At 37.3% G+C, this 72,089-nt stretch overlaps 5 protein-coding genes across 6 annotated transcripts; 3 read left to right on the top strand and 2 right to left on the bottom strand.

Annotated features, from left to right (window-relative positions):
* Positions 1–222: 222 nt before the first annotated feature.
* Positions 223–2,970, top strand: LOC137001206 (uncharacterized). The gene is made up of 4 exons (XM_067359588.1): positions 223–516; positions 1,033–1,368; positions 1,851–2,253; positions 2,408–2,970. The coding sequence occupies exons 1-4, from the start codon at positions 223–225 to the stop codon at positions 2,968–2,970; spliced, it is 1,596 nt and encodes a 531-aa protein (XP_067215689.1).
* Positions 2,971–47,431: 44,461 nt separating this feature from the next.
* Positions 47,432–48,744, top strand: LOC137001205 (uncharacterized protein PF3D7_1120000-like). The gene is made up of 2 exons (XM_067359586.1): positions 47,432–48,404; positions 48,617–48,744. The coding sequence occupies exons 1-2, from the start codon at positions 47,432–47,434 to the stop codon at positions 48,742–48,744; spliced, it is 1,101 nt and encodes a 366-aa protein (XP_067215687.1).
* A 10,076-nt stretch (positions 48,745–58,820) lies between these two features.
* LOC137000960 (uncharacterized) lies at positions 58,821–62,664 on the top strand. Its single transcript, XM_067358580.1, has one exon. The coding sequence runs from the start codon at positions 61,075–61,077 to the stop codon at positions 62,359–62,361; it is 1,287 nt and encodes a 428-aa protein (XP_067214681.1). The 5' UTR covers positions 58,821–61,074; the 3' UTR covers positions 62,362–62,664.
* A 25-nt stretch (positions 62,665–62,689) lies between these two features.
* On the bottom strand, positions 62,690–64,439 carry LOC137000961 (uncharacterized). The gene is made up of 4 exons (XM_067358581.1): positions 64,170–64,439; positions 63,883–63,969; positions 63,023–63,118; positions 62,690–62,934 (listed from the first exon to the last, which is right to left on the bottom strand). The coding sequence occupies exons 1-4, from the start codon at positions 64,234–64,236 to the stop codon at positions 62,705–62,707; spliced, it is 480 nt and encodes a 159-aa protein (XP_067214682.1). The 5' UTR covers positions 64,237–64,439; the 3' UTR covers positions 62,690–62,704.
* A 251-nt stretch (positions 64,440–64,690) lies between these two features.
* On the bottom strand, positions 64,691–71,830 carry LOC137000959 (uncharacterized). 2 transcript variants are annotated; one of them, XM_067358579.1, is made up of 4 exons: positions 71,744–71,830; positions 65,688–67,747; positions 65,117–65,304; positions 64,691–65,039 (listed from the first exon to the last, which is right to left on the bottom strand). In XM_067358579.1, the coding sequence occupies exon 2, from the start codon at positions 67,743–67,745 to the stop codon at positions 65,754–65,756; it is 1,992 nt and encodes a 663-aa protein (XP_067214680.1). In that variant the 5' UTR covers positions 67,746–67,747; positions 71,744–71,830; the 3' UTR covers positions 64,691–65,039; positions 65,117–65,304; positions 65,688–65,753. The 2 variants fall into 2 exon arrangements, with proteins under 2 accessions (XP_067214680.1, XP_067214679.1); XM_067358578.1 differs by lacking the exon at positions 71,744–71,830 and having other exon boundaries at positions 65,688–68,290.
* Positions 71,831–72,089: the final 259 nt, after the last annotated feature.

The following is a 72,089-nucleotide window of genomic DNA, read 5'->3' as shown; positions in this document are numbered from 1 at the left end:
AATCGGCTACGCGAGCAGAAGTCTCAAAAGCGCTGAAAAAAACTATACAATCACCGAATTGGAATGCCTAGCGTTAGTATTCGCACTCAAAAAATGGCATACAATCCTCAAAGGATTGGAAGGATGGGAAGAAAGATTCGCGTTCACACCGACCATAAAACGATACAATTCGTGAGCTCGTGTGCGCAATCGAGCGAACGCATAGCCCGCTGGTTATCGTTCATGCAGGAGTTTGACCTGGAAATAATACACATACCCAGAAGAGAAAACAATATCGCTGACACGTTGTCAAGACAACATCCGACGAGGAACTCTACGGATCAAGAAGACGGCAATCCTAAGATCTGCTTGATTCTAAACCATGATGACGGGAGTAACTCAGAGGAATGGACGCGTATGCTGCGAGAATCTCAAGCCGCGGATGAAAACCTAGCAGACTCTCTGGAAGAATTCCCTGAGAAGTATCATATCCGAGAAGGATTGATAAGAATCGATCAAGGACCGCAGGAAAGAATCGTAGTACCAGACGATGCCTCGTGAAATTTAATTGATCTGATTCACAGATACCTGGTACATTTCGGTACGGACAAAGTAAAAGAATTCGCGAAGCGTTTCTTTAAAATTAATAATCTTGAACGAATTGTCAAAGACGTCGTAGCGTCGTGCAACGTTTGCATAGCAACAAAGTACTATACAAGACCTACGCGAGGGTTGGAATATTATAAACTTCGCGAAAGTAAAAATAAAGCAATATCGTTAGATTTATTTGGACCGTTACCAGTCACAAGAAATCAAAACAAATACATTTTGGTATTATTAGACCAATTTAGTAAGTTAACAAAATTTTATCCACTAAAGAATCAAAAGCTAGACTCAATAATTGATGCGATCGAAACAAAATACTTTCAAGAAGTAACCATTCCAGAGGTAATACTTACCGACAATGGCGGTCAATTCATAACCAATCGATGGAAAGAATTTGCCGAACAATCGGGTTTTAATGTAAGACGTACATCGCCGTATAATCCGCAGAGCAATCCCGTCGAACGCGTAATGCGCGAACTAGGTAAAGTCATAAGAGCGTATTTCCATAAGAAACAAACACAGTGGGATAGAATACTTACCCGTTTTGAAAAAATTGTCAATAACACGGCCCACAGTAGCACGGGTTGTAATCCGAGCGATTTACACCCGGAATTACAATTAAGCCTCGAACTAGATCCAACGCTGTATCCGGAAGAACCCGAGCAGACGAACCTGGAACAAAAAATAGAAGAGGTTAGTAAACACCTGAAAAGGAAAGCAGCTGTGAGGAAAATACAAGCAGACAAACATCAGGAAGCGGAAGAATACGAAATCGGCACCAAAGTATGGATAAAACTACATAGACGATCCGATGCAAGTAGAAGACTAACACGAAAAATTCATTTCGTATACGACGGACCGTACGTAATCCAACAAATAATCCGTAGAAATGCATACTTAATAGCAGACACGGAAGGACAACCAATAGGAGTCTACAACTCGAGACAACTACGTCCACATAAAGATCCTACTTTGAAATATACTCAAGAAGAGAAAATGCCATCACTCAACGTAATCACAGTCGTACCAGAAGCAATCCTAAAAAAATGGACGAGGAATCACCGTTCATGAGGGAAATTAAAATGGAAATGGACGACGAAGACGAACAAAATAACAAAATGAATGAAACCCTAAAATTAAACGGGGAAAACAATTCCGTACTATCTACAGCGGAAGAAACATTAATGATTGTCAATAACAAACCGATGGTCATTAATAAACAAAAACTAAAGTAATATTACGAGTGGAAAAACTTTCTATCTCAGAACGTGAATGGTTCGTTCAGCGTCAACCAGGTGGAGCGGACAGCGCTGATGATCGAGGCAGAGCAATCGACATTCAGTACCGCGCCAACCACCGAGCCAAACGCATCAAAAATGGCAACGCAAAAAGAATATAGTCTGAAAGTACTAGACGAGCAGGAAGAAAAACTGAAGCAAGAAATAAAGGACCTACTGCTCAGAAAACGAAAAGGACTACTAGCGGAAAGGCGCAAGAAAGAACGTATCGACAAACTCATGCAGCTCAAGTACGACATCTCAAACATCCCAGACGAGTACACCGATAGCGAGGGAGAAGAAAACATCGAAAAATTCGATAAAGAGTTAGCAGAGATATTCGGCAAGCAACATCCGACAGTCGACAACATCACAATGTTCGACGACAAAGGTGAGCCGATAATTAAAATAAAAACATCCTTCGAGATGCACTCAACACTGTCAATTGCCGAGTGTATCAAGAAGCCATTCGCGATAACATACAATTTCAAAGACGGAAAAACTACCAGAACGGTACACGCGACATGGGTGTCAAAAAATTAAAGACAGCGTGTCAGAAACAAGCGTAAATCCGACGGAGTTAAATATACCGCAAACAACACAACAAAACGTGGAAGAACGTTTACGCGAAATCCTGGACATCAATGAAGAATCGATTCCAGAAACAACAAAAACGGAAAGTACTCGAGAATCAAAAAACGAGGAAACCCAAAAAGCAACAAAACCGCAAAAACGCATTGAAAAAGAGTTGCAAAAAATACTGGAAAACCAGAGATACATGATGCCGAGCACGTCATCAGAGATCACCGACCAGAACAGATCCTGTAACAAAAAAAGAAGAACAGCATCCATAACGCAGAAGTCATACAAGGAACAATCGTCTGACGATTCGGACGAAGCAAGGATGCGCTACAAATCTTCCAAAACACGCAGACACTGGAAGCAGGAAGAAATCAAACGGCAAAAACGAATAACCGAGTCTCCCATTCTCGGAACGAGACCATCGGCAGACCAAAAAATGGACACCGACGGAGAAGGGGGAATGCAGCCGGCATCACCACTGCCCGAGAAACGGAAGACGGAAGAACGGGCACAGACGAACGGGTAACGGGCGCAAGTAACCCAAACCCAATAAAAGTAGTCATAAGATAGAATAGATGTACAATGTTATATTTATCCTAATAAATTATATTTTTACACGTCAAACGACCTCTGTAACCTAATTATTACCCTAGAAATAAGATTACAAGATAAGATATAAAATAGGTAAAATTGCAACAAGTAGCGGCAAGCCTCGACAAGTAAGTCGTTAAAGTTAAGTATTATAAAATACAATAAAAAGGTAATAATTACAAATCGGAAGCATAACTGTATGTATTCCATATAAAATCAATCAATTACATTAATAAGCAAATTATTTTGTTATACGCGCTAGTCAGCGAATTGTCAGAATGCGATCTGACAACGATTAATTTATTTTAGCATTTACGGTACATTAAATACATAATTATAAACGTAGTACATAAGTTAAATCTAAAATAAATAAAGAAATATAAATAGCATTAATAATGTTACCGACATATGCCCGAAGTCGGTAATCGAGAAACTCGTTTTCTCATTGGAGGATTCTGGCTTCGATAGCGACCAGCTCTGATTGGTCGACGAAGTAAGAGAAGGGAGCGCACGCTTCCCGAGTATAAAAAGGAAGCCGGAATAAGCCAGTAAGTTAGTTGAGTTCAGCCAGTCCGAGTGGCTGAAGCTCTCAATGAGAGCATCGCATTTTTATCCGACGCGATCATGACTCAAGTGGGTCATCGCGATTAATATTAAGTGCGCGCTACATTGTATAATCATGTGCGGCATAACCAGCGCAGACTGGATTGTTATAAATCAATACACAAATAAGTGTTTTAATTTATTTTTTAATAAATTTCATTTTTAATCTATTTAATTAAAAATGTGGAAAGTGTATGTGATTTATCATCCCTCCTATAAACAATCCTCAATCTCCTTGAGCAGGATGAGAGAAGGGGACTGTACGATAAAAAATAAACATTAATAAGTTAAATGATTAATAATCATACTTACCTGGTGGAAGCAGCAGCGGATCCAGAAGCGGGTGGAAGTACAGCACCTGAATATAAAAAAGAGACACATTACGGTAAACTTAGTTACTGCTTGAGACCCAGTGCGCGAGTGTACAAATTGGATTACTCAAGAGATCATCTCCGGCGGTTTGCAACACCGACACATGCAGTTCAGAGGACTGAATGCTGTGCTGGAAGGATGTCTGCCAGGACGGGTTGCTGCCAACAGGCGCCGACGAGATAGATGGCAACAGGACCAAGGACACCGGATACCTTGCTAATTAAAGGTTAAATTAGCTGGCGACCGTTGAAATGAAAAGCGTTATTCTACACCGGTGAGTGATAGAGTGATATTTTGTCATGAAGTTGCTTTGTCCGGTTACAACCTAACTTTTTTTTTTTTTTGTTTTATAGATGAGAAAATCTTCGAAAAACACCCTGGCCCGGACCAGGGGTGCTGGATTCGACCGAGACTCGCATCGGGGGGGATCCCAGTAGAACCGAAAAGGGAGCACGCCTCATCCCAACCAGGACCAGGCATCCCACGCGGGCAGAGGGAACACCAGACATCCAGAGTCAGGAAGTGAGATACGCACAACCACTGGATCCACCGGACCCCGACAACCATCTCGACCGCCTACCAGCTAAAAACTCACCTACGACCAACAATGGCCTTGAAATATGAGGAGGTAGACGGGATTACGAGCTAGCGCATGACTCCATTTCCCCCCCAGCCGTGGTCATAAACCCCAACAACAGTTTACCGGGACGTCCAAAGAAAACAGGTAAGTATGCACAGCCTATACACGATACATGCAACAAGCATACACACACATATCCAACGGCTAAAAATTTTTTATATAAGTATATAAGTACTTCTAGTATGTATCTTAATTCTATTTATAATCTAAACTTTACCTAATAATATTAACTAATCCTTTGTCATAATGACCACTTCCTAACTATAAAAATAATTTACTGGTGTCAAAAAGACCATGAAACCGATAAACAAATATTGTTGTTATCGCTCGTGATACGCATTTTGCACCCTTACTTGATAGAAGCACTAAAAAAAAGTGATCAGAATGGAAACATGTCCGCGTTCATGCAATCCATATTTTCATCGTATATTGATGAACCATCCAATAAGTCCCAATGACCTTCCTTACCTCCAAAACCTTCTTTGGAAGTAGAAGGAGCATGAATATCCTTGACCTTTCCGTCCAAGACCTTTTTCTTTGCAGAAGCTATTTTTTTTTTATATGTGTTCTTTTTTATTTCAGGCATCTTTGGTTGTTCTGGCTCTGTGTTCGCTACAGGACGATCCATTCTTTTTGGTGGGACAGGTTTGCACTTCAAACTGCCCACCAAATGTTCCGCATTCTGTCCCTACAAACTGGACATCTGACCTTGTTTCGGCATTCCGCCGCCTTATGATCAGTCTCGCCGCATCGGTAGCAACAAAAACGTCTAGTTTCTACACTCGGGCACCTTTGAACTGTATGCCCCACTGCGAGGCAGCGAAAGCATTGCAAAGGCCTTGTCCTCATCATCTCAACCCGAATCGTCGACCATCCAATGGCCAATTTTCCCGCTTCAAGCGCCTTAACCGCTGCTGGGATTGGGCACCTAAGGAACAGCACGCCTAAACCCCCCCGAACATACCTAATGGACCTGCACGAAATGTCTGCTATTTTGCATTCCCCGATCCTCGACATCAATTCCCTAATCTCTCCGACAGAGATAGAATCGTCCATTCCGGAAAGTCGTAATTGTGCCAACCACGGTGTAAGAATATAAGGTGATTTCACGACCATTGTATTCTATTAAAAAATCTGTGATTAAGATGTCATAGTTAAGGCATGTCACACAAGATGTCACGTTGGTGCAAAATCCCAAGTAAAAAAGAATAGAAGATATGGATAGATGTGGATAGAAAAAGATAGATAATGAATATCTAAAGCACATCTATATATAATTATAGTCCTAAATATTACAAATTTTTTAAAATAAAACTTTTAACATTGTGTATAAAAATATATATTACTTACAAAATATTTTTTTATTTTTTTATAACAAATTATTCTTAGTTAAATTTGCAGAAAAAATAATTAATAATGTATTCCAGTCTTTATAGAAAATTAAGTTTCTTTAAGAAAATGAATATTTATAATTAAGTTCCGCAGGACAATAAAATTTTAATAAAATTTATATATATATATATATATATGGGGCATTTTTTCTCAACTTTACACCCATGCTGCCCATTTTCTATTTGATCTGAAAATTTTTGAAAAAATCTTAAAATTTACAGAAAAATGTAAGCTTTCCAATGGCGCGTGGCAAAATTATAAAATTCAATTAAATCATACTTCAAATTTCAGAAAACCGAAAAAAAATAATAAAAACGGTAATTATTCAAGTGTAGCGATTATTTATTCGACGTTTTTCTTTTCCAATTAACACTTTCGAGCACTTTGTTTATCTGTGCACTGTCACATAAGTCTAAACTAAAATGGCGGATCTAATATGGCCGCCAAACATTTAAAAAATTTAAGAAATAAACTGATTTTTATAAAACTTGGTATCAAGGGGTTTTTCGGGTTACTGTATACGAGTCTAAAGTTATCTTTCCAAAATACAAAATGGCGGATCCAATATGACCACCAAAACATTTTGAAAATTTTTAGAAATTAACGAATTTTTATAATACTTGGTATCAGGGATTTTTTCGGGTTGCTAATAACGAATCTAAAGTCGCATTTCGAAAATTCAAAATGGCGGATCTAATATGGCAACTAAGAATTTGCAAAATTTTTAAAAGTAAGGGAGTTTTATAAAATTTGAACAGAGAATTTTACGGTTAGCTAAATACAAATCTTAAGTCGGATTTCGAAAACTGAAAATGTCGGATCTAATATAAAGACCAAAAATATTAAAAATTTAGGAAATTGACAGATTTTTGTAAAACTTAATACCAAAGAGTTTTTCCGTATGCTGAATACAAATCTGAAATCGGATTTTGAAAATTCAAAATGGCGGATCTAATACAACCACCAAAAATATTGAAAAATTTAAGAAGTTAACGGATTTTTATAAAACTTGGTATCAGGAGTATATTTGGGACGCAGATTTTAAAATTTCATCATTAAATTCGTATTTGTCGACCTATTTGGTCTAAAGATTATCGAAAAACTATTAAAATTTATAACAAAATTCAAATCCTCTATGGGCGCGTGGCAAAATTATCAAATTCAATTGGATCATTATTTTTTTTCTGAGCCTAGTAAAAAAAATTTCATAAAATAAAATCGTGAAATTTATTTTGTACACATTCGAGAGAGTTTCTCTACAGCGATATTATCGCCATTCATTACAACATTTTAATGTTAAAAAACGTTTTATTGTGATTCCGTAAATTTCAAAACGCTTTAATATTTGGATTTGTATATCCGACTCCCATGGTTCTGGGCTTTTTTGTGCTTTGAGCGTTTCTTTGAGGTTTTCTTCGAACAGTTCTTTTCAGAGCTACTTTTAACTGTTCTTTTAGGACTGCTCTCAGAACAATACTACAGAAAATTCTATTATCTGTACTATTTTTGATCGTGAATCTTAGAATTTGATTTTGAATATGTCCAGTATACACGGTGATAGATGTTGCAATCCCTACAATGTGGAAGGTCACAGAAGGAAAGATCTTCGACGCATTTCGAGTGTTATCAAACGATTATTCCCAAAATTTCCAAATAATGCTAAAATTTGTGCAGCATGTAGGAAAATGAAATATCCTCGCATGAATGAAGATACGCACGTCTCATCGAGTCTTAATAAAACGTTTGATAATTGTATTCATGATACTATACAGAATATTTCTGTATTTTCCAGTGCATCTTCATTATCTTTTAGTGGAATTGAATGCAACATAAAATTACAAAGAGAGATTGAGTTGGAAAATATGTTGAGTGGATTGAAAGAAAAATTTTCTACTCTTGAAATTAATGATCCTTTGAGATTGACGATTTTGACTGTAGTACCAGATGCATGGAGTCTAAGTCAAAATTCTTGGGAATTCAACTGTTCTAGGTATTTTGCAAAAAAAGCTAGAGAATTGAAAGCATCTAAGGGCGTTTTAGCAGAAACAACTGCTAAGAATGGTAAACCATTGCCGGAAAGTACTGTTACACGAATTAAAGATTTTTACAATAGTGACGAAAATAGCAGAATCGTGCCAGGTATAAAAGATATGGTTTTAGTAAAAAATGACGAGGGCAGAGATTTGATTCAGAAACGTCTTCTCCTTTCAGACTTAAGAGGTCCTTATGATATTTATAGTAAATGCCATCCTGACTGTTATGTTAGTTTTAGTAAATTTGCCCAACTCCGACCAAAACATTGTATACTTGCTGATGCGAGTGGTACGCATTCGGTTTGTGTCTGTACGATACATCAAAATTGCAAATTGATGATTGACTCTGTCAATTTAAATAATCTTACTAAAGATTCCAATGTGATTTTACATGATTATAAAGATTGCTTATGCCAAATCGTGTGCAAAAATCCTGATAAAAATTGTTATATCGGTGAATGCAGTAAATGTCCTGGTATTATTGAACTAAAAAAACATTTGAAAGAACTCTTAGATGAGAAAGGTATTCACCACATACAGTTCAGTGTCTGGACAACAACTGACAGATCAACTATTCAGACGCAAATTCTTCCGTCGTCGGAATATGTCGATAAAATTTGTGACAAATTTATCATTCTAAAACCTCATTCTTTTATTGCAAAGGAACAAGCTCGATTCTATCAGGAAAGAAAAGAGAATTTAAAAAAAGGTGAAGTTCTTGCAGTATTAGATTTTTCTGAGAGTTACAAGTATGTTGTGCAAGATGCATCGCAGGCGTTCCATTTTAATAATTCACAATATACTGTCTTTTCTGTCGTGTGTTATTATAAAAAAGAGTTAGAACTTGAACACAAAAGTTTTATTTTTTTGTCGGATAGTACACTTTATGACACAGCTGCTGTATATACTGTACAAAAGATGCTGATTCCTGAATTGAAAATAATAATTTCTGAGCTAAGAAGAGTAATCTACTTTAGCGATGGGGCAAAACAGCATTTAAAAAATAAATATCAGATGATGAATCTAATGCATCACAAAGAGGATTTTGGTGTTGCAGCGGAATGGAACTATCATGCCACTGCACATGATAAAGGTGCTTCAGACGGTGTAGGTGCTGTGTTCAAAAGGGAAACTATGCGAGCTAGCCTCCTTAGTAAACCGAACGATGCCATTCTTTCATTCGAGAAACTTGTTGACTGGGCTCAAAAAAATTCTAAAAGTATTAGTATACGGTCATATAATGACAAAGAGCACCAAAAGACAAAAAGATTTTTGAAAAAACGATTTGATGTAACTCCACCAGTTCCAGAGATTCTGAGAAATCACTGTTTCGTCCCAATCAACAAAGAAATGGTGATTAAGAAATATTCCAATGCTGGTAATAGTTCGACTTTTTCATATCAAGATTTCAAAAAGTAGGGGGTAAGAGCTCAGGCGACATCAGAATCAGAGGTATCTCTAGTATCAAATTTTATAAAAATCTGTCAATTTCCTAAATTTTCAATATTTTTGGTCTTTATATTAGATCCGACATTTTCAGTTTTCGAAATCCGATTTAAGATTTGTATTTAGCTGGCCGTAAAACTCTTTGTTCAAATTTTATAAAACTCCCTTGCTTTTAAAAATTTTTCAAATTCTTAGTTGCCATATTAGATCCGTTATTTTGAATTTTCAAAATGCGACTTCAGATTCGTTATTAGCAACCCAAAATAGTCCCTGATACCAAGTATTATAAAAATTCGTTAATTTCTAAAAATTTTCAAAATGTTTTGGTGGTCATATTGGATCCGCCATTTTGTATTTTTGAAAGATAACTTTAGACTCGTATACAGTAACCCGAAAAACCCCTTGATACCAAGTTTTATAAAAATCAGTTAATTTCTTAAATTTTTAAAATTTTTGGCGGCCATATTGGATTCGCCATTTTAGTTTAGACTCATGTGACAGTGCACAGATAAACAGAGTACTCGAAAGTGTTAATTGGAAGAGAAAAACGTCGAATGAATAATCGCTACACTTGAATAATTACCGTTTTTATTTTTTTTTTCGGTTTTCTGAAATTTTAAGTATGATCCAATTGAATTTGATAATTTTGCCACGCGCCATTGGAAAGCTTACATTTTTCTGTAAATTTTAAGATTTTTTCAAAAATTTTTAGATCAAATAGAAAATGGGCAGCATGGGTGTAAAGTTGAGAAAGAATGCCCCATATATATATATTTAAAGTCCCTCAACACGTAGCCACCTAGCGGTTCAATGTGGAACAATGACAGAAAAATCACAAAAATTTGTTGCCGTGAAATCACCTTATATTCTTACACTGTGGTGCCAACTTAGTGGGTCTGCGCACGTAGACACCCCCATCATCAGCGAACAAGGCTTTAAGCCTATCACAGAGCCTATCCGCTTTGATTCCCGCATCATCTCCGGGAATCTCTAAGATGACTCCTCCATTCGCCGCCCTTTTTAAACGAGTATCCGAAATATTTAATTCGCTAAGAGATATTTTTTCTCGTGCCCTACTTAATATACTTGAATATGTTAGGTCAGTTCCCTCCAGAAGGATGGAAACTGCCGCCGTGCGGTACCTTTCTCTTAAGAGAATTTAACGTCTCTCTATTTTCCAGATTCCGTGAAGCGGCTCTCTTCGGCTCTAAGTCGGATCGAGATTCAGCTACTTCTTTATACGATCGTTTTAGCGTAGATTTATTCAAACTTACTGTTGACCTTTCGTGTCCACTCCGAATATCCAGGTTAGTTATATCGTCGCCACTGGCACTTGTCATCAGATACGACGAATCTACCTTGTTCAAATGTCTACTGCGTATATCACCCGCAAAAGCAACCTCCTTTCTAGTTTTAAGATAGGAAAGATCGGTTGAGGTAGCCGAGTCTTCCCCACGTTTATTCCGCGAGTTTTTCGAATTTTTATTCTTTCCTTTTTTAATTTTACTAGTTCTATTTGTAATATCCGACTTTAGGATTTTAGCGTAGCTTAAATTATTATCTTCATTATCACTTAACTTATTAAAGTTCCTTCTTTTTGTTTCAGGTAAAGCCGCTGGAGCAGGACCACCCAGGACAGAGCCATAGACATCACGGAGCGCACCGAGATCCTCCCTCAGAAGCCTCGTTTCTTTTATCAGATGACTCATCCCATCACCAAGCTTATCCAAGATACGTATCATTGCCAAATCCATATCCAGTCTATCCATTTTATTTTTAGATAAATTGTTCCAGTCATTTTGTTCAGGTCTTTTAGGATCATTCATTCCGATTACAATCTTCCTGTCTCTAAGAGAAATACTTTTAGGTTCTTGACGTGTAGAAGCAGAGGTCAATTCTCCATCAATAACATGTAGTGGATTATTATTCGGAACTTCAATAGCATAAGATTCTTTGATTCTGGCAACCCTTTTTACCTCTTGTAATTCGACTTCCAATGCTTTCGACTTACATTTCTCCTCCATAGACATTTTTTCCATTGCGTAGAATCTGTTTTTCCAGTAATCAGGATCCTCAATTGAGGACGTTTTTATAGATAGTAAGGTACTTGCTCTTTGAATGACCTCAAGGAAGACCTTCATTTGACCGCTAAGCGATCCTTGGATATTAGGAGATTTCCTCCTTATCGTTTCGGTAGCATCAATCATGTCATTGGTTTTTAAGCATATCTGAGTTGCGTGCTCAAGCTCTAAGCCCGCCCTTTCTTCATCTACTCTTTTTCTATTTTTAGTAGAAAAGCGAGTTGCAAATCTCTCCTCTTCTACTTCTTTATCTTTAGGAGACCCTTGCTTCTTCCTCTTTCTTAATCTGCTAGTTTTATTTTATTTTTCTTTTTCAGGTGATCCAGCGACTCCTCTGATATCACCATGTCCTCCGAATCGGAATAGTCCGTATGACAAAGATGTGAGACATCCAGTATAGGCGACCTCGGACGCGATAATCCATTACCTCGTACGGAGCTCGAGTAGGATCCTCTCCTCGCAGGAAGAATGGTGATCGCAGAACCGAGTCTTTCCACGCTGGCGATAACCGCTTTTGTTCCTGCGCTCGCCAGAGACGCAGAAGCTAGCCCTTCACAGGATGACGACCCATGGGGGGCAGGGACGATACCCCCATGTGCCGGTTCTCGGTATCCGACGCCGAGACGTTTATTTCCGTATTCTTTTCCATGTCCATGTGTTTTTTGCCCGGTCTTATTTACAAGAGTTTTCCTTCTCTTGGTGAGACTCTATTCATATATATAGATTGTTCCTGGTAACTGTCCCACTCTATGTTAATAGACCCAAGAAACAATATATTTAACATATAAAAGTTCAACACGACACAGTTCATTCACGACCAAGCATCAGTAATAAATCAAAAGAAAAGCTATTCGACATAATATACACAAAAAACATTTCAAGTCAGTTATTTATTATTGGAGTGCTCTTTCATTAATATTTATTTCTTTATTTTAGGTACCATCCACGACATATGTATAATGAGAATCATATATGTACTTCAATAACAAAAGATCAAGGACAGTAAAACAACTCTAATAATTCACTTTATTTCAATTCAATAATATATTACTTAATGTTCCTTTACTAATAATCAGTTACTTTGAACCAATAAGCATATATACATTATATGCAAGACAATAACTAAGTTCATCCAATTATATTGTTCTTCAATCACAATTTAATAATGACCTTTATTTGTTTCAGGAATCTTCAAAAGTTCAAGCCACACCGATCAGGTAAATAGGAAGAGGAAAAGAAATGCCCCCTCCTTTATATACAGCAGGTTTATTTATTTATTTCCTCAGTTCTATTTTATTCGTTTATACGAACCTTGTATTGAGCCATCAAATAAACAGGTTAAAATCCATACAGTATTGTTTATTCATATGGATATATACCACCACTGTTTTGTACAACATTGTATTACATGTTATACTAACGACGTCAGTCAGCTGATCATCTTTACACCTATAGCAAGCATCAGTCCAGCTCACTTAAAGATAAATATAACAAATGTTATTAATAATACTAATAATATGTATTTCTTAATAATAATACATTGTTCAGATCCATTTAATTCTCTTGAAGCACATAGAAAATCTTATACTTATCATTTTATAACAATAAAAGTTCTTAACCAATCCAACAGAACGCAACCAGACATTTTATACAATATTGTTGCATAATTCTATAAAGTCACTATACATAATTTCTACATAAAATCTCAGTAGCAACCAATATTCCAATTCATAATAGTCTCTTTTATATCAAGTTTAATTCATTATCCAAATGCAATAATACAGTCCTATCAGAGTAGTAATAATCTACTATGCAACGATAATTCGCTCGATACAAACATTTAAAACAAAAACACAATTGTGAGCAAGAATGCCTGATAACATACATAAATTCGAACAAAAGAATCACTCATACAATGCTTTATCACTGTTAAGGCAAATTCAATATAAAATAATAAAATATCTCCGCACAGAAATCAGCAAGAACTTTCTAAATATAACTATTATAAATGTTATTTGAAATGTATCGAGAGTTGTTCGATTAAATTCTCAATTAACAAGATTCCACTTAAGATATAATCAGACAAACATTTTATATGATGTACAAAAGCGAGAAATACCTCGGTAAGCTTAGAATCAATAGAAAACTTATACGATCATTCGCACTTTCCATCAAACAAATCCATTTCAAGTTAATATATAATACTTCATTACAATTAAGACAGAACAAATTGCCTTATTCCATATGATTATAGACATATATCTATGAATCCAAGTTATATTCCACATCCAGTTTGATGTATAGGTTATCCATACGATCCTGATTGTTCATCCATTATAATGTTAATCCATCCAATAAGTCTTATATTTCAGGAAATACAGCTCATCACCGATGCGATAGATCACATGTATGATAGGTTAACCTGAAAGAACACTGTATCAGTATCTTACATATACAGAAAAGTATGCTTTGCAGTAAGCATTCCACACAATAATCCTATTTTAGTTCTTATCACAAAATATAACATAAAAGTGTCAAAATGTCAAAATGTCATAACTTATAAACTATTTATGCCAAAGTGTACGTATCACATAAGATTAATTCATTTACAGAAAAGAAAATAGTTCACTCCAAGAGTATCAGTTCAAAATATCGGTTATAGCTGCCCTCATGTAACAAATATCAACAATTATTCAATAGATGTCCAAATAATAATCAGAGCATACGTTGTATGTCTCGATACATATGACCATAAGTGACCACATCCACCATCTACCGCACTTAAGTGTGTGAAAATTGTTTAATTTATAACATAAAGCACTAACAAACCATTATTTACAAGCAATTTAGCAGTAAATGTCAATGAAAAAGTATGCAGTTGCATGTTGCAAACTACATATTTTTTCTTGAAAGCAACTATGTGTTTCCTTTATACCAATTGATTCGTCTCATTATTTTATGCATAGAAGTATTAAGGTAAAATTCCCAAAAATTGAATGTTTTACAAGATATTTTGTATTTTATGTCAAAATACTGTAATTTACAAGCCTCATAACTCGAAAAGTACTTAATGAAAAATAACTTTATTATACTGTTTTGAAAAGCTCTTGACACCAGCTATTAGATTTTGGAATAAAAAATAGGGGTTTCCATTTAAAAAAATAACTCTGACCTTTAAATGACCTTGAAAATCAACTGCGAGGTCAAAGTCAAGGTCACCATCAGATAGATCCCTCGAAATCATGCAAATTTTGTCTGAGCCATTTTTTTGTACAAGCACATCCCTACGTTTTAAAAGGGTGGGACGGGTAGTCTGAAACACCCGGTATATGTAAGTAAATAAGCAAAATAATTAACTTAGACGTAGGATTAACTTCTAGTATATATTTTACTTAATACATACATAAATAAATAATGTCGTATATTTAAAGGATTTTCATATATCCGTAATCCTCTCATAAGTAAATTTTATAAAGTGGTCTTTTTCATTAACAAGTCCTTTTCATTAACAATTTGCTATAGGGAGAATTACTCGATGATCAGTCACAGTATAGAATGTCAAAGTACCAACTTTTACAAATACAAAAAAGGAGGGAGAAAGAAGAAGAAATATCTATACATATAGTATATCGAGGAGTAATGTGCCACTAATCCACTTGACGCTACACTGAAAGATCACCCTGCCCTGAGTGGGAAATACGTTAATTGTGGTAGACTACCACAATTCCCGTCACCAGTGTTGTTACAATCCGTGACTAAGGTGACTAAGGACAAACTTGAGTACGCACCTATCACATTACCCTACCTGATCCATGAGATCAACCTATGTGAAGGTTGCGGAAACTTTATTAATAACATGGAAGATAAGAAGACTGTACAAAGAAGTTCCTGTATGAAGATGAAAGCCGCGCTGGGCCAAGGGATGGAGAAGATAAGTGGCTACCCAGAAAAGCAATAAAAGGGTATTTGGTTAGGTGGACTGACCTACGGGCCTTTGCACGTGACATTCTGGGACACGATTATCACGTAAATAAAACTCCATCTTTTCTTTTCTTTACTCATTTTACCATGTTCTATCGAACATTTAAAGGGATTCCACGGAAAAAGGCTTCACCAAATCCTTTATAGTAGATTTTTATTATTAGAAATAGAGTCGAAAGAAAAAATATATATGCAGTATGTAAGCGACAATAAAAAGAACGAAAGGAATAAGGAAGGGGTTTTGAAGGTCACCTTTCCTTTCCTTCTCTTTAACAAACAAGCAGTGTAAGAACGATTCGGCATCTCAAATGGGAATGTTAACCGAGAAAAGAAAAGAATCTATCTTTAATTTAATTGCAAATGTTGCATACCCCCAACATTTGTATAAGGTGGGGGGTGTTACGTCCTGATCAGACTACACGATTCTTTTCTTTTCATTAAATACCAGACCTAGTAAACGCAAGACCAACAAAAACTCTTAAGAAATATTATAACGCCAGAGCTGTTTTTCTCATGAGACACCAGGAGCTCGAATCTTCTCACAGAGAAAAATAGCAAGGGGCATGGATATTTCAAAATACCTTGGCCGCTCAGCGTGCCTATCGTCGCCAGAAAAACCGTAAAAGTCAAAACTTCGCGGTAGCTGGAGTCCTTAACCGACTCCAGACGGTTAGAGTAAGAGATAAAAAAAACTGGCACCAGCTAGTCATATTCTTGGATTCCACCTACGGGAACCCTAGCTAATAAATAGGGTTTTACCGAGTAACAATCGGGGAATGACCGCCGTCGCATGCCGAGAAGGCGCGACACTTGATACAGCGCACGTGTTCAGTAGGTCTGGGAAACCGAGATGCATTTATCGCACTCTCCACGCGACACCAAGGGCACGCGACAGTCGTAAACTGTCAAATTTATTAGATCAGTGACCCAAGGCTTTGCGAACTTATATACCGATTCTTAACCATCCAATCCAAAATCCGGGAATCGGGGGCAAGCACCTCTATAGACCACCCATCATTCCATCGTATGGTCTAAAGACTACGCCCACCCAGATCTTAAGACACTGAGATGCACCCCACCTATACTAATTAACACCAACCGGGTTACGCCACCTCAAAAACCTACCCCCATCATATATGGACTCGAAACGACGCTATTCCTTATTCGTTAGGGCCCCTTTTTTCCTATCTCATTTCAAGTAACCTAATCATCTAAACCCAATCCTATTAGCTAAACATGACGCCATCCTCCCCCACATTAAAAATCTTCTCGCAAGACTAATTCCTATTCGTTCCAAAAACCTAAGATTTTCCAAAGGGATCTACCCCAAAGAAAGGGTATAAAAACCCGTGTTCTGGTGGCTCCGGACACAATTACACACAGTTTTTCAAGCAGTTTTTGCGCAGTTTATTCCGTTTAGCTCAGTTTCTTGAAACAGTTTTTCGAGTAGTTGGGGGGCGCGAATCAAAAAGTAAAATTAGTCAATACTTTGTCGCGACCAAGTGATGCATCTCAAGTAGAGGGCCCATCACCCTGACGACACCATCCAGCAGCAGGGTGCCCACACGTTTACAAAAGGGTCCGACGCCTATACAACACTTTCCCTCAACCCCCGTTGGGCGCCCCCGCCTGCTCAGAACCACTGAACATATTCAACCCGATCCGAAACTACTCTGCAACGAGTAAATCAATTCATTCCTCTTTATTTTATTATTTCTTCTGTCCTCCCTCCGGAAAAATAAAACACACACACACACACACACACACACACACACGTGTAAAAAATACACAAATAAAATTATAAAACACATGGGAATAAAAGTTAAGTTTTGTATCCTAATTATAAATTCAATCAAATTAAAATGTTAAGTCTTTAGTAAATTAAACTTTTGTTCTTTTTCATTTAACCACACCCTCCTCGTTTGTCACCCCCTCACACTTTTCCTCTCAAATTACGCACAAAGTTTCCGTCCCGGGTAAAAGAAATTTAATTCCTTGACCCAAAAAGGGAACCACGAGCGGTTGACCTGTCGACGGAGTAAAAACGACTCTTTCAGTCGCTGACCCGTCACAAGTCCTAAACGTGCCGCTTGGCTCGTGCGGTCAGGCCCGTTTACGTTGATCGCCGAGCCCAACGAAAAAATTCTACATCTATCAGGACGTAACATATGAAACAAACATTTTTTTATATTTCTGCCAATTAAAAATTAATCAGTGATACAAAAATTCAAACTCAATTATATGTAAAACAATGGAATTCTTATTATTTTAAATATATGTTTATTTCACGGTAATAAAGGATAGAATGAGAAAAAAGTAAAAATATTTTGAATAATGAGAATTTCATGATTTTAAATAAATTTGAATTTATTTGCCTTTGGCCAATTTTCCATCGGCAATGGAAATTTTTTCTAAAAGCCACTTTGACCAAGTTCTGATTAATGTAATCGACGATTAACTTTTAATGTTATTAACATTTCTACCAATATACTGATACATCGCGAACGGATTACTTTCATCAAAACTTGATCGTAGCCCTAAGAGTAATTATTTGAAGCAGGTGCAAAAAATATAATCATCCGTTTTCGACATGTTGTTGCATTTTTGCTGAAATTTATGACTCGGCATGTGTTGTTGGCAACTTACTGTCATATTGCTCTTTATATACAGCGATAAACCGTTGACAGCAAACACGACAAATTGTCGGCAAAATATGTTGAATATGTGTGATGTCAAACCAAAAACAAATGCCTGACTCACCTTGTTCTAAATTTGCTGAAAACTCATGCGTTTTATTTCAGCAACATAACAGCAAAAACACAGACAGGTGGCTATCAGGGAACTTGCGCAAGCTGTCTTTTTTGAACCGACATGTCCAAATTTTCCTGTAGACTTTTTGATAAAACTGTTTCTCCGAATGCGTATTTATTATACATTATCTGAACATAATAAATCTTGCAAAAGTACTAGTAGTAGAAATATGAAACTTGAATATTTTACATCTATAAATTTTGTATAATATTTGATGATTTTTATATTTACAGTCTTATTTTTGTAACAGCACGCGTTGTTACTAAGCGTCACGCGGGCTGCACGTGAGCACCCCCATTTAGGGCTGCATTCCGATCCCCCAACTCGAGGGTAAAAGCTCGAGAAAGGGTAGCTGCCGGGTAGGGTAGCACCCCAAGTGGGGGTAGCGCGACCGGTATAAAAGCCGGCTCGCGGAACAGATCGAGACCATTCCTCCGAGTACGACTCGAACAAGCCTCAGGGCGCACTCTGAAGCTCCGGTCGTACTCGCTCTCATCCCGATAGTCGTTCTAGGAGCAGGGCGTTCTCTGCTTCGGTCGGGTGTTCCCGGCGTTCGACTTCCGACTCTCCGTCGTTCTAGGGGCAGGGGCGTTCTCTGCCTCGGTCGGGTGTTCCCGGCGTTCGACTTCCGATATCCCTTGCACGAGAGAAAACTCTCACTGTCTTCGGACACAGCGCACCGGCAACCGTCGACGACTCAGCAGGGCTCGGATATACGCGGTATCACTTATTTTTTATTACTTTGCTCCGTACCGTACGAACCGACCGATTTAGAATTAAATAGGATTAATCATGTTCATAATTATTTAAATTGCGGCCAAACGCGCGACACGTTAAATAAACTACGCAGTCTACTCAGTATTAAAATATTTATTTCCGATAGTTGTATCCGATTATACCGTTAAGATATAAGACCGTTACAGAAATACTCATGTACTCGTTGTTAATATTTTCTTTTATAATTATATTATCCAAATGCTCTCTTGAATAAATATTTATTTTTCTTTAAATTATTTTTGTTAATTTGGAGTCTCCCGATAAACCACACGAACGAATTCTGGCAAACCGACGAGTTATTCCGCGTCGTAAGAATCCGCTTCGCTAACTACGCACCGTCGTAATTCCGCATCGAAAAATCCGCATCGTTACGCACCGCCAGTGAGGCGTGAAAATACGCACCGTTACATTTTTATAATATGCATTTATGCTTATGCATATGTACTTGTGTGTTAACTTCTCACATGTTTCTATTGCATTCACCTATTGCATTATATATTTCTATTTGATAAGTATGCGTTTGATTTTGCATGTTGTGTACTGCAATATATTATATAAGTATTATTAAATATGTTTCATATTAATGCTTTAAGATGCTTTGCTTATTTTGCTTATTAATAACATTTTATCTTAATAGCTTATTTCAATAATTACATTTTGTGAATTTTATAATATTCTTTAATTGCAAAGGTTTATAAGTTAGTGCTTTAATATAATTTTATGTTTTAATCCTTCCTACTGTACTATATTTTTATTAGATAAGTGCACACTATTTTATTTTATTGCATGTGTGTGCTGTAACATATAGTTTATTAGTATAATTTATTAAATATGTATACTGTTACGTCCTGATAGATGTAGAATTTTTTTATTGGGCTCGGCGATCGACGTAAACGGGCTTGACCGCACGAGCCGAGCGGCACGTTTAGGACTTGCGACGGGTCAGCGACTGGAAGAGTCGTTTTTACTCCGTCAACAAGTCAACCGCTCGTGGTTCTCTTTTTGGGTCAAGGAATTGAATCCCTTTTACCCGGGACGGAACCTTTGTGCGCAATTTGAGAGGGAATGTGTGAGGGGGTAACGAACGAAGAGGGTGTGGTTAAATGAAAAAGAACAAAAGTTTAATTTACTAAAGACAACATTTTAATTTGATTAAATTTATAATTAGGATACAAAACTTAATTCTTAATCGCAGGTGTTAATAATTTTATTTGTGTATTCTTTACAAGTGTGTGTGTGTGGATTATTCCTCAGGGGAGAGGACTAAGTTTAAGAAGTCAAACCCTGTGAATACAGGGTGAGGAAGATGCGGAGGAGGCTCGACGTATTCAATGGTGGTGGCTTCGGAGTTGACGGATATGTTGTCGAACTCCGGATCGTTATGTGGGAGTTCCTCCAGTTGAGCCTCTACTGGAGGAGGGTGGAAACGGACAGGCGAAGAGGGTCTGTACTCCAGGAGCTCTTCAAGGATCGGAGAGATGGACCTGGGGGTAGGAAGTGGTGAAAGGTCAAGAAAGGGTTGAGGAGATTGTTGAGGAGATTCCTGAGGAATCGATGGTGATACAAGAGGTGGGTTGGTTTGAGTGTGTGTGGTTATACGAGAGTTACTACGTGGGGTGTGTCGCCTAATTCTAACGGGTCTTACGGTGACTCTCGCCGCGTATCTAATGTATGGTGGGAGAAATATAGCTATGCAGAGAGCGAATGCCGAAAGGTCCGAGCGGTTCCGACGATTGTTGGGTCACGGCGAATGTTCAGTTCTCACTGATAAATAACACAAAAAATTTTAAACGAAATAGGGACGGAGCACATAATAAGAATAAAGAGAATACTAATGAGAGAAAAATTAAACAAATGAACTAACTTACTCGTTACAGGATACTTTCGGATTAGGTTGAATATGTACGGTGGTTTTGAGCAGGCGCCCCGTTGAGGGATGGTGTTGTGTAGGCGTCGGACCCTTTTGTCAACGTGTGGGCACCCTGCTGCGAGATGGTGTCGTCAGGGTGATGGACCCTCTACTGGAGATGCACCACTTGGTCGCGACAAAGTATCGACTTTTTTTATTTCGCGGCCCGAACTACTCGAAAAACTGTCTTAAGGACTTGGCAAAACTTGCTTGATGAACTGAGTGACTAATTGTGTATAATTGCGTTTGGAGCCACCAATAGACGGGTTTTTATACCCTTTCCTTGGGGTGGATCCATTTGGAAAATCTTAGGTTTTTGAAGCGGGGATCGAATAGGAATTAGTCTTGTGAGAAGATTTTTAATGTGGGGGAGGATGGCGTCATTTTTAGCTAATAAGATTAGGTTTAGGTAATTAAGTTACTTGGAATGGGGGTAGGAAGAAAGGGGCCCTAACGAATAAGGAATAGCGTCGTTTCGGGTCCATATGCGATGGAGGTAGGTTTTTGAGGTGGCGTAACCCGGTTGGTGTTAATTAGTATAGGTGGGGTGCATCTCAGTGTCTTAAGATCTAGGTGGGCGTAGTCTTTAGACCGTACGACGGAATGAAGGGTGGTCTATAGAGGTGCTTGCCCCGATTCCCGGCTTTTGGATTGGAGGGTTGAGAATCGGTATATGAGTTCGCGAGGCCTTGGGTCACTGATCTAATAAATTTGACAGTTTACGACTGTCGCGTGGCCCTGGGGTCGCGTGGAAAGTGCGATTAATGCATCTCGGTTTTCCAGACCTACTGAACACGTGCACCGTATCAGGTGTCATGCCTTCTAGGCGTGCGACTGTGGTCATTGCCCGATCGTCACTCGGTAAAACCCTATCTACTAGGGTTCCCGTAGGCGGAATCCAAGTATATGGCTAGTTGGTGCCAGTTTTTATTTCTTACTTTAAACATTTGGAGTCGACTAAAGACTCCGGTTACCGCAAGTTTTGACATTTATGATTTTTCTGACGACGATAGGCACACTGACCGACCAAGGTATTTTCAAATATCTATCCCCCTTGCTATTTTTCTCTGTGAAAAAGTTCGAGCTTCTGGTGTCTCGTGAGAAAAACAGCTCTGGCGTTATAATATTCTTTAAGAGTTTTTTGTTGGTCCCGTGTTTACTAGGTCTGGTATTTAATGAAATGAAAAGAATCGTGAAGTCTGATCAGGACGTAACAATACTATAATTGTTATAATTTTAAATTGTTATTTCTCTAGGATTGAACAAGCAAGCGAAATCAAGAATTGAAGAAAACAATTAATTTATTGTAATAGATAAAGATTTTCTGTTTCTCTTTTTCTTTATTTTTTTTTATTCATACCAAGGTGGATCGTGGAGCTGAGGTATGGACAATTGATAGAGTTGAAGAAGAAAGAGTTAAAATAATTTATGACTTATATTAAACATTATATATTTCTTGTATCTTGTAACTTTGTAAATGTTTGTAAGTTTGTAAGTTTTATAGTTTAAGAAAATATTTGATTAATATTAAATTTTAATATGGATTAGTTTTATTTTAATTGCAAAATAAAATACTTATTATAAAATGTAGTATATTATTGAAAAATACATATTTATTTTGCTTAATAAATATTGTATTACAATCAATAAATAAACATTTTGTATTATAAATTAATATTATATTATAATTGTGTTTTCCTTTATTAATAAATTATTAAGTATATAAATATATATACATTATTATTAATTTATTAATTTTTGTTACTTATATTTATGTATGGCATATATTTCATTATTATTTGCTCTCTCTCTAATATACATTTACATTATATTATATATTATTTTACAAATCTTGCAACTTTTTTATTTTTTACTGTATATTACATTAATAACAATTCATTTTTATAATATTAACATAATTTCTATTAAAATTCGGGGTGCAGTTCCGAATAGGTGAAACGCTTGATTGTTTTGAAACTCTACTATTTTATGTAGTTTGGCGCGCTGATTACGAATATGATAATGAAAATCGCCGACTAGGTCATTTTCAAGGTCAAAACAAGGTCAGAAAAAGTGAAAAAATATCACTTTTTTGAGATTATTTCGAGAAATATTGATGTAACAAAAAAAAGTTTCAAATAAAAGTTGTAGTTCTTGTAAAAATACATCATTTATGTCTTGTGCATTTTTTGTGCAAAACTGATAGTTTTCGAGAAAATTGACGTTAAAGATTAAAAACTTTGGTAAGTCGGATGAAACACGGGGGGTTCGGGGGGCAGAGCCCCCCGAGGGGGAAATGGGTGCAGGCGGGGAGGGGGGTGCAGGGGGGGGGCGGAGCCTCTCCCCTCGCCTATTACATAGCTAGTGTCTATTATAGAAGTTGAAAATAACTTTCAAACACAATATGCTCTCTACCTAGCGTAGGGGTCTTGCTAATCTTTTCAGTATCAAATATTTTTAGTATATTGTAGACTCATCATACCTTTAGTAAGGCGAAGATTTAATTCATATAAACTTTCTGCGCGCACACACCTTGCGTTGGGGTCTTGCTAATCTTTCCTGTATTTAAAATTTTTAGTATATAGTAGACTCATCATACTTTTAGTAAGGCAAAGATTTAATTCATATAAACTTTCTGCGCGCACACACCTTGCGTTGGAGTCTTGCTAATCTTTCCTGTATTTAAAATTTTTAGTATATAGTAGATTCATCATACTTTTAGTAAGGCAAAGATTTAATTCATATAAACTTTCTGCGCGCACACACCTTGCGTTGGGGTCTTGCTAATCTTTTCAGTATCTAGTATTTTTAGTATATTGTAAACTTATTAGATTTTTAGCAAGGCAAAGATTTAATAAATTTACATAAATTGTATACGCACACACGCCGCTACATTCTTGAACGACATGCGCATGCAAGCTAAGGCCTACCTGTTTACCAAAGTTTTTAATCTTTAACGTCAATTTTCTCGAAAATTATCAGTTTTACACAAAAAATGCATAGAACATAAATAATGTATTTTTACAAGAACTACAACTTTTATTTGAAACATTTTTTTGTTACATTAATATTTCTCGAAATAATCTCAAAAAAGTGATATTTTTTCACTTTTTTTGGAGTTTTGACCTTGAAAATGATCTTGTCGGCGATTTTCATTATCATATTCGTAATCAGCGCGCCAAAATACATAAAATAGTGCAGTTTCAAAAAAATCGGGCGTTTCACCTATTCGGAACTTGATCCAAAATTCGTTTCTTTTAGATTTAGAAATAAGTGGGAAAGAGAAAAAAACAAAGCAAGGAAAAAAAGTAAGAAGGAAATTCAGATGGCGGTACTGGATTTACTCGCTGACTTCGCGCATGTGCACTCATTTTAGGCTTCATAAACATCAAAGGTACCGACACAGAGTTGCGCTACTGTATATACTGTGCCCGTGTCCTGCCGAGCATACTCGGCTCTAGAAACCGTTTCCGCACGATACGAGAATACTCGTACCCCGCCAAGCATACTCGGCCCCAGGAATCATCCTCCGACTCTTGCATACGAGCGTACTCGTATACCACCGAGAACACTCGGCTCCACATCCGACTTCAGATCACCGCAGGACACGGGCAATACGCGTGTCCTCGCTCCCGTCTTCATCCGTTCAAAATCTATTTCTCTCATCCGGCAGGCAATCGCAACAACCAATCCGCGCATCCGAGCGACCTATCGATTGTCGAATCAACTCGCACGCGCCCAAGCAATCAATCGATCCAATCGATCGACAAATCGACTCGCACGTATCGACGAACGCATCCGCCGTCTAGCGCTCTAGTCACAACGCGACGCACGCGCTTGCGCCGACGCTTCCGCGTCACTATACACCGCACATTTCGCGCCGCATTTACACCGCCGTAAAAGTACACACTTGTATTCAACATTCAAACTGCTCATTATACACACGTATCCACACGGTACGTCCATCTACATATCCAACATTAATTACTCAATAAATTAAGTTATCTTACGTTACACACAAACAGCGAATTTTCTTGACGTGCCCCCAACCAACCGAACTCCTGATCCCGGCGAACTATTCCGCGCACAGATAATCGAACCGTTTCAGTATTAAAAATGCAGTTAAATAGATGTAAGATTAGTAATTTTATTAATTACTATTATTAATTACTATTATTAATAGTGGTCTTCCACACCACCTTTGAGATTCCACTTTCCAAGGAGAACAGAAAAGTCAAAATGATATCAAAATGATATCAAAATATAATCAAATTTTAGTTTGTCAAAATGACGTCAAATTGCATAAATTTTTGATATTTTTATGACGTCATATTGATATCATAATGACATAATTTTGACGTTCTTTCCACCATTCAGAATTAGTAATAAAATATTGAAAGAGTAATCAATATTATATTTAATTGTTTATTATGCATTTATTTAATATATGTTTTATACATTATTTTTTTAATAATAAATCCTCATTATGCGTATAAGTATACAGATTACAGATAATACAGAGGTCACTTAACATATTCTTATTGCACAGTAATCTACCTTATAAATAAAAAAAAGTAGCTCTCTTTCAAACACAAATCAAAACAATCATATTTTTCTTTCACTTATACAAAATTAATATTATCTATTTTTTTGAATGATACATCTCGAACACTCCATTCTGATAAGAAATTCAATAAATATGTCTCTATTTCATGAACAGGACGATCTCTCAAATATTCAATATCAATTCTAGCTTTATCGTCTTCTAATTTGTAAGATCGTTCTTATATTGTTTGTCAGGAAATTCAATTAAATAATTAGTTAACAATTAACAATTAATATATTTAAGAATGAACAATATGTGAATGTCCGTTATGAACCCAATTTCGTACAGATATGATAAATGTCTTATCCACTAAACTTATCTTTGGTAGAAATATATGTATTTCTTTTAACTCGTAGCTGGCTAGCCCTTTTCCAAAGTCCTTCTTAGAAAATTGACCAGTTAGTTAACAATTGATTGGCAAAAGTCCTTTATTGCCTCTGAGATCAACGAAGCTTTCCTTAAGCGAAGTCCTTTACGCTGTGAAACACTCGCACTTATATCTCAATACTTTTCTCTCTACTAACAAGAGCCGAAAAAGCCTTGTGACCTCTTTGCACTCGTTTATATACTTTCTGTCTTCGATTGTTCTCGAGCTTTCTCGAATATTCTAATTTCCGGAGCCGCAGATGCGATTTGCGCATCTTTGGAAATGTATATTAGTGCCCCCAATGATATATATGAGGACTAATCGATTCGATATCGTTTACCGACATCGGTGTTATCCTAAGAGATTCTTACAAATTCATCACTGACACTGCTGCTATTATGTTCGCTATATTCATTTTCATTAGCAGCATCTTCATTGTTTGTGTTGTGTGGTGGATTATTTAATATATTTTCATTAATTAAGTCATTATCCTGAACATTATTGCTTTCAATATGTATAGCAGGTAAAAGATTATGAGAAAGATTACAGCGTGCTTCGTCTAATTCATTTAATACATTTTCTACCTCAGTCAACTGATCTTCAATTTCAGCTTCACATAACCGTTTAGCATTGGCTTTAGAAGCCTGAGCATATTTTCTTTTCATAACTATATCTAATATATGGCCCAAAACAAAATATATATGAATATTATTATATGTATATAATTGAAAAATAATCTATTTAAAATTCTAGTTTGCTACTGTAAATTTTATTTGTAGTATAGATAAAAATAAGATATGGTAAAAAATGACGATTTTAATTTTAATTTTATCTACAACACTCAGTCTAGATGCCAAAAAAAAAAATAAAAAATTGGAATTCACTTACCTCTTTAGTCTAAAATTCTTTCGACATTTTGTTTTAACCTCACACTTTAACGTCTTCAATGTTGCTCACTTGTACTAGTCTAGAAAAGTCGAACACTGATACTTAACGGAATTTTCCACAATTAATGTTACGATGCAAATAATCTTCCAGAATTACAGAAAACACGAAACTCTGCTGTACGCGACAACGTCTTTTCCGATTACGACGCCGTAGCAGTGATACCATGATGTAGAACACGTAGCACGCCGCGGAACATGAAACCGAACGCGCAAGTGCAGGTCTCGCTTTGTCTCGACTATGAGCACAAAATTCTTAATCCTACATTTTTACAGACATTAAAACCACAGCAACTGACTTTACATAAATACCGAAATTCCCAAAAAATTTTAATTGTTTTTATCGTTGTTCTATCTTGCTCGCTGATTTCGACTGACTGCGCAAGAAGCAGACCGCTTTCCCTTTCCATACTACAAGGTATATTTCTCAATAAGTTAACTCTTGAAGATTATTATATCTGAATGGTCATACACACATTTTTCTGAATATTCTTATATCATACTTTTTTATGTCGAAAAAACATCATATTTTTAAAAATCAAAAAAAGCACAATAAAAAAGAAGTCAATATAAAGTCATTTTTAAGTCATTTGAGATCGAGATTTTTATTAAGACCAAAAAATGATGTAAATTCGGTCAATATGACGTCATATTGATATTATTTTGACTTTTCTGTTCTCCTTGGGTTATGGCGCGTTCGATTTTTTTTTTTAAGTGGATCGTCGCCTGGAGCCTAATTGTACTACTTTTTTACACCTGTTATTTACAGGTTAAAATAATTTACAGTAGTTGACACTGTATTTTTGTATCTATATACTTACTGTACTTTGTATACTCACTGTACTTGTATTTTTGCGCGTTGTGCGTATATTGGTGAGTTAGGAAAATTACTTACTTTATAACTTTTTATACATACAAAATATTTTTTGTATTTATAAAAAGAGAAAAATATATTTTGTATTTATTATGCCTGTATTTGATGCTGTATGCCTGTATGCTATTAAGAGTAATGAGAAATACAAGGTGTCCCATTTTAAATGATCCATCCTCAAATATCTTAGAAACACCGCGTTAAATAAAAAAATGTTTTAAATAAAAGTTGTAGGGTTTGGAGGGGGAAAATGATAAGGATATTAGTTTGATGTTGGGTGGAAGCGCTTCTGAAATTTGAAAGTCATCTTTATTTTTTTAAATGGAACCACACAAATTTTTTTATATAAATTGATTCCTCGTAATATTTGTCGTAAAAAGTTATAAGGATAGAATGGTCAAAAATTGAATAGTTCACGAGATTTTTTATATTTTAATTTGACGTAATTTTACATAAACTATGTAATATCTCGTTAAACATTTATTTTTCAATTATCTTACTTTAACACTTTTATGCACAAAATAATGAGAGAAATCAATTGGTGTAAAAAAATACATAGTTGACTTTAAGAAAAAAAATATATATTTAAGATGAAAGTATATATCATATCTGCTACATATTTTTTCTGTAATAGTCTATTGTAATATTTGGTTTTAAAAAGTTTTACAATTATGTACACGGAAAAAATATTATTTTAAAAACTGATCATAAACCTTTGATATTCATTTTTGCCCGAAACAGAAAATTCCAGGCCCGAAACAGGAAATTCCATTAACGATAGCAAGCAGATTGCAGAGATGAGCTTATTTTTTATCAAGATTCTCATATAAAGTAGAATATATTCGATCAAGGCAAAACGGTAATTGTGACGTACTTTCGAAACTTCCATCTAAACGATGTAATGCCAGTGTTCGAAGATGAGTTCACTGCGATAAATTATATGCAAGAAAATATCGAAACTCTAAATGCAGTAGAAATTGCGAGAGAAACAAAGCGCGATAAAACACTAACACAGATTAGTATATATATAAACGATATGTGGCCGAGGAACCTTAACGAAAGCGAAGAAAAGTATTTTGCGAAGCGAGATAAATTAACAATCGAAAAGGGTTGTATAACGTGGGGATATAGAGTAGTTATTCCAGAAAGAATGAAAGTGTGTGTTGCGAGAATTACATGCGGCTCATTTTGGGATTATCAAAATAAAGATGGCTAGGTTAAACCTAGATAGCTAGGTCATAAGTGTGGTGGCCGAACATCGACAAAGACATAGAATTAGTAACTGCGGCATGTACAGTTTGCGCGCAAGAACGAAAGAAACCTGCGAATGTACCGTTAACACCGTGGCCGCGGCCGGATAAATTCTGTAGCCGAATTCATAGTGATTTCCTAGATCCTTTTTATGGGCATATGTTTATGCTGATAATAGATGCACATTCTAAGTGGTCAGAGGTTATCGATATGAATAATTGTCTACAGGTACCAAGGGTAATAACAGAATTTAAGAAAGTACTGGGAAGATTCGGACTACCAAGACATTTGGTTACCGTTAATGGAACTCAGTACACGAGCGTTGAATTTAGAGAATTTATGAAAGATAACGGTATTAAACAAAGCTTTTCAGCGCCTCATCACCTTGCTACAAACGAAGCAGCGGAAAATTTTGTCGAAACATTTAAAAATAAAATCAGAAAAATAATTAAGAGCGGTAAAACACTTGAGCAAGCGGTAAATATTGTTGCGAGTCTTTCCGATCGCAACCATAAGTTCGAGATCCGCTTGGGGAACGGGACGTACTGCTTAGAGGTGTGGAATAACTGGACGCAAACCTTGACTCGAACAATTTATTTAATCACTCACAAACTGCCAGGACGGTGTTAGATTTTCGTGAGCCGTGTACGGACACGGGGAAACGAGTCGGTGTATTCGCGTATCGTAAACTAAATCCGTCGCGGCTTGCGCGCGACTGTATTTATACGAATCGGCAATCAAGAGTTTTGTAATATTATTGATATGTTATTGTTGATATTTCTCAGATTGCTGATTTGTGTCACCTTGAATCCGAGGTTGTTTCTCTGCAGCCTCATCGTTATTCTTTATTTGCTAAATAATTCTTTCTTAGTATTTTATTTTGGTATTTAACTTAATTAACCTTATAGCGACACGTTGTGTGTTACGACACACAACATCCCCCCCCGCGAATGAAAGGAAATGTAGGTACAGAGTTTCCGTGCGGAGTAGGCGGTGCGAGTGTAAAGTTTTACAGTTAGTTCTTGTTCTACCGTCTACCTATTATTCCGCAGTAGTCTTTCTTCTTCGTAATAATAGTATTGCTCCTATGCCTAGTGCTAATACAATAATCACGATGGCAAGCAAACTTGTGACCACAGGATACAAAGTCAAGGGTTGAATAATTTTTCCCTCTGTTAACTCGTCGTCTACTTCTCTTATTTTTTCTCCTAAATTTATTAATTCCTTTGAATTTTGTATCATCTTTTTCAATTTTAACGGTTTGATTTCCATGCTCGTTTCACCATTAGTTATACCTTCTATTTTTCCCGTTAGATTAAAACGTGGTATATATGCCTGAATGTTTCGCAATTATTTTACAATTATTTAATAGAGTTATTCTACCTGTTCGTGTGATTTTGGTCTGTATTTCCTTATGGTTTAAACAAGTAATCATTACGTCTTGTTCGCTGTTAGTCGAATATAACCAAGAATTTTCCTTCGTTAATGCTATCCAAATAGTTTGGTTAAAACTTACATACTTATTTCCGCAGATTGCCCTTTTTGTCAAACCTACATACAATTGTACTTCACATAACGCTCGAGGGTTAATATTATATATCGGACTATCCGATTTATATATATATTTCTTGTCTATCTCAATACATTTTTCTAAGTTTTCTTCGCTTATCGCTAGGTATACGGATAATTCTAGATTTACAGCAAACAATTGTTGGTTAATCTCGGTAAATACAAATATCTCGCGTTGGTCAGGGACAGGTAAAGGTATGGCTTTTATTAACCTGTATTTCGGATATGTTACAAGTGGCAATTTCAATGTTACAAATATAGTTTCATTCTTAACATACGAGTTTACACTTGTAATTTTTTTAAACGTTGACCAATCACTTACATCTAGCTTGAGAGGAAAATACGTTCCGCGTGGTAAATACGGCGCAGCAGCCCGCATTTCGGCGAAAATTCGTTCGATGGGTAATAGACTCGGATTCAACATTCCATGCGACGCCTGCATTAAGAAATCATACACATTTTGAATATCTCTGTCGGAATCTGCTAACATTCTGTCGAGTAATGCACAGTACTCGTTGATTTCCTCACGTTTGATGATTAATAAAGTACCATTATAAATGCGTGCGTCTAAGTCGTACAACAATTTGTTATTTTCGTCGATCGTCTTTTCCAAATCGCTTATGTGCGCTATTGTAGAGTTTAATATTTTTAGTTGATGCCTCGTGACATGATTAAAAGTACTCTCGCTATTTTGCAACAGTGTTAATTGCTCGTTGATGCGTTTCTCATCTCCGGCATCCATAGTGCCGAATAAATATTTCGCTACCCTTCCTATCCCGTCAATTAGACCGCGTTTCTTCTCGTTCGGATTTCCGTAAACTCTTTTTAGTTTCTTCAATAATGCTGCTACTCTAACTTCGTCTTTTCTAATTAATCGTAGTAAATTTGCGAACTGACTCTTTTCTGCTCGTGTGGAGTGTATCATGTTCTTTGCGCTTTCCGCTAATTCTAGCCATTCTTGTACACAAATATGTCGTTTTTTTAATGCCGAAATATCTACAGTTATCACGAACTTCCAATATGATTCGATGACGTTAATCTCACCTACTTCTTCAAAGTATATTCCTGGTTCGTGTGAGAATCTTTCTATCTCCACGGCTAAATTTGTCTCGGTTTTCATTGCTGACATCAGAGTTCCAAGAAATATAATGCACCTACAGAATAAACTTTTCTTTAACTGTTGTCGTCATAACTTATTCTACTGCTTAATATATTCCGTCATATTTTTATTCCTCCTTTTTTTTTTAGTTTTCTACAAATAATTTTAGACGGTTTGCATGCACCGTCATCTCTTTCCTCTCCTTTTTAATAGTATAGTTTACTTCCGAATTCCTTTTTACTATTACGTATGGCCCACACCATAACGTTTCTAATTTCTTTGAACGTCCTCGTCGTAACGTTTCATCATATGATAACACTTTATCACCTTCCTGGAAGATTACTTGATTAGCCCGTTTATCGTAATACCGTTTAGCTTTTACTTTCTTTTTATGCTTTTCCGGCAACCGGTGCGGTCGCGTGTTGGCGGGCGCCGTCTCCGGACGCGTCGCGATCTCGTGTTTCATCGCCATGGTATGAGTCAGCGGTTTTCCCTCTATATGAAAGATATCACTGTACTCTTCACAAATTTTTGTTATTGCCTTTTGCTCTTCCTTGTTCAAATGTTCAATTCTTAATGCGTCTCTTATTTTCTCCAAACGAGACATTGGCTTATCTGTTGTCTTGTAAACTTCAGTATTAAATACTTGAATTCCTGTTTCCGCTTCTAACAGTGTTAACTCTACGTGTGGAGTCTGTATATCTACCGGCTTATCGGTAGTGTTGATTACGCTTATGACACAACCGTAATCTTGAGCTGTCGTCACGCAACCTCCTATGATAACTTCCGGCTGCATTTCCAATGCATGCACTATGCCTATCATATTTTTATTTGTAGTGGCGGATATTATGGTCTCACTTTGTGACTTCAATGTGACTGGTCTGCACGGAAATAGTTTAAATTTGGTGTCCCCTATCGTTAGTCGCTTAGTGGGGTAATCCCATTTCATTACGTGCTTTTTTAAGGAAATCAACTCCTAATATTCCTTCATGACTTATCGGAAAATTGTCCTTCACTACATGCATTTTATGCGTAATAACTTGCCCTTTCAATAGTACGTGAGCCATTATCGTGCCCAACATTTCGGCCTTCTGTCCAGTAGCGCCTATTATCATTATCTTTTCATCGTAAACTAAAGTTTCTTCTCTTAAAGTTTTCAATTTAATTAAAGTTATTGCAGCTCCTGTATCTACGAGCATAACTGCCCGTGCTGCTCGAATTTTTTGCATAGGTACTGCTATTAAACTAGATTAGGGATGCACCGGATAGTGATTTTACCGGATAGCCGGATATAGAATAAACGTATACTCTCGCGACCGGATACCGGATAATCCGGCTGGACACTATTTTTTTGGATAAACCGGATATTATTCGGCAGAAACATTTTAATATTTAAAAAATGGAGTTAATTATCAATTAAATAAAGAAAAGAAAATATTGTTATTTACTTTAAAATAATATTTTATTGTCAATTCTCTTGATTGTTAAACAGTTATTAAAAATAAAAATTAAATATTTAAATTTTTCATTATAAAAATTAGCATTTCTGCATTGTCTGGATGTAATTTATTTCGATGGTCTGTGTAAACGTTCCCTGCGGAACTAAATAGTCTTTCTGAATTTACTGAAGAAGGTGGAGCACTTAAATATTTCAAAACAAGATTTTTTAATTTAGAAATTTAGAATGATGTTTTTTCCATCACGATATGGGATTGTCTGTCCTTTTTGTTAGCGGTAATACTAAATATTTCTTGAGTTCAGTTTGATATATTTGCCTTTTTTTCTTAGATCTGTCACTAAGTTTTCTTTGAAATTCAACTTGTCCATTAGCTATTTCTTCGGTAATACTCGCATTAGTCGCATTTGGATTTCGGTATCCGGCCGGATAAAAGAAAATATCCGGCTATCCAGTATTATTCGGCAGAGGCCGGATAATACAGGATAACCGGATACATATCCGGTATCCGGTGCATCCCTAATCTAGATTAAGTTCGGCCTGTGCATATTCGCCTACTGATGCTATCTGCAATGTTTTTGCGGGTCGTGCTGTTTTTATGTTTGCCTCTTTTCCTTCGCCTTGCTTGGCGTTTTTCTTCGTTCGGGCGTCGTCCTTGTCTGGCCTTCCATGCAATGACCAACAGGTATCTTGATTGTGCCCCGATCTTTTGCAATGTTTACAAAATATGTTTATCATGTTGACCTTCTGGCCGCTAGCTCTCGGTAATTGATATCGGTTATTATAATTATGAAATCCTACTCTGCAATCACGCCCTTCATGACCCAATTTGCCGCATTTGATACATTTTAGTATCTTTTCTCTTGCGCCGTTACTATTACTGAATTTGTTATAATTCCTATTTTCGAAATACGGACTTTGCAATTTTTCTTCAGCCGTCGCTATCGCAATCGCCCCTTGTAGCGTTTTGTAATTGCGTGCGCGTACTATAGTTTTAATGCTTTCGTTTAGTCCGATTTGGTAGTTTTGTAGCGCTAAGTTTTGTATAGTGGTCTTTATTGAATTTTTCTCCATGACCGTGAGACTTTTTCCATCGATCATCGCTTCGTAAAGTTTCATCGCGAGTTGATCTGCCCGTGTGCCGAAAGCTTGGGCGTTCTCTCCATGCTTCTGCTTTAGCGTGTTAAATTCAATTTGCAAGTGCGTTATACTCTTATGAGTTGTATATCCTGCTTCTATTTCTCGTTTTAATTGCACGAGCGTTTGAATATCTTTTGTTTGAAAATCGAGCAAGACCTTTCCCTTTAACTTAGTACACAGTATCGCCTTCAGCAACTGTAATTCTTCCAAAGGATCTATACTTTCCACCGCGTAAGTACTCGCGCTGAGGAACTCTTGTATTTTAACAAACGAGAATTAATGAAAATGGCGATAAGAGCCGTTGCAGGATGTTAGTGCTAAATTTTTTAATTTTTCTTAAAGAAATTAGTAAATTAGTCTACAAGAGACAGTTAAATTGTACACCGATCTCAAATCGAGATACTTAAAGTGTACGAAATTTATAGTACATTGTTCTCATATATCGAGAAACTTTAATGTACGTATAGGAATTATTGTAAAGAAAGGAAGAGAGAAAAAATATCAGGGCGCGAGTGGCTAAGCCGGTAATTGAACCCGGGTCTTCCGCTTGCCGGGCGAATGTTCTGACCATTAAACTACTTAGACCCCACGCTTCTAACATTTATCTCTCCTAGATTAGGAAATCAACATTGCTGTAGGACATAAACGCGTCATAATGCCCGCGTGATTTAAAACATTAAACCACATATAATGGAAAGGCTCCATATGTTTTTAACAAACGAGAATTAATGAAAATGGCGATAAGAGCCGTTGCAGGATGTTAGTGCTAAATTTTTTAATTTTTCTTAAAGAAATTAATAAATTAGTCTACAAGAGACAGTTAAATTGTACACCGATCTCAAATCGAGATACTTAAAGTGTACGAAATTTATAGTACATTGTTCTCATATATCGAGAAACTTTAATGTACGTATAGGAATTATTGTAAAGAAAGGAAGAGAGAAAAAATATCAGGGCGCGAGTGGCTAAGCCGGGAATTGAACCCGGGTCTTCCGCTTGCCGGGCAAATGTTCTGACCATTAAACTACTCAGACCCCACGCTTCTAACATTTATCTCTCCTAGATTAGGAAATCAACATTGCTGTAGGACATAAACGCGTCATAATGCCCGCGTGATTTAAAACATTAAACCACATATAATGGAAAGGCTCCATATGTTTTTAACAAACGAGAATCTTGTATTTTAGCCTGTGACGTTCCGTCAATCTCTAGGATTAAGCTTCGCGCTTCTTTTAGTTGCATATACCCATGCATGGCTATCGGCCTATTTCGTATATCCGACATACCCCGTCCGTATGCTACATCCGCGTTATCAGTTACGCGCCTAGTAGTCAGTGGTACGTTCAATTCTCGTTGGCCCGGCATAGCTAAGAGCCGTTGCTGCCACTCTTGCTGTTGCCCCCGTACGTTTTCTATTTGTTCGTGGAATTGCTCTTGCATTTTGGTCAACTGTTGTCTTATTTCACGCACAAAGTCCATCATTGTATCTGTTAGTTCTGAGTTTTGTGTCGCGTCTTCAGTTTTTGCCCCTGCGTTTTGCGTCATTTCCTTTCTTAGTAACTCAATATCCCGGTCGATTTCTGACTCGGTAGTCTTCGGTAATTCTTGATCATTATTCATTTTTACTTCAGTGCGGAACTCGTCTGGGTCGAAAACGCAACTATCATAAGATGTGAGTGCGAACTCACTGTATTCCGATACGTGACTCGGAGTTCTACTTGGCAGATGCCTACTTTGTCGCGGTTTTTTGTTCTCGCGAGTAGCTTTCAAAGCACTGTCGAGCCCTAGCAATGTACGATCGCGCTCAACGGTTGGTTTTTTCGAAATGGTATCTGTGTTCGCGTCCCCGGTACTTTGCTTCTTATTTCCAGTTTTCTTTCCTGTCGTCTTACTACGTTGTTCGCTTACGCTCAACGCTCGTTGATCTTGGTTGCGGATCAACCGAGATTGGTTTGGTTGGGATTCTACGATTATGCGCTTTTCCTCTCCGTTCGCGGAGCTATCTAACGCCTCACTATGATTTCGGTCGTCGTTCAACCAAAATTGGAAGCCTAATTTCTCTTGTTTCCCGGACATTCGCTTTTCCTAATATTATTTCTTATTATTGACTTACATTAGGCCGCTCGCTCGCATGATGCACGCTGCTGGTTAGCTGATCCGTTGTTGAGGTAGGTCGCGATCCTTGCCTGTCGTCGTCCTCTCGGGTTACGCTGGCTCAGCTTGGTCGTTGCTCCGCCAGGCACCTTTCCGCTGCTTCGTTGCCCGGACTGTCGTCGCCTTGTGAATCCAGGCGATTTTCCACACTGCCTTCTCACCTCACTTTTGTAGCTCCAGGTGATAGATTCTCTCAGTGGTCCCTCTGTTACCACTGCCGATTCCCGATCATTAGGTGTCCAGAATGAACTTCGGTAATTGCGGATCCCACCGCTGCCACCAAATTTATGTTGCGAGTCTTTCCGATCGCAACCGTAAGTTCGAGATCCGCTTGGGGAACGGGACGTACTGCTTAGAGGTGTGGAATAATTGGACGCAAACCTTGACTCAAACAATTTATTTAATCACACAAACTGCCAGGACGGTGTTAGATTTTCGTGAGCCGTGTACGGACACGGGGAAACGAGTTGGTGTATTCGCGTACCGTAAACTGAATCCGTCGCGGCTTGCGCGCGACTGTATTTATACGAATCGGCAATCAAGAGTTTTGTAATATTATTGATATGTTATTGTTGATATTTCTCGGATTGCTGATTCGTGTCACCTTGAATCCGAGGTTGTTTCTCTGCAGCCTCATCGTTATTTTTTATTTGCTAAATAATTCTTTTTTAGTATTTTATTTTGGTATTTAACTTAATTAACCTTATAGCGACACGTTGTGTGTTACGACACACAACAATATGTTTTTATTTGATTATCGTACAACAGAGCATTGTACGACAGGACGAATTCCGGCTTGGATGGTATACAAACGAGAGCTAAGAACTAGATTTGATTTATTCAAACCCGACGTAAACAGATAATATAGAGAGATAGTTTTCCACCAAGAGACACAAGCGACACAAAATCACACAGTGTTCGACATAATGTTTTCCTACAACGACACAGCTTGACACAAATATACACAGCTAAAGAAGTGAGTCGAGGTGATTTGTGTTCAATTCATGACTGCCAATTATTTGATAAACTTAGGGAAATATTATTTTATGTACTATTATATTTTATGTACTATATTATTTTATGAAAATTGTGAAGTTTAAAATTTATTTTTGTAAATTATACTTACTATGCAATTAAAGCAGATGTACATATACATATGAGTAAAATTTCAAGAAAAAATTTACTATAAACTCCAACTATGGCTGTACTAAGAATTATAATGTTCCAACAAGCGGCTTTACACAACTGTTTTGTGCCTGACACTGTGTCTATTTGTGTCTCATTGGTGGAAAATTACTAAAATAAACACATTGCTCAAATAGCTGCTCGCAAAGGACATCATAACGTTACATTTCAAATTGGCGAGGAAGTAATGCTTGATGATTTTAGCGTACGAAATAAACAACGCCGACAAGGAAAAATAATAAAACAATTATCGCCTTTTGAGATCGAAATTTCTTCTAATTGTACTTGGAAGCGACATGTAGATCAAATAATCAAATTTAGCGGAAACGATAAAATAAAAAATGTAAGCGATAAAGAAAACATTGTAACCGAAAAACAACCGAGTTTGCGTCGCTCTGCGAGACTAAATGTGAAAATAAACAAGTCGTAAAAGGTAGGAAATTGTGATGTATTGATAAGTAAGTCAGCTGAGTTATCGATGCTACGGTATTCTAAATATCGCGATAATTCGGCAATCGTTGTAAGAGTCAGTCATCACTGAGCCGTCACAGGGTATTGATTTCATAGTAAACACTCCTATGTTCGTGTATGTGATAGTATAATAAAAGTTATTTAGTACAACGTAAACCAATGTGTATTAGTTAATAGGCTAATACATAACAGTTTCTTTTACACGAATTGATTTGTTTCATTATTCTGCGCATAAAAATATTACGGTAAGATTATCGATAACAAATAATTATAAGAGATTTTAGATTTTATATCAAAATATGTCATCTCTCTCTCTCCCCCCCCTCTCTCTCTCTCTTTCTTTTTTTCTCTCTCTCTCTCTCTCTCTCTCTCTCTCTCTCTCTTTCACTCTCACTCTCTTTTTTTCCCTTTCCTTCCCTCTCCTTCTCTATCCTCTCTCTCCTTCCTTCTTCCCTCCCTTCCTTTCCTTCCCACCCTCTTCTCCCCTGTCTTTCCTCCTCTATCTCTTTCACCCACCCTTCCTCCTCTCCTTCTTCCCCCAATATCTTTTCCACTTGCTCCTGCCAACTCCCTCCTCCTTCCGTCCATTCTCTACATATCTCCCACGTATGTTCCCATGTCTCCTCCTCCAATCCGCATAGCCTGCATCTCTTACTCTCCTCCGTCTCCCAATACCTTCCCTCCCTCATTTCACTTCCTAACCTAAACCTCGCCACTCTCCTCCATCTACTCTCCCCCCAACCCTTTTTCAAGTATCCAGGAATTCCCTCTCCCTTCACTCTCCCATACCATTTGTTGTACCTTGACCCCCCTATTTTCTCCCCTTTTTCCTTTTTCTGTATCTTCCTGTCCTTTTTTTTATCTCTCTATATCCTAGTTCCCCTTTTTCTCTCTTCTCTTCTATCCCTTCCCAATCCAATCCTCTCCCTTCAAAGAACTTCTTTCTCTCTCCTTCCCACTCCGAATTTGCCTTCCCTTTCCTTATTCTTTCCAACATTTCCCATCTGCACTTTTTCGCCAAATCACTCTCCTTCCCTTCCTCCAATTTTCTCTCAAATTTCCACGCCCCTTTCCCTGCCCTTTCCCTCAGCTTTTCCCTCTTCAGCTCCTCCCTTACCATGTATCCCGGTGTCCTTCCGTCCACTCCCAACACCCACTTCAAATACCTCTCCTCCAGCTTCTCCATCATCTCCCTTTCCTTCCACCCCCATATCTCCGCTCCGTACCCCATCACCGTCCATACTAACCTGTCGAAGAGCCAAAGCCTTCTTCTCCAGTCTCTCCCAAACCTTCTCTTCCTTATTCCCCATACCTGTCCCATTATGGCGGCTGCTCTTTTAACCCTCTCTCTTACGTGTGCCTCTTGCTTCCCGTTCCTTTTTATCGTATACCCTAGATATTTATATTCCTTAACCTCCTCTATCACCTTCCCTCTCCACCTCCATACCTTCTTCCCCATCCTCCCCCCATCCTAAACCTCAATATCTTCGTCTTTTTCACGTTTAACTCCAATCTCTTTCTCCCCAAATATCCCTCCAGCCTCTCCAACATACTCCCCATCTCTTCTTCCTTTTCCGCCAACATAACTATGTCGTCTGCATAAGCCAGCGTGTACACTTTCCCTTCTTCCAACCTAACCCCTCCCCATTTCACCTTCCTCATTTCCTCCTCCAAATCCGCCGTCACCACGTTGAACAGCAGCGGACTCAGTGGGCACCCCTGTCTTACCCCCCTTGCCGTCCAAAAAGCCTTCCCCGTTTCTCCTCCTACCCTTACCCTGCTCCTTGTTTCCCTCAATATCTCCTCCACCCTCACTACCAGTCCTTTCCTTATCCCCCACTCCCTCATAGCCTCCACCAGAATCCCCCTCTCTACCGAGTCAAAAGCCGCCTTCAAGTCTATAAATACCGCCACCATCTTTCCCTTTTTCCCTCCTAGTTGTTTATTCACTAAATAATTTAATACATAAATATTATCAATCGTTTCCATTCCCCTCCTAAAACCCGTCTGGTTATGAGGCATCAATCCTTTTTTCTCTATCTCCTCTCTTAGTCTCTCCGCCAGTACTGTTGCATAAATCTTATACAGCGTGGGCATCAGCGTGATCCCCCTATACTCCTCCACTTTTTCCTCCTCCCCTTTTTTGACTATCGGCACTACCACCCCTTCCTTCCAATTCTCCGGCCAACCCTCTCCTTTCCACACCCTGTTGCAGAATCCCCATATCTACTCTTCCAAATCCTCCCCCCCATACTTCCAGACTTCCGCTGGTACCTCGTCTATCCCCACCGCCTTTCCGTCTCTTAGCGCTCTCACCGCTTCCTTAACCTTTTCCTTGTCTAACTCGTCCTCCTCCTCCTCTCCCTCCCCTTGCCCCCTCCTCTCTCCCTCTCTGACCACCCTCCTTTCAAGCCCCCCTAGTGTTCCCATGAAATGCTCCTTCCATTTCCCCATCTCTATCCTCTCATTCACTCTCCTCTTCCTCCTCCTCTCTCTATTTACAATCTCCCATACTTCCTTTTCTCTTCTCGCTTCTTCCGTTTGTTTTTCCCATTTTCGGTTCTCCTCCTCTTTTTTTCTCTTACACATTCTCCCATATTCCCTCTTCTCTCTTTTGTACTTCTCTCTATCCCCCCCTCTCCTCCTCCACTCCCTTAATTCTTTCCTTACCCTTTTCTTTTCCTGGACACATTCCTTATCCCACCACCCTCTTCTCCTCTTTTCCGCTCTCCCCAGCTCTTCCTCCGTTTCCTTCAACGCTTTTTTTATCTTGCTCTCCAGATTATCCCATTCCTTTCCTATCTCTTTCCCTCCTATTTGTATCCGTCCCATTTTTTCCTTAAACCTCTTCCTCCCTTCTCTGTCCCAAATCCCCCTTCTATCCCCGCCCCTTTCCCTCCTCATCGCTTTCCTCTCCACTCCTCCTCTCAACCATAACTCCACCGGGTGGTGATCCGAGTCCACCCTGTCTTCTATTCTCATCTCCTCTATCCTGTCTCTTATCTCCCCCTCCCCTATTACATAATCTATTACTGTGTTTCCCCTACCCCCTGTGAACGTGTACTCTTCCTCTTCGTCTCCTCTTACGCTTCCGTTAAAAATTTCCCACCCTTTTCCTTCTATATACTTCGCCAACTTCCTCCCTTCCCCATTTATCTTCATGTCCTTTGATCGCCTTTTTCCCATCTCTTCCTCTTCCTCTTTTTTTTCCCCCTTACCCCTCCCCTTTTCGTTCCTGTTCTAGCATTAAAATCCCCCCTATTATCTCTCTTACTCCCCCCTCTCTCTCCCCAATCCATTCCTCTATTCCCTGCAAGGTCCTCTCCACTCCTCCTTCCCTCACGTATACCCCTATTATTTTCCATTTTTCCCGCCCCGTATTTACTCTTCCTACTATCATCCTTTCCCTCTCCACCTCTATCCTGAACCCCTTTTCCCACATCTCCTTTTTTATCCCCATCACCATTCCCCCAATTCCTCTCCCTTTCCTGCATTTCCTCTTTGCCAGCTGCACCCCCCATTCATATCTCTGTGGTAGCCTTTTCCTTATCTTTTTCCACCCCTTCTCATCCATCCACGTCTCTACAAGTACCATTACGTCCCACTCCTTTAGGCTCTTCCAAAAATCTCTATCTTTCTTTCCTAACCCCGCTACATTCCAGAATGCCAACTTCCACCTGTTCCCCCTCTCTCTTCCTCTCCTTCTCTCTTTTTCCGCCTTTTCTTCCCTCTCCCTTTCTTACCTCCTTTCCTTCTTCTTCCCTCCTCCTTCCCCTTCTCCCTGTCCCCCCCTGTCTTACGTTTCCCTTTCCGTCCCTTAGCACTTCCTCCGTCTCATCCTACCTCCACCATTGATCGTCAATCCTAATCTTACCGTACCCAATCCACACTCTTTTCCCCTCTCTTTCCTCTTTCCGTGCTATCTCCTCCAACCTCCATCTCATTCTTCTCTCCCTCCAAGTCCAATCCTCCATGATCTTTTCCTTCCTGCCCTTCAACATACTCTTCCTCTTCCACACATCCCTTCTCTGTTCCTCGCTCCCCAGTTTAACCAGTAGCATCTCCCTTCCTTTGCCATCCTCCCCTCCTAAACCCTTAATCTCTATGATCTCCACCTTTGCCCCGACTGTTTTAAACATCTCCTCCACCGCCTCTTTCCTCTTCCCTTCCTTTACCTCTATCCCTCTAATCAGTATGTTCCTCCTCCTATCCTCCCTCTCCTTCATCTCCATCTTCCTCTCTACTCTCTTTAACCTTTCCTTCGTTTCCTCATCTCTCTCTCTCCATTCCTTCCCTCTCTTTTCCGCCTTCTTCCCCTTCATTTCCTCTACTTTTTCTTCTAGTCCCTTAATGCTTTTCTTCGTGTCCTTCCTCTCCTCCATCCACCTCCTCTCTCTCTCTGAATTCTCTCCTCATTTCCTCCATCTCCTCTCTTACCATCCTCCCGTAATCTTTGATCCCCTTCTTTACCTCCTCCTTCATTACCCTTAAATTCTCCGTCCATCCTTTTACCCCTCTCATTTCCTCCATTACCTCCTCCATTTCCTTTTTCCACATCCTAATCATCTCTTCCATGCCCTCCGTCCTTCCCCCTCCTTCCCCCTCTGTTTTCCCCGGCGATCTCTGCGTCTTTCTGCTTTTCCTAAAGCCCTCATTCTCTTCCTCCCTCCTCTTCTCCTCTGATTCCTCTCTTTTCCTCTTGAACATCTCTTCTACGTTTCCTAGGCTCATGCATCTTTCTCTTGCCTTCCTCCCATCTATCCCGCCAGATCGCGCCCTCCCATCCATCTCGGCCCACTCGCGTCGCCTTTCCTCTCTCTGCTTACCTAGTCTATGCCTGACTATACCTGTCACCCTCCTTGTTCTGATCCCTTTTTCCCTTCTATCCCGCCCTTCCCTATTCCCACCACACTCACACGCTCTTTCTCACACCTCCACTCTCTCCTCCACACACTCCTACCTTTCTTCTCTCTTCCACACACTCTCTCCTTCTGCCACTCACTCTCTTATTTTCCACGTGTCACTCTCTACTGCGCCGGAAACGGAAGCCCACTTTTTAGATATGCAAAATCTGGATGTATTTTTATAAATTCTAATAGAATTTTTTTTTGCTTGTCTGTTACGTTCATAATTTTTATTTATATATGTTACACAGCACCAGAATAACAATCACCCATATGTTGTACAACTCACCGGTCTAAATAAAAGAATTTGAGTAATACAGTCTCAAACAAAACTATATTCCTCACATTTTCATCTAGTGATGTCGCATTTTCACTTGAAAGTTACAAAACCGGGCGAATATTGTCACGTGAGATGAAAGTATGAGAAGTGAACCATCTCACCTAAGTTCCAGAGAAGTGAACCATCTCACCAAAGACAATCGATGCCCAGTTTGGCGATGTTAAGTGAAAAAAATCAAATATCGATTACTCGAAAGAAAAATTAATTGGTAAAATCTCGATTAATTGGAAAAAAAACTATCGGTTATTTCAATTAATCGAGAAAAATTGCCCATCTCTACATGATACGGAATAAGGAATCCAATAACGCATTTGCGAAAAATTAAATTTAAGAAAACAAATGTAAGATATGTCTTCGGTCGACCGACAGGCGGCGCCAGCCAGGAAAACATCGATACATCAAATCGATGCACTATGGCTCGAGATCAATACAACGGATCGATCTATGCGCGCGCTACCGGATCCAGCGAACATTCGAGAACGTTCCGGAATCTTCAGGATCTGCTGGATTATCCGGAGTCAAAACCGAGGAGACACTCTGTTCGGAATCGGCATTAAAAACAGTCGAGTTAGAGTCGTCGGATTAAGTCGTTGCATTAAATCTAGTCTAGCGAGCGATCGTGCAGTATTAAGTGTAGTCGGTACTTTGAAATAAAACTCATTTATCATGCTGTTAGATAAGCGCTTTATTCGTACTCCTCAATTGCATTAATAATTACAGTCGGTAGCCAATCGGAGCACGTGGTTTGAACAACTATGCTTAACAAACATTTTGAATTAGCGTACGCGGTGCTCCAACCGTTACAAAATATTTTGAAGAGACTAGACGGATTTTTGTCCAGCCGTTTCGTGCCGCTCGTTGACGATTAAAACTAGTCGAAGAACTTTCAATTTATCAGAAGTGGGATAACGGGTTTTTTAAGTCCGCGTCGGGTTGGAAACACAGAAAACTTAGTCGTGTCGAGTGAGTGTCGAAGAAGAAGAAAAATGCCAAAGACAAGGTCGAAGATGGAGCAGGCCGATTTGGAGAAGGCCACGTTAGAGCAGCTCCAAAATTACGTGAAGCACAATTAGCTTCCGCTGTCGGAGGACCGCGATGTTTTTATCCAAGCGATTTTGGCTCATCTGGAGAAATCCAGGAGCACGGATACACCGGCAGAGCCGCACAATGCGTCCGGAGAAGGGCCAGGACCGTCGGCCTCATCGCGGCCAACGACTGCAGAGCCGCTGACTGCAGGGGTATTCCGACATATTTTCACAGAAATGACGTCGATGCTGCAGCAGCAGCAACAGCAGTTTATGTTGCAAATAGTGCAACAATTACAGGCAGCGAAGCCCACTTTGCCGGCAAGCCGAGCCGAAGAGCCAGCAGCTCCAAACAATAACAAAAATTTAAACAGGACGAACTCTGCGGGGTTGTCCTTGAACTCAGCGCAAGCTCAGCCGATGCAATTGATGAGCTTCGGGAGCGGGCTGTCAGCAGGAAATGCAGTGTCGTGGCTAGCTTCGCAGATTCCCGAATTCGGAGCATCAGAAGAAGATTGTGTGTCGATGTGGGTGCGCCGAGTGGACAGAGTGGCACAAGTTCACGGTGCAATGGACGGGGTGACCTTGCTGGCCGCGTCGAGCAAGTTGGTTAAGTTCACGCGCCAATGGTTCGACATTCAGTCGGGATTGGAAATTGAGTCGTGGTAAGGCCTCCGCCTTAAATTATTAAAAATTTTTTAGCGCAAAGTGCCGTTTTACAAAGCGGCACAACGGCTCGAAACGCGAAAATAGAACGTGCAGAAAGAGACTTTCGACCAATATTCAATAGCTAAACTCGCACTCATAAATAAAATAAACTTGCCGGTAAAAGACGCGATCCATTTGCTAATTGGTGGAATCGCGCAAAGCTCAATGAGAGCCACCGCGCTCTCAGTAGCAGACGACTCTTTAGACAATTTTCTGGCGAAAATGAGAATTATAACCGAGGGCAGTGTCGATAGTGAAAAGAAATCTGTGCGGTGAAAAACAAAGACGGTGTGTGCCGGAATTGTGGGAGAAAGGGCCACTCACACAAGGAATGTAGAGGCGACATCATATGCTTCTACTGCAAGGTGAAGGGCCACCGCCAGTTCGATTGTCCCGCGCTGAAAGGTCGAGCCGGCGGGAAGCCGACGTTGCCAAACCAGCCGTCAGCGGCGCAGCAGTTACAGAGGCCGCCTCAACCGAAGTCGATACTGATTCCGTCGTCGCTGCGGTCATGGACGTAGAGGGCGCCAGGCTGGAACTCAGCAAGCCGTTTGCGAACATATCAAGTATCTGTAATAAAAAAATGCAAATTACGAACTTTTATAGATACCGGTAACCCGGTTTCGTTTATTCGGGAAGAAGTTTACAAAGATCTCGTCGAGCCGATACCGCATAAATTAATACCGACAGATAAACGGTTATACAATTTAAGCGGCATATCTTTATCAATAATCGGAGTCGTGCCGGTTGAGTTAACAATAAAACAGTTAAACAACTGAAACGGTACGTTTGTATGCGCGGAATAACTCGCCGGAATCAGGAGTTCGGTCAGTTGGGGGCACGTAAAAGAATGCTCGGTATTGTAATAATAAAATAAGATAACGTTTATTGTGTAAATGCTAAGATCAATTATATACAGCCGTGTAGATACGGAACGTTTAGTATGTTATTCGAACGCGTATTATAAATTAAAGCGGTGATGCAAACGGTGCGTAACGGCGGTCGTACAGTGACGTGAAAGCGTCAGCGCAAGCGCGGGTGCCGCAGTTGTCTCTAGATGACTGCAAGCGCGTGGATCGATACGTGCGAGCGGTGTCGATTATCGATCAACTGATCGATAGCTCGGGCGCGTGCGCGGTGACTTGATTGCTCGGATGAGCAAAACGAATTGCATATTCCCGAGCGGCAGCATTTGCATTTTGTCCGAATTCACCGTACACTAATAACATATCACAGTACTCTTCGTTTGAAAACTCCATTTTTTACGAAAATCTTGCTCTCGTAGAGCCTTTTGAGAAGGTTAACAATTTATCGATGTAAAAACATTGAAGTATGATAAATACTTCAATTTTTTTACTTCAATATTGTGATTGGTTAAAATAAAAAAAAAAACGTCAAGAAAACGATATGTCTATTTCGAATTTCATACGTGGCTAAATGACAAAATTGTTCTTCAAGCATTTGAAGATAATCCTCAAAAAAAATATACGAATTGTAGCACGTAAACTTAATTTATCTGCAAGTAGCGTTAATAGAATTTTGAAAGACAATAAAATGCACGCTTATCATTATACTCGTGTGCAAGACCTTCTACCCGGAGACTACGTTGCTAGAATCGAATTTTGTATGTGGCTACTTGAACAAGAAAAAAATAATAACAATTTTGTAAATAAAATACTATTCACGGATGAATTAAATTTTTCAAGAGAAGGAATGTTTAACATTTACAATTGCCATTTTTGGGGAGAAAAAAATCCTAACATCATTAGCAGAAGAGGTTTCAAAACCAAATTCAGACGCAATTTATGAGCTGGTATTATCAAAGACTCTCTGGTAACTATTTATTTGTTTATTTTTTTATTCTTTCATTTATTTATCTATTTATTTATTCATATTAATACACGATCTAAATAGGGACTTCCGTTTCCGGTGCAATAGAGTTAGACACGTGTAGTAGAGCAAAGTTTTTGGGGTGACGTGAGAAGCGAGAGGAGAGCAGAAGGAGGGGTGAGAGTGAGTGAAGGAGAGAGTGGAGGTGAGAGAGAGAGTGTGTGAGTGAGGGGAGTACGGGGTGGAGAAGGGAGAAAGGGAAAGGGCAAGGAAAAGGAGACGGGTTGACAGGCATAAGACAGGCATAGAATATAGGACATAGAGACGGGCACAAACGGGATAGAAAAAGAGAGCAAAAAGTATATAGAGAATAGAAAGTAATAGGAGTAGGGGACTGATAGCGACACAGCGGGATGGAAAAGAAATGGGAAATGGCTGAAGGAATAAGAGAAGCGAGAAAGGGGAGAGTGAGATGTGGGAGTCATGGATGTATAGAAGAGATGTGGAAGAGGAAGAGGGAGGAGGCATGGGAAAAAGGGGAAGAGGAGGAGAAAGAAATTTTTATTAAAAGTAAAAAAACAATTAGATCACCGGGAAAAAAAGAGAAAAAGAAAGAAGGAGAACAGAGGGAGATAGAGAAGGGAGAGAAGGAGAAAAGGAAATGGAAGGGGGAAATGGAGAGGGTGATAAAGGAGGTGATGAGAATAGGGCTGGAGGATTGGAAGGAGGAAATGAGACAGATGAAAGAGGAAATGAAGGAGGGTATAAAAGATATAAGAAGGGAGATGAAGGAGTTTAGAGAGAGGGAGGAGGAATGGAAGGAGGAGAGAGAAGAGATGAAAAAGCAAATAAAGGGATTGGAGAGGAGAATAGAGGAGATGGAGGGAGAAGGAGAAAAGAAGAGAGAGGGGAAAAGGAAAGAAGGGAAGGGAGAAAAAGAAGAAATGAAACTAAGATTGAAAGAGATAGAAAAGAAAATGGAAAGAAAAGAGAGGAAGGAGAGGAGAAAGAATTTAGTAATAAAAGGGATAGCGGTGAAAGAAGAGAAAAGGAAGGAAGCGGTAGAGGGGCTAATGAAGGATATAGGAGCAGAGGTAAAAATAGAGGAGACATGGAAGATAGCGGAGGACAGGGATAAAGGAAGAGAGATAGTGGGGATAAGGATAGAGAATGAGGAGAAAAGAAGGGAGATATGGGAGAAGAAGAAGACATTAAAGGGTAGAAAAGAAAGGATAGTAGAGGACTGGACATGGAAGGAAAGGAGAATGAGATGGAAATTAGAGGAGAGGGCCCGAGAGGAGGAAAGAAAGGGGAAAAATGTATGGGTAGGGTATGGGAGAATAAGAATAGATGGACAGTGGTGGAAATGGGATGAGGAGGAGGAGGTGTTAAGAGATGGAAAAGGTAACATAAAAGTAGGAAAACAGGGGGAAGGGAGGAAAGAGAAAGAGGGGAGCACAGGATAGAGGAAAGAAGGGAAAGGGGTAAAAAGGAAAAACGGGAGGAAGCGGAGGAGAAGGAGTGGAGAATAGGATTCTGGAATGTGGCAGGAGTGAGAAATAAAGATAGAGAATTCTGGGTAGGATTAAAGAATTGGGATGTAATAATACTAATAGAAACATGGATGGACACGAAAGGGTGGAGGATGGTGAAAGAAAAGTTACCAAGAGGCTACGAATGGGGAGTACAAGTAGCCGAAAAGAAGGGCGATGGGGGGAATGATAATGGGAATAAAAAAGGATGATGGAAAAAGAAAAAAAAATAGAAACGGAAAGAGAAAGGTTGATAATAGGAAGAATAAGAAAGGGGATACAGAATTGGAGGGTAGTGGGGGTATACGTTAATGGAAATATGGAGGAGATGCTACAGAGCATGGAACAGTAGGTGGGGGAGGAGATGGAGATAAACACAATAATTGGGGGGATTTTAATGCAAGAACGGGGGTAGAGGGAGGAGGTATAGAAATAGGAAAAGAGGGGGAGGATGGAATAGGGAGAGGGGAAGGAAGGAGAAAAAAATCAAAGGATGGGAAAATTAATAGAGATGGAAGAGTAATGGTGGAGTTCCTGGAGGAAAGAGGGTGGGGAATACTGAATGGATGCACAGAGGAAGAGGAGGAAGGGGAGTTCACGTTTACAGGGGGAAAAGGGAACACGGTGATAGACTATGTAATAGCAGATGAGGACACAAGGGAAAAAATAAAAAGTTCAAGAATAGGGGACAGAATAGACTCAAACCATCAACCATTGGAGGTATGGGTGAAGGGGGAGAGACAGGAAAAAAAGGGAGGAAGAGCGGGAGCAGAGGAGAAGGAAGAATATGGAGAGGAGTGTGGAATGAAGAGGGGTGCAAAGAATTTAAACAAAGGATGGAGGGGATAAAATTGGGGGAGAAAGAAATAGGAGTAGAATGGGAAGGGATGGAGAGGGAGATAAAAGAGGCGATAAGGGAAGTAGAGAGGGAATTGGGGAAAGAGGAGGGGAAGAAGGGAGGATGGTGGGACAGAGATTGTGAAGAGAAGAAGAAGGAGGTAAGAAGGGAACTAAGAGGATGGAGAAGTAAAGGGGGAGAAGGAAGGGAGTACAAAGAAAAAAGAAAAGAATATAAGGAATTATGTGAAAGGAAGAGGAAGGAAGAAAATGAAAAGTGGGAAAAAAGAGCAAGAGAGGTAAAAAGGGAAAGTAAAGTGTGGGAAATAATAAATAGAGAGAGAAAAAGAAGGGTAAGGATAAATGATGGGATAGGGATGGAGGAATGGAAAAAATACTTTATGAGGTTATTAGGGGGGGCAGAAAGGAAAGTAGTAAAAGGAAATAAAAGAAGGAAAAAAGAGGAGAGGGATGAGGAAGAAGAGATTAGCAGGAAGGAAATAAAGGAAGCGATAAAAAGGCTAAGAAATGGGAAGGCGATGGGGGCAGATGGGATACCAGGAGAAGCTTAGAAATATGGTGGGGAGGAAGTGGAGGAGTGGGTTTGGAAATGGTGTAACAGGGTGTGGAAAGGGGAAGGATGGCCGGAGAACTGGAAGGAGGGAGTAGTGGTGCCAATAGTGAAGAAGGGGGATGGAGAGAGAGTGGAAGAATACAGAGGGGTGACACTAATGTCATCATGTTATAAAATATACGCAATAACGTTGGCAGAAAGGTTGAAAAGGGAAGTGGAGGAAAAGGAGATAGTGCCGGAGAATCAAACAGGTTTCAGGAAAGGGATGGGGACATTAGATAATATTTATATAATGAATTACTTGATAAACAGGCAGTTAGGGAAAAAGAAAGGGAAAATGACGGCATTATTTATAGATCTCAAGGCAGCGTTTGATTCGGTAGATACGGGAGTATTGGTGGGGGCAATGACAGAGAGAGGGGTAAGGGAGGGACTGGTGGAGAGGGTAGAGGAGGTATTAAAAAAAACGAAAAGCAAAGTAAGGGTAGGAGAGGAGGTGGGGAAGAATTTTTGGACGGCGAGAGAAGTGAGACAGGGATGCCCATTAAGCCCATTATTGTTTAATATAATGTTAGCGGATATAGAGGAGGAAATGGGAAAGGTGAAACGGGGGGGAGTTAAACTAAGAGGGAATAGGATATACTCATTAGCGTATGTGGACGACATGGTGTTGGTGGCGGAGGAGGAGGAGGAGATGAGGGGCATGATGGAGAGACTAGAGAAATACCTAGAGGAAAAAATTAGAATTAAACACCGAAAAAACGAAGATAATGAGATTTAGGAAGGGAGGAGGAAGATGGAAAAAAAAGATATGGAAATGGAAAGGGAAGGCAATTGAGGAGGTGAAAGAATTTAGTTACTTGGGGTACAAAATACAAAGGAACGGAAGACAGTAGGCGCAGATCAGGGAGAGGGCGAAGAAAGCGACAGCGGTGATGGGGCAGGTATGGGGGATAGGGAAAAGAAGATTTGGGAGGGACTGGGGGAGAAGGATATGGATGTTTGACAAATTGGTTTGGACGGTAATGGGATATGGGGTAGATATATGGGGATGGAAGGAAAGGGAGGAAATGGAACGGATAGAAGAGAGATATTTGAGATGGGTATTGGGGGTAGAAGCGAAGACACCAGGATATTTAGTAAGAGAAGAGTTGCAAAGGGAGAAGATGAGGGGAAGAGCGGGCAAAAGGGCATAAGGGTTTGAGAAAAGACTAGAAGAGGGGGGAGGGAGTGAAATAGCGAGGGAATGTAGAGAGGAGATGAAGGAAAGATTTAAAGAAAGGAAAGTAAGATCAGATTGGGAGGAGGAGAGAAAAAAATTCTTCGAAGAGAGGGAAATAACAATCGAGGAGGTGGAAAGGAAGAGAGAGGAGGGAAAGGAGTGGTATGGAGAGTTAGAGAGGAAGGACAGGGAGAAACAGAGGAAGGAAAGATGGGAAAGGATAAAAGAATCTAGATTTAGCAGATGGTATAGAGAAGTAAAATAGGAGGGAATACTGGGATACTTAAAAAAGGATGGGGAGAAAGCAGATGGAAAAAGGTAGCAAGATTTAGGTTGGGAAATAAAATAAGAGAGGAAAGGTATTGGGAGGAAGAGGAGAAAAGGAAGTGCAGACTATGTGGAGGAGAAAGGGAAACATGGGAACACGTATGGGAGGTATGTAGAGAGTGGAAGGAGGGAGGAGGAAGTTGGCAAGAAGCGATAGGCTGGGTTCTAGATGAGGAGGGAGAAAGGGAGCGATGGATGAGAGAAAGAGAGAAAGGAGGAGGAGGAAAGAGAAAGAGGTGAGGAGGAGGAAGAGAGAGTGGGTGAATGAGAGAGAGAGAGAGAGAGAGAGAGAGAGAGAGAGAGAGAGAGAGAGAGAGAGAGAGAGAGAGAGAGAGAGAGAGAGAGAGAGAGAGAGAGAGAGAGAGAGAGGAGAGAGAGAGAGAGAGAGAGAGAGAGAGAGAGAGAGAGAGAGAGAGAGAGAGAGAGAGAGAGAGAGAGAGAGAGAGAGAGAGAGAGAGAGAGAGAGAGAGAGAGAGAGAGAGAGAGAGAGAGAGAGAGAGAGAGAATGAAAAAAGGGGCGAAGTAAAAAGTATTAACATATATAAGATGGAAGGAAGCAATGGAAACGGAAGTCCCTTTAGCGAGCGAAGTGTGTGTGTATATAGGATGAGGGGAGGAGGAGGGTAAGCACGTAAGGCTCACGCTCCCGCTCCATAAACGGATAGGTTAAGTTAGGATAAGGATAGAATAAGTAGAGATTAAGTATAGAATAAGGCTATTATATAAGAAAGAAGTGTATGGCGAGAAATGAAAATGTGAGAAAAAATTGTAACCCTAAAGGGATCAATAAACCATTACTACTACTACTACACGATCTAAATAGCTCGTAAATAAATTGTTAAATTCATGTTGTTTATAATTTTTATGTTCATAATGGAGTAGTATGACTTCCAAATATTTTTCAGATTGGACCATTTGTGTTGCCGCCACGTTTGAATGAGAAAACTTATGCGAATATTTTGAATAATGATTTGCCTGAACTATTGGAAGATGTTCCATTGCATGTTCGAAGAGATATGCTTTTTCAACATGATGGTGCTCCCGCGCACTTTTCTGTTAGAGCAAAACAAATTTTAAACAACAAATATCTAACTGCTTGGATAGGTCGTGGTGGACCAATAAACTGGCCCGCAAGATCACCAGATTTGAATCCGCTAGACTTTTTCCTGTGGGGCCACATGAAAGAGCTCGTATATCGCGAACCCATTGATAATGACGCAGAACTGGAGGGGAATATATTGACATCTTTAGGCTACATCACGGCAGACATGATCGAAAGAACGTGTAAAAATGTAATCAAACGTGCACGTCTATGCATTGCAGTGGGTGGTGGACATTTTGAACACTTGCTGTAATTTGTTTATTTTATAATGTACATAGAGCAATTGTAATTCTTTTCAAATTAATCAAAAGACATTAAACCCGATATTTCATAAAAAATACGTATTTGAAATTTTTCTTCTAAAATCTTAGTCAATATTACTTACACAATTATTGAATTATTTATTATTGATTTATTCTCTATTACGTTTTAGTTGCTTAGTTTTTAAACATGGGGAAATATGGGAAACTAATTTCAGTTATTTGAGTAATTAATTAATTAATTGATTGATAAAATTATAGTCAATTTATTTATTAATTATTTATTTTAAATTTGTCATTTGTTAAGTTAATCTAATCAATATCCCGCATATCCTACGTTTAAGGACTATGCAACTAGTACGTAATCAAAGTACACAAGTAATTATTGATAAATAAAGATAAATATCATTATTAATAAGATTAATTAATAATTAATTCATATTACTAATAGCAGAATAATGTAGAATAATGAGAAAAACTCATCGCCACGATACACGAGTCATGAGTGAAACGTGTGCCGAACTCGGTCGTGCCGATCCTGACCGCGCAAGTTTCATGCGCTCCCATACGTCAACTTAAATGCCTCACCATTTAAATTCTATTAATCGGGTCATTTTTTTGTAAAGAGCTTTTCGTCTTAGAATTTCATGAAGAATCTGGCATTAAAAACTTTTCCGCCAGTTCTGATACACTCTGTATAGTAGGTAAAAGCTTAGGCAATAACCGATATGTGATACGAGACATACCTGGGTATATTGTTAAGATGAAACCGCTGAACACAATTTTGTCGAGCAAGCGGATGAAACCCTGGGCCAAATGTGTGCCCGCCGCAGATTCCTGAACAAAAAACTGACAATTAGTGTAAAATAGAGAAAAAATTAGGTTAGAATAAGTTGTGTTAGAATAAGTTGCGTTTAGACTTCAGCGACGGTGTGCCACCTTATGGTGCCGAAGCTCCCTGATCCAATGACCCCTGGGGCAGTACCTTAGGGTTTACCTTTGGGAGGGCGAGATATCAGGGTCCAAGAGCACCCCACGGGCAGGCCGAGCTCGTTAGCCTTGTGTGGGCAGTCGGCCTAAGAGAGGAAAAACTCTGAAAATAAATCCGGTGAAGGACACACTGTTAAAAAACCAATTTATGTATATGGACATGGCACATAATAAAGAACAATGTTTACCGTCACAGGGGATTCGGACCCCCAGTGACCGGCGTAGTGGAGGTCTTGTCCCGGCCTCTGCTGCGTCGTCATCCAGCATCGGGTTGACTGTTGGGTGTACACCGAGCCCAACAGTCAACATGGTGATTGGTTCAGCCTCTCGATTGTTTAAACAAGCGGTGCTCTTGACGCGTGTACCCGGGGAAACACCGTGGACACGTGCGGGACCTGTGTGAAGTGTTCTGCTTTATTTCAGGCAGACTAGGGTACGGAATAGCAGGTTATCAGTGCAGCTCCGACAAGGCATAGGACCTCCTGATGACGGAGAAAATGTTGGTCGGCAAAAGAGCTGTCCATACTACGAGAAGGGAATTGGCCAATACTTTCATGCGAGTATAGATCTATTACAATAGAGGTATGTGCCCAGAGGTAGATCCTAAGATAAGGGATATTTACTTTGATGCGTGCGTGGTCCTTGCGGCGTTCCGCAAAAGGAGCGTCGATCTGCTTGGCGAGGATCTGAAACAAATAGAGTGCGTGAAGAGGGCGGAGTGATTCCTAAGGGATGCGGGCAGACCGTATGAATACGGTTGTCTCGTGTGTAAGTCTTTGCGTAAAGCGGACCACACCCCCATCCGCCTTAGAGAGGGGGGGTAAAGACTCCAATTAGGGGAAAGGATAAGGACAGGAGTGGGAATTCGAACTCTTCGGAGTCAGATTCTAGACCCAGGGTAGTGTCCCACGAGAAGCTGCCCCCTTGCACTGTTCTGATAAAGAAGGAGCCCACTCTCACAAAGGATTAAGGTAAGGAGAGGAGGAACAAGGAAGTCTGCATGGAGGTGGAGATGGTCGTCTCCGATGAGGAGGATGCTACCTCTCAGCCTTCAAGCAGAGCTGGGGACCCGGATTGGGGACTGGAGGAGGGAGAGGAGGCAGGCCCTTCCAGGCCTGTCTCTTGGACTAGTGGGGGAGAACGGCCTGAGGGACCGTTCCGCTTCCCTCTACTCCATAGAGGGCAGGGTCGCCCTAGAAAAGATGGATCGGGCCCATTCAAGCCCCTCTCCACTTCGGATAAATTCAATGTTGGGAGGAAAGAGCGAGCCCAGAGGAAGAAGGGCCTTTTGGAAAAGGATAAAGAGGTGGCGGGGACCTCCATGTTAATGGTGCGTCTCCCCCCTCTTACAGGAAGTCAACGTGGGGCGGTGGAACACCGTCTCAAGCAGATAGAGAGAGGATTTTCCAGGGAGATAGTTGTCCACGCGGACAAATGTCTGGACGAGATAAAGGATGCCCGCGTAAAGTCCTCCAACCTGAAGGGATCCCTGAGTGGTAGCATTAAGGTGAATGTTTACCTACTGAGGGAAATGTTTAGGTCCCTCGCGAACAGGGCAGGTAAGGTAGGAGATCCGGGCTACTGGCGTTCTCGTGTAAATGTTTTGGAGGAGGACAACACGGCCTATAAGGCCCAGAATAAGTCCTTCTTGAGGAAGTTGGTCAAGGCGGAGAACGCGATCCGTTTCCTTAAGGCCAACCCTCAGAGCGCGGAGGGGCCCCTTATCAGTGACTCTAACAAGGGATACCCGCATAACCTGAGTCACCGATTTGGCTGAAATTTTACAGGTACGTAGTACTAGTATAGTAGTAAGTAATGCTATACGGAGACGATGCACTATTCAGCCGTTTATGAGAAATCGCTGTTTGAAGTTTATCATGTTGTATAAGTACTATGCAATAAAACATATTTCAAACAGCAGCGTGGCGCAGCGGAGTAAGGCGAATATTAGAGATCTAAAGGTGCGGGTTCAATTCCATATATATATATATATTTTTTTTTTAATTTTTCTAATAGAAAAAATGTTCTTAAAATGCATAAAATATAACAAATATATATTATATAGTGTTTAATAAACCAAAAATCTGTAAATTTAAACTTTGTGTAATTTTTATAGTTTTTTTAAGTTTTAATAGTTTATATATATTTATTGTTAGGTAGGTGGCAAGATATTTGTATTATTAAGGTAAAATAAATGGTGATTATGCATATATTTTTTAATAATTATTCATTTATTTATTAAAATATAAAAATATTAAATATTAAATATAAAAAAGTAAGTACAATAAAAGAAGTACGTATAACAAAATTTCTAGCATTAAAAATGTTTTTTATGTCTTTATATATATATATATATATATATATATATATATATATATATATATATATATATGTATAAGGGCAGTTTCAGCGACATTTTCAAGTATAACTGGGCAGTTTTGACGACATTTGGCAGTTTTCACGACCGTCGTGGAAAATATCGCGGAATAAAGGCAGTTTTCACGACTGTAGTCATATCCACCTTTATACGGCTGTGTAGAATCGTGCCGGGTTTTGGTAAATGTTATTTAATTCCATATAATAAATACTGAATAAATTTTTTGTAAATTATTTATCAATACAATTAATAGTTTATAATTAATATAAATATTGCCAAAAAAAAGTATTCTTGTAGATAAAAAATTATTTTAACAAATTACAGGAAAAGATAAGACGTAAACGGCCAAGGCTAGTTGATCTTGCTACATTTATTGTAAACAATTCATCGGCCTTAAACTTCTAATTGTATTTTATTTATATTTTAAAAATTATTTTATTAAACGTAAATTGAAAATTTTAATTCCAAAAAAAACATTAATTTATTTATATATTATTTTACATTTTAACAAAAAAAATCATTTTAGATATAATAAAATATTAAAAAATTGAAGCTATATTTTTTAATTAATTATTTTAAGTATTTATTAAGGATATATTTTTTAATTATAATTTATGTTACATTAAATAAATACATGCTTGTAAATATATAAGGAAACTGTAAATCGAAAAAAATTTAACGCTGCATTATATCAAAAAACAAGTACGTCGCTTTGTTGTATCCTACTCGATTGTTGACTCAATAACAAGAGAGAATGCTTTCTCTTCTATTATCTAAACGGCCGAGCGCGACAAAGCAACATGGTTTGTTCTTTACAGCTGCACTAGAAGTATACTAAACAGGAGGATAGTGCAGGCTAGACTATCTATCTATTCTGTACTATCCTGTTTTAATGCAGCAATAAAGAAGTGCGTTTGGTTCTGTATTCCTCCTAAAGAACTCTAGAATACCCCGTATCTAAGGCCCATTATACAATGAAAACATAAGAAATAAGGAATAAGCGATATCCAATAAGAGCACTATTTTTATAGAGACATCCAAAAAATAGAGCTCTCATTGAATATCGCTTATTCCTTATTTTTTTCATTGTATAATGGGCTTAATGACGGACAGAGGCGCGTTCAGAAACTACACTCTGGGGAAAAGTCTTTGTTTATTATTTATAGTATATATAATATAGTATATGTATACTATAGATAATAGACAAAGATTTTTACTTTGGGTGTAGTTTCTGAACGACCCCAGCATTTAAGCCCATTACACAAAAAAATAAGAAAAAAGGAATAAGCGATATCCAATGAGAGCTTTATTCTCGTCAAGACATCCGAAAAATAGAGCTGTTATTGGATATTACTTATTCCTTATTTTTTCCTTTGTGTAATAGAATTTATGCCGGTAAATGTACACCTGGTCACAGGAATACCTTATATTTATAGTATATTTTTATAGTATAGTAATATTTTTATAGTATATGTTACGTATACTATATAAAAATGTTAAGGCATTCCTGTGACCAGGTATATTATGGAACCCGAAATGCACGTCTGGCATCACTATCTTAGATTTTAACAGTCATGATCAAAAAGTGATGCGTTTATAACTTTTAAAAACAAAAGAAGAATTGATAACTATTGCGTCATTTTTTGCTGTGCGTCAGTGTATCCTATAAATGTACGAAATTGAGCTTTGTTTGAGTTATATAAATTTAGCACATGCGTATAAAAACATTAGTAATTGTTAAATCAGTCTTGTTAATATTTTTCTATGCTTCATTAAAGCTAACGTAGCAGCTTAATTATTATTTATTATTTCTAAACTGCATATTTGCATTTGTTTATCCAAAATGTTTGTATTAATATTTGCTAACGGATGCTATACTGTGTGTAAAAAAAAAAACAAATAAAAAGATTGTGTTAAAAAAATCTCACACTGTCGCAGCTCACAGTAAGTATAAATATAAATATAACATTATACAATGTCATTGTATAGATATTTTGTAATATTATTGTGTAAGAATAATATTGGAAAAAAATATATAATAATTTTTTGGTTTAGACTTGCACAATGCAAAATATTGCATTAATAACGTATATGAATATACAATGTGTTTTTATTAATAATGTGTTTTTATAAAATTTTAGAAAATAAATTTGTTTTACAAAAGATTGCAGACAACTTAAACAAAGAAATTCCAGCTGTAAAATTATTGAATCTATCAATATCAGGTAATGTAATATTAACTATGTATATCAAAAACTATATTAAACAATTATATTTATATAATGTGATATATGTACAATAAAAATTATTTTATTTTAATCTTATAAATCTCATTTGTTAGATGTATCATTAACTACTAGTGATGTGTTTAATGACACATTAAACACATCAAACTCAAATGTGAATAAAAATGATAACGCATCATCGAATAAAAACTGCAATGATATTGAGCAATGCAATAAAAATGATCAAATTGATTATAGTTTACCACTTTGTAACAATGCACATAGCAATGATAAAATTAAAAATTCCGCATCCTTCTCTATAAATGTTCTTACTAATGTTTCTACTAAGGATGACGATCTCAATAAAGTAATTAATAATAGTAAAGTAGCTACTGATAACAGCATAATAAATGGTAAGTCTTTGACATGTAAAATTTATTGGCATATAATATATATTTTTTAAATATATAGTGTTATGTTTGATATTTTAATTTTAGTTTTGTTTTATGTTAGAATTATGTGAGACATTTTATTTTTAAAATAATTATAATTATCTTTCCTAAAATATATTGCAATAAAAATTTTTTAATATTTTTTTATTTTTTACTTTTCAGATTTATTAACTGTAGATGCCACCTTATTAAATATTAATACATCAGATGTGAATTTGAATACAGAAAATATTAATGCATTAGTTGATAAAAACTTCTATGATATTCAACAATGCAACATGTGTGATAATAATGCAACACTTTGTGATAATGCAAATGCCAATAATGAAATTAAATCTCTTACGTATTTATCAAAAGATACTCTTATTATCGATAAAAATTTTAATAAATTAACTAGTAATAACAACGTAATGAATGGTAAGACTTTAACATGTATTTAATTTATATATGTATTTTCTATAAATTTTTATCAAAAATAAAGAATTCGACCATAGGGAATCAAAAATGTGAAAGAAAAGGATTTAAGTTATTAATACGTAACAATTTTGAACAATTTTGTTTATAAACGTATTGCCGTTTTGATTCAATCCTTCTTTTTCTATCAATAATAGTACAAAAAATTAACATACACAAATATCATGAAAGACATTGAATGCACATGTATTAAAACCAGTTGCAAATCAGTACAACCTGCAAATCAGGGACAAAAAAATTACAAAATCAAATCAGTATAATAATTTGTACAATTATAAATAGAAAATACTATAACTCTAGAAATATAAAAAAATAAAATTTTGAAACTAATAAAAAATACTATAGATAAAAGATACTATAGCTTTAAAAATATAAATAAAAACATTTAAAAAATTAACGCTATTTTAAAATTAATAGAGAGACAGCAAGTAAGACTAATATGAAACAATTCATATGAAACAAAAAGGAATATCAGTCCTAGTCGCTTTACTCACAAGTGAATCAGAGTTTGATGTTGCAACACTTTTTTATCTCTCTGATTTGCATATTATATTACTTATTACGTAATTATTGAATTATTACGTAATTGCTTTTGGTATGAATTCTTCATTATCTACTCCGTGTATTAATTTATATAGAACTGTCATTTATAAGAATTAGATTCGAATTAGAGAATTGAAACATTTAGCACTTTATTTATGAATAAATGTAAATTACTCACAATTAATATGTACTAATATCAGCATTGGCCTTTTTTATTAATTATAAATTTTTCTTTTCAGATTTATCATTAAGTGATAATGTTGCTATATTAGATACCAATGCAACATTAAATATTAATACATCAGATATAAATTCGAATGGAATGGAAGATATTTGTGCATTTTTTGATAAAAACTCCTTTATAAATTGTGATATTGAACAACTTAATACAGATGATAAAAATGATAATAATATAAACTCTTTTGATATTGAACAAAGTAATAGAAGTGATAAAAATGAGAATAATATAACGTTTTTTGATGCAAATGCCAATGATGAGATTGAGACTAAGAATATTACATCTAATTGTAATTACAAATGTGTTATTACATCCAATATAAAACTTAATAATACTTATAGCATTATTGATAAGAAAGTTTCTTTAAATAAGACTTTCGGAGATACTTCAAATTTAACATTGACAGATTTTGCTCCACTTGCAGAATCTACATTTACAAAAGAGAAGTTAACACGACAATGTATGATCAGTGCTAATAATATTAACATTGACAACTCTTTGATAACTTCTGATAACTCTTTTACATCTGAGCATAATAGTAGTTTCCATCTATCAGATTGTTCTATATCACAAAATGAAAATACAGATGAAGATGAACATACAGAGATTGCAAATCGTACAAGTATAAATAAAACTATAAAAAATACATTAAATTTAACAAATTCGCTACATTCATCCAAAATAAATATATGCGATGATAGAAATATGTATGTTGAAACATCTGATAATCCCAAATTAAAGAAGAGTATGTGTCCATATTGTCATAAATTACAATCACAATTTGCAAGGCACTTAGAGTTAGTACATAAAACTGAAGAAGATGTAAAAAAGTTTTGTTTCTTACCTAAAGGTAAATAATTATTATCACAGTCTTTAATAATTTAAATAATTTTATTATAATTTTATTTAATAATTTAAATAATGTTATTACAAATATCTATCATAATTTTTTTACAAATTTTAGGTAATCCAGAACGAAAAAAAATTATTAATATAATTAGACGATTAGGAAATTTTAAATATAACACAGATCCAAACATTAATAAAGGAGATTTAATTGTATGTCGTCGTCCGGCAAAAAAATTGAACAAGCAAGCTGTTGATTTTATTCCATGTGCAAAATGCAGAGGTTACTTTTCTAAGAATAATATTAGACATCATTTTAAATTATGTACACAACAGACTGAGCATAAAAATCAAAGAAATATAAAAGTATTAGGACGTACAATAGCTTGCCATATACATTATACTGCAAGTACATTATTAAGAAGATTAGTATTTCCAGTGATGAGAGAAGACAGTATAACTCAGCTTATTAGATATGATGAGTTATTGATTGCTTATGGCAATAAAATGTGTCTAAAGTATCGTCTTCAACATCAACACGACATGATTAGAGCACGATTAAGATTACTAGGACGATTTCTTGCTGCTATGAAGGAAATTGATAATACTATAGCAGATTTTACTTCAATATATAATCCAAAAAGATATGATTATTGTGTGCAAGCTGTCAATAATCTTGCACAATTTGATGAAACAACATGGACATATAAGATACCTTCTATAGCATCTTCTTTAGGAACACTTATAAAACAAGTTGGACAAATTTTGAGGAGCATATGCATTAAGAAACAAGAATTCGACAATCAAGTTACAGTAGAAAATTTTTTGAAATTATTTGAAGAAGATTATCCTATCAGCATAAACAAAGTTGTACACGAAACTCAAGGTTGTCGAATGAGACAAAGAAACATAGTTTTACCATCTATGAATGATATTAAAATGTTGAATTCTTATTTGAAAGATAAACGTACGAAAGCTTTAAAAATATTACAAAAAAATGGATTTTCAATTCAAGCTTGGCGTATTCTAGCTGAAACAACATTAGTATCTACCATGATATTTAATAGAAGACGCGCTGGTGAATTGGAGCGTATTTTAATAGAAGATTTAAAAAATCCCGCAGCAATTTCGAAAGAAGAGGTACCTGAATTACAAAAATCTTTATCAAAATATGTACGAATAACAATACGTGGAAAATTAGCAAGAACAGTTCCCGTCTTACTTCACGAGGATATACTAACATCTATGCAAATGATTATTAAATATCGTAAATATGCTAGTGTTCCCATGGAAAATCCTTATGTTTTGTTGGTTCCGCGTTTACTAGGTCTGGTATTTAATGAAAAGAAAAGAATCGTGTAGTCTGATCAGGACGTAACACTATAATATAATAGATATATATTATATATATATATTTTGAATATTTAAAAAAAACACAAAGATATACATTTCTTATAGTGTGGTTCAAAGTTGGATTTTCCAATTTAGCTTTTGAAATGTTTTATATAATACTAAAATTTATAAAAAAAAAATGCTTAATTATTCAATTATGAAACATATAAATTACAATAATTAAAATAATTAAAAGATTATCCAAGTTTTGCTTTTTATTATTATAATTTTGTTATATTGTTATATTATAATTTTATTTTATATATTATATTTTATTGATATTTTATGTTAGTATATCTTAAAAATTTTTTCATTATAATAATGGACTTACGAATTGTCGTTGAACGTCATTCTGCATCAATTGCTCGTTGAAATTATTCAATTCCTGTATTGTACTAAGAGGAAAGTTTGGTAACAAGTTATTGTTATTTTGTTCGACTGGGTCGGCTTTATCACCTCCTTTATTTTCCAGCAAATTAATGATGTGGTTGAGCTTACGTTTTACTTTTGCATTTTCTTGTAAAAATTTTCGTCGACATGCATCTGAAGGACAAAATAATTACTTTATTAATAAACAAAATGCAATTCTATAATGTAAAAATAGCAGTCAAGTAAAAGCAACAGAACTTACTACAGCAAGATGTATGGTCTTCATTCATACTATTAACTGGATTTTGAATTCGTACATTAATCGGAATATTAGTCATTGCTTGCCTACCTGAATCTTCTATAAAACGACAAAACAATTTATATTAATTTGTTATATTAAGGGAGTGCAATGACACTATCAATATCATTATCGAAAGCAGTTTGTTACTTCGATTGCGACTTCAAATATATTACACAACGGAAAATCCTTTTCGTGATCGAAAAAAACAATTGTTCAAAATAGATATATGAAAATCTCGATTTTGCATTTCTGATAAAAAGCTACAAAACATATCTTTTGATTTCCAACACACATAACTTAGCTTCTGAGTAGTCATCGCTGCCAACGTCAAATCATGACATCAGAAGCGAGAAATGACATGCTAAGACGGTTAAAAATTCTTACGCGCCATTTTTTAATGAAAAGATATTTTTATGAAATAACACCATAAATCACTTTAACATACCTTTAAAATTGTCTGAAAACTGTTTTTAATACATAAACCGTCAAATGAGTGTCAGTAAAGTACGCCTAGTTATGTGCATAATAAGGCACAATTTTACATGTTTAAAGTGATTTATGGTCTTATTTCATCAAAATATCTTTTTATTTAAAAATAGAACGCAAGAATTTTTAACCGTCTCAGCGTGTCATTTCTCGCTTCTGATATCACAGTTTGACGTTGACAGCAGTGACTACTCAAGAGCCTTAAGTGACATTATCATTTGTCACTATTTTAAATTATTTAGGTGTTCAATAATAAATTCGACTCTATTTATCAAATTCATTCAATTAATGTTATTCTTTGTAAAGTTTTAACACAATTACAATTGATAATATACCTTGTTGCGTCTTCTTTTTTGCTTCATAAAACTTTCCTTTATTGTTCGGGTTTTTAGAGATACTTAATTGCATTTCTTGTAGCGGTCCTAACAGGAAAATAAAAAAGTGAAATATTTTAAGATGTGCAATAATCTTGAATTAAATAAAAAAAGAATTAAATAAAAAAGAAGAAAGCAACATATATCTATATGTACTTTTGAAATGTATATATTGTGTAATATATAATGTAAATTTTTCTAAAGATTTTTTAGGATGAGATCGCGCGATTCCAATTGCTTATATATACCTTCTTTTCTGTCTTTCCTAATTTCTTGGAAGTTTATATCATTTTTATGTATATCTATATTCTTCATTTCGTCTGTATTTTCGGAAAAAATAAAAATATAAATATTACATATTGGAAAACATTAATGCTCTTTTTATTTAAGTAGATTATTATTTTAATTCAGTTGAAGTTGTCAATATCGTACAATTAAGTACAAACAATATATTTAAGGCTACTGAATATTTTACACACTTCGTGTTTAATCTGCTTTTAATGTAATACCTAGTACATCTTCTTCATCAGAGTGTTTGTGCGATGAATGCGATGAATGCGATAATTTGCTACCTTTTTCTAGATCATCCAAGGAATCGTTGCATTTATCATACAAAATAGAGATATGTTTTCTCATTTTCTCTGGTTCGTATTCTATGCATTAATAATAACATATATGTTAGAATTATTTTTGTATTATTTATGCATCATTGATAATATTATGCATTTCGTGTAGAAAAATCTTAACCTGGCTTAATAAAAGGAACAGACTTTTCAATTGGTTGACTATTAGATAAATGTTCTCTTTTTTTTTGCGGAATGTAATTAGAAGGCGCGTTTATATTTCTCTTATTCTTTTCTCTTTTCCTTTCTTGCTCATCTAGAATTTTAAAAATTATACATTAAAAATTACACTAGTATTTTGGATTATAACGAACAAAACGACATATCCTGTACGAACGTAAATACCTTCATCCGTTGATGTGTCGCCATAAAACTTTCGTTTTCTAATAAATCTTTTTTGTTTGTCAACGGTTGTCGAAACAAATATGTTTTCATCATTTGATGTTGACAATTCACTCACAGTTTTATCGACTGCTCGTGCATTACTGTAAGTATCTGAAAGAAATTTTAGAATACAAATACATGTGTTAGCTGTTGCATTTGTTGCAATTGTTGCAAATCATGACACGCACCAAACGGTCCAAACTTTTTCTTGAATGACAGTTCCTGCCAATTGTCTGACGGAGTAAGCTGTTTATAACACGCTTTAGACACTTCTGTATACTTTTTGGGCATCTTGAAAGTACTTTGACCGAAATTGATCCATGACGATGGTACAGATATGCAGTACATATCATACAATAAAACGTAATACTCCATTCTGAAAATAATATATATAAATTATAAAATATACATATATCAGTTATAAATTAAAATATGCAAACATTTATTTTATGACTGCATTTTATAATAATAATGTAAAAAATAAAATATAATTTGTAAATTAAATTGTAATAGATTAAACCAAATACAAAATATTAATGTATTACTTAAAATATGCTAACAATAATAACATAAAATGTTGAAACGCGTAGTTAATCGGGTGCCATCTAAAATACACAGTAACAAAAAATACAAATTAATTAATATATTACACATAAAAATATATCACAAAATGTAGTACGATAAATAAAAAAATATATGCGTTCAAATGTGCACAACATTAAAATATTATCGCAATTCATAAATAAAATTGAATCATACCTTTCTCATTAGCGGGCCATCAGGTAGTACTACAGTGTAGAGGTAGTAATAATTTCTAATTTAATGCTACAATGAATGTAGCAATGGCATACAGCACCATGAGTCTTCCCTGAATGGAAGTTGAACAGCTTTATTCGAAATTTCGGTAACTGCCCATATCATTAACTGGGATAAATTGTTTACAATATACACATCCATATTTTCCGATGAACATGGGTACAAAGATAATGAATTTTTCGTTAAAAACTTTCTTGCAATTATGACGGCAGTATCTCCATTATAGCAAATGTGTTTAATAACAACAATTGTATTATCTTTTAGATAACAGCAATTGTCGGGTTTCTTAGCTGTCAAAATAAAGTCTTTGAATTGAATTACACGATGTGCTCTTTTGCAATTTGCAGGAAGAATTTCTCGAAATTTCTTCTTCAGTATGGGATAAATGGATTCATTGTCAGTAATTTTAAGTTCGGCATTTATTTTGGAGATTCTGTTGTACAGCTGCTGCAGTGGCTTTTCAGCTTTTCGGAGCATTTTCTTTATTGTCTGCATGTAATTTTCAAAAGGAAACGCAGAAAAATTATCGAGTGGTCCATATTTGAGTACGTCTTCGCTTAAATGAATTAAATTGTGTACGTTATAAATAATCGAATCTTCTCCGTACAACTGTTTACAGATTTTGACAAAATGTATCAACAAATCTCTGCTATATTCATTGTTGTGTAAGAAATCGGTTGAATGACATAGTATGCGAATAGCACAATGTAGCACATTGAAATGTTGTAAATTATCTCGCGATAAAATACCATGCAAAGCGATTGGTCCTACGTATAGAAGAAACAATCGCAACTCAGTTGCTTTCCATCGAGGCAAGTCATCCAATGATCGTGGCTTTCGAGGAAATTCCTTTGGTATCCATTTTGAAATAGCAATTAATTTGTCAGATAACTGCGTTATTTTTTGACCACTCAATTTTGACGTATGATATCCATTTGTCCACAACTGTAATAATTTCTTTGTGACTCCCAGACACACTAGATGCATATAATCTAGAGGGAAACGTGACACCATAGGTAGTATAGATTCCAATGGAGACGTATTATTATGGTGCTCTTCTTGCAATCTATTTTTAAAATTTTCATCGGTCCGAGGAGGTGAATCAAAGTCTAAGAAAAGCATGCGATGATTATCAAACGTGCCTTCTTGCATACACTTGCCACATCCAAAGAAGGCATTGTGTGCTTTAGTGCCTGTAACAAATGATCTGGCAGGGCTATCGCAAATTACGCATCTTATTTTTACGGCATAAGTTTTTCTACGGAAAGCTATTCCTGTGCGTTGAAGTTCACGATACTCTTCGCAGAAAGGAGCCAGAAAATCTGTTAAAGATTTCGGTTTTGTGTACCCATGATAGGCACTAATAACAAAAGGCGTGAATGCTTTATTTCCATAGATCTTTCCCAATATCGGCCAAATTTGACTTTTGCTGCTCTTACTTATTGGCAGTCCATCAATATTTAAATCTATTTCAATTACGTTATTTTCATCTTCATAATTAATACGTGTCAATTGATCAATTAGAGCGTTTTTCAAACCGTAATAAAAATTACTACCTCCGCTGGCTGAAATCTTGATAGAGTTAAACCTGGGTGTTCGTAACAGTGTTCTTGCATCCTTTGGTAAATCGGCATGGCCGCATATGCGCAATTGACTCAAAAGTTCGGACATAGCACTGTGTGAAATGTTATGTTTCAATTTCCACGAACGTAACCAAATAGAAAACTCTTCATCGTACGTATTTTCGGAAAAGTTTCCATTGTTCTCATTTTCATTATTTTCTCGATCGTGAGACATTAAAATATTATTGGAACTTTCGTCACTATCATCTGAATTATCAGCAATGAATTGGTGAAAATTAGAGACCAATTCCACATTGGTACGGACGTTAGCTAGAGTATTCTTTGGAGAAGAATTTGTTTCCTGCTCTTGTTCAGTTTCGTACGCTTGCAAGCGACGATTTTGTTGCCTTGTTGTCAATTCACGAAAAGATTTCCGCATTTCTGTTATAAATGTTGTTATTGTTATTATTATTTATTATTATTATTATTACTTTAAAAGATTTAAATTGAAAATTCTCCGTTCCGTCCTAGCCGCATAGATGGCTCCCATACACATTCATGCAGAGTATCACATAAGGGGACACGCACGTGCGAGAAATAAACAGTATATATATACGTATTTGCGATAGTTACAATAAGCTTGTTTTATATAATTGTGTTTTTGATTTTAACACATTGATGTTTCCCGCAGAAACATTTAACCCTCAAAGTACACACCTTCATTTTATACCTTAAAGTGCACACAAATGCGAATTGGGATTCGAGATTTTTGACTTAACATAACTTTAAGGAAATAAAAGCAATTTAAATGAAAAACCAGTGTTTTTTTATATAAAATTTTGTCAGTAATCCAATTGTAATATGTACAATTTAAAAAAACAATTATTTCTTATCGATAATGCGTGTTTTTCACAAGTACAATTTAGAAAAAAATCAATTTCTTTAAATTTTGCGAATTTGCACTGGTATGCACTTCAAGGGTTAAGTAGCTCGTAATGGGTTACTTTCGCCGCACGTATGTTGCAAAAGTTTTACTGATTCAATGATATGATATATCAAGGTAAAAAGAAATAGAAAGCTGTGTTAAATGTATCACGAAATATACTGTATCGATTCGTATTTGATGTTCCAAGTTTAAGATAATTAATAAAAAAAATGAGAGGTATAAATAAAACAAATTACGAGGCGAGACAGCATGTTAAGATATGAAGCAAATTTTACAAGCAATTCTATAAAAGCAAGTGTAATTTAACTAAATATAAAGATTCAAAAGGCTCTCGGATTAAATACAAATAATAACTAACAAGACAAATAAGAGCTGTACGCGGATGGATTTGATGAATTAAATTTTAATTTTAATGCATAAAGCACAATATTTCTTGGTACTTCACGAAGTATTAAAATTAATAGATCTCAATTTTGAAATTCATTTAATAAAAACTCCCTCTACACCCTCTAAAGATATAGGCGAGAAAAATATCGAGACGAGAATTTAAGTCGGATATCGAACCCGAGACCTTATCGTTTTACGGACGACTGTTCTACCAACTAAGCTACTTCAAGTGTAATTTATTATTGTACAATTTTTATTGTATATTATATATATATATATATATATATATATATATATATATATATATATATATATATATATTATGTATTGTATAAAAATTAGATTATACATATACTTTATAATAAACACAATAGTGTCATGCACATGAGCACACAGTAAAGAAACAAGAAAATACCAACAATGTAGGAGGTTTAGAAATAAAAGTTAAGAAGAATAGTTTATAATGTGAAATATTAATAAATATTTGAAATATTAAACATGCAATTAATATCTTTGTATTAATTTTTGAAAGTAATGTCATTTTAGAAACAATCTAAAAACAGTTACAAATAAGGTATGCAAAAATATAAAAATGCACAATGCAAAACAAACTTCAATATACCTACGAAACTCAATCAAACTTTATATAAGGCTCACATATTCATAATTCGTTCTTATACTTAAAATCGTCTTAAGTACAGTCTTAAGATATTATGAGAGAAATAAGAGATTATACCATTTCATTGACTGAGATTTTAAGACGACCCAAGATCACTCTTAAAGATGATGTTAAATATAAATTCGGACTATAAATACCAGTCATAGTTATATGTGCACAGAAACTGCACTTACATATAAACAATTTGACATGTGTATATACTTTTTTATAAAATAATATAGAAAAAAATAATAAAAAGTAATGATTCTAATGTATAACAAGTAAAAAAACAAGAAAAGAAGAAGCAAAAAAGTATAGTAAACAGAGTACAATTAAAATGAGTTTCTATATATTTATAAATTTATAATTATATAAAGATAAAAACTGAGATTGAAGTTGAATTACGTTTTACAAGTTGTGACGTGACGCTTTTCGAGCGCCGTCACAAGGGCGATAGCCCGGCCGAGGGAGCAAGGAGCCCTGGTGTTGCTCCTCGCGTGGAGAGAGCAACCCGCGAGACTCCACAATTTTTGCGCGTCGTTTGTATTGTAATTCCTGTTTTTGTACCGTAATACCGTTTTTGAGTTGTAAGGCGAGACCCCGTGCGGGCGGCGTTGCGTGTTTTGTGCCTCAGGGCGAAGACAGCATCGCCAGAGAAGCCGGACACCGGGGGATCATCCGCAGGGGCCACGCGTTAGTGACCCCACGAAAAAGGTCAGGTACCGCGATTCCGTCGCCTCCGCCATCCAAGCCCTATCTAACTCCGCTTTGGTTTCAGCCACAAAGTCAAAAGCAACACAAAGACACGCAGCAGCGGACCTCGCCCGGCTGCAGACGGCTTCGAGGACCCCGAAGATGCTGCACCCGGAAGGACCGGAGTATGGCCCGGCCAGCCTAACCAGTCTCTTCCGGGAACATCGACTTACCGACACGTTATCAGCCGAAAGACTTGAGGAAACCACAGTGAGCGGAAGGGGGCGCCCTGGATAAACTGTGGGCGGTTCTCAGGGGCCCCCCTTTTCGGAAAATCGGCAGGATGCGCAGGAAGGCGACGCGAATCTGGAAGGACCTAGAGGCAGAGCCGAGAAGAGTCACTGTTCGGTGTGACACAAGTGCGCGAGGACGACATCAGGGACTCAGCCCGACGACACCGAAGACGCCAAGGACGTCCAATCGTTGTAAGCCGCCTCTCGGGTAGCCGTAGAGTTCCGTCCGGTGATGGCTGGTAGCGTGAGTTCGTTTAATATGTAGTGTCTCTCACATTAACCGTAGTGTTTGATATCGTGAGCGCTCAATTACGCTCAATTACCGCATGTCCAGCCGGCCCCGGATATCGCGTAACAGTCTCTCTGTCTTGTGGGAATTCAGCGCCGACAGTCTTTTCTCGTTGCCGTTTCGTTACCGTTCGTTTAGTTACCGTACCGTCCTGCCGTTACCGTCTTTTAAAAGAAAAGAAAAACCGATTGCTACCGTTTTCTTGCGATACCGCTCCGTTACCGTTTGCCGCGTTATCACCGTACCGGAAGTACCGTGAATGTCTGCGGGCGGATTTTGATTCGGGAACGTTCTCCGCGAGATTGCGGTTACCGCTAAGTTCGCGTCTCGGCGAGAAACGGGAAAGCCCGCGAAAAATAGCCGTTCCGCGACATCTCAGTCCTGGCCGTTAGGCCCCCGTCGCTTAAAGTCTGTTTATTTGGCCTTCACCGGCCGTATCGAATGATCAGAGTATAAGTCCCGGGTTTACCGGATAGAGTCGGATCAGCGGCGAACTATCGTGATCGCATCTCCGTGATTTCGCGTATTTGTCTAACTTTATTCTTGTTATCGAGTAATTGGGCGAACGGCCCTGCTACTGCATTGAACCGTCTCCGCCGTATCGGCTCAGGCCGAACGCTGCACATCTTTACCCTTGTAAGCCAAATTATGGAAATACATTATTGTTAACTATTAAGTATTGAGTTGTCCTTGTGTTCGCCTCTCACTCCAGATATCTACGTTAAGTAAAAGAACTGCGCCCCTCTGCCATACTGAGCGGGGAGCGGCCGAGCAAATTTTGAGAACTATTAAAGTTACCGATACCGCGGTGCGATTATTCGCACCTGGCGCCCATTTCCGGTTACCGTTATCGCGTGAGTTACCTTGCTCCCGAACTGTGTGGAGTACCGCGAGTTACCGAATCGTGCAGTTATTGCCGATTTCGCGAGTTACCTTGCTCCCGACGAGCGTGGAGTACCGCGAGTTACCGAATTAAGCATCTGTTTCTGATACCGTAAGTTACCGAGTCGAGCAGTTATTGCCGATGCCTCGAGTACCGATTTCCATTGGGCGTGCTCCCTCGGATCTGGCGTGATTCCGAGGCTAGTTCACGTCGCAAAGTATTGTGCAGTGTATTTTTACATAATAAAGAAAATAATTAAATATATGATAAAGAAAAAAATTACCTTACCTTAAAGATTGTTCTTTCCGTATAATAGAAGACCATAAATGTGAACGATAGATAAGTCTTTCGCATTCAACCAGAAATGGGATACAAATGATAGCATAAATGATGAAAGATCTGTAACATAAATTCACAGTAAAAAAAAATACAAATAACCATGCAATCAGTGCTCTACTTTTCACATTTTTATTTCTTCAAAAATATACAATCGAACCCTTGAAAGAGTATAATCCTTTAATTCCTTTAATTTTTAAATAATTAATAAAACATTATATATAATTATATTTTTACTCGAACACGACCACGTTTCTTGAACATAACCTCTGTGATGTTAGATCTTAAAAAAGATAAA

This window comes from Linepithema humile, chromosome 7 (assembly GCF_040581485.1).
Source record: "Linepithema humile isolate Giens D197 chromosome 7, Lhum_UNIL_v1.0, whole genome shotgun sequence".
NCBI classification, from domain to species: Eukaryota; Metazoa; Arthropoda; class Insecta; order Hymenoptera; family Formicidae; genus Linepithema; species Linepithema humile.
This window is presented reverse-complemented; position numbering and strand designations above follow the sequence as displayed.

Excerpts from the sequence above, each read along its gene's own strand:
- LOC137001206 (XM_067359588.1), top strand. The coding sequence starts at position 223 with ATGCAGGAGTTTGACCTGGAAATAATACACATACCCAGAAGAGAAAAC. Across the intron at positions 1,369-1,850 it reads AATACGAAATCGGCACCAAA|AACGTGAATGGTTCGTTCAG; the intron begins GTATGGATAAAA and ends TTTCTATCTCAG. Across the intron at positions 2,254-2,407 it reads CACAATGTTCGACGACAAAG|ACAGCGTGTCAGAAACAAGC; the intron begins GTGAGCCGATAA and ends AAAAAATTAAAG.
- LOC137001205 (XM_067359586.1), top strand. The coding sequence starts at position 47,432 with ATGGCTGAAGGAATAAGAGAAGCGAGAAAGGGGAGAGTGAGATGTGGG. Across the intron at positions 48,405-48,616 it reads GGTGTTAAGAGATGGAAAAG|AAACATGGATGGACACGAAA; the intron begins GTAACATAAAAG and ends TAATACTAATAG.
- LOC137000960 (XM_067358580.1), top strand. The coding sequence starts at position 61,075 with ATGTTATTACAAATATCTATCATAATTTTTTTACAAATTTTAGGTAAT.
- LOC137000961 (XM_067358581.1), bottom strand. The coding sequence starts at position 64,236 with ATGAAGAATATAGATATACATAAAAATGATATAAACTTCCAAGAAATT. Across the intron at positions 63,970-64,169 it reads TAGGAAAGACAGAAAAGAAG|GACCGCTACAAGAAATGCAA; the intron begins GTATATATAAGC and ends TTTTCCTGTTAG. Across the intron at positions 62,935-63,022 it reads AGACCATACATCTTGCTGTA|ATGCATGTCGACGAAAATTT; the intron begins GTAAGTTCTGTT and ends TTTGTCCTTCAG.
- LOC137000959 (XM_067358579.1), bottom strand. The coding sequence starts at position 67,745 with ATGCGGAAATCTTTTCGTGAATTGACAACAAGGCAACAAAATCGTCGC.